At 39.3% G+C, this 58,652-nt stretch overlaps 2 protein-coding genes and 2 long non-coding RNA genes across 5 annotated transcripts; all 4 read left to right on the forward strand.

The window, feature by feature from the left end:
• The first annotated feature begins 12,184 nt into the window (after positions 1 to 12,184).
• rad50 (RAD50 homolog, double strand break repair protein) lies at positions 12,185 to 47,724 on the forward strand. Its single transcript, XM_004550334.3, has 28 exons — positions 12,185 to 12,442; positions 12,971 to 13,108; positions 13,282 to 13,365; positions 13,789 to 13,940; positions 14,070 to 14,255; positions 14,340 to 14,544; positions 15,597 to 15,725; positions 16,421 to 16,586; positions 16,831 to 16,889; positions 17,064 to 17,198; positions 17,668 to 17,874; positions 19,299 to 19,481; positions 19,759 to 19,916; positions 20,024 to 20,199; positions 21,051 to 21,288; positions 24,095 to 24,284; positions 24,506 to 24,632; positions 25,237 to 25,430; positions 25,710 to 25,820; positions 26,131 to 26,223; positions 26,479 to 26,592; positions 26,737 to 26,864; positions 27,040 to 27,141; positions 29,448 to 29,570; positions 45,786 to 45,871; positions 45,979 to 46,121; positions 46,277 to 46,410; positions 47,096 to 47,724. Exons 2-28 carry the CDS (start codon positions 12,980 to 12,982, stop codon positions 47,280 to 47,282), a joined length of 3,939 nt encoding a protein of 1,312 aa, XP_004550391.2. The 5' UTR covers positions 12,185 to 12,442; positions 12,971 to 12,979; the 3' UTR covers positions 47,283 to 47,724.
• Positions 47,725 to 48,232: 508 nt separating this feature from the next.
• On the forward strand, positions 48,233 to 49,615 carry LOC105940890 (uncharacterized). Its single transcript, XR_013100594.1, has 4 exons — positions 48,233 to 48,419; positions 48,568 to 48,615; positions 48,750 to 48,851; positions 48,980 to 49,615. It is a non-coding gene; the product is annotated as an uncharacterized LOC105940890 (long non-coding RNA).
• Positions 49,616 to 51,328: 1,713 nt separating this feature from the next.
• On the forward strand, positions 51,329 to 54,803 carry LOC101477937 (uncharacterized). Its single transcript, XR_191155.4, has 3 exons — positions 51,329 to 53,090; positions 53,242 to 53,355; positions 53,525 to 54,803. It is a non-coding gene; the product is annotated as an uncharacterized LOC101477937 (long non-coding RNA).
• A 119-nt stretch (positions 54,804 to 54,922) lies between these two features.
• On the forward strand, positions 54,923 to 58,206 carry LOC143420861 (uncharacterized). Of its 2 annotated transcripts, none has more exons than XM_076889333.1 (5): positions 54,923 to 54,944; positions 55,871 to 56,021; positions 56,243 to 56,290; positions 56,491 to 56,595; positions 56,818 to 58,206. In XM_076889333.1, the coding sequence occupies exons 1-5, from the start codon at positions 54,934 to 54,936 to the stop codon at positions 56,947 to 56,949; spliced, it is 447 nt and encodes a 148-aa protein (XP_076745448.1). In that variant the 5' UTR covers positions 54,923 to 54,933; the 3' UTR covers positions 56,950 to 58,206. The 2 variants fall into 2 exon arrangements, with proteins under 2 accessions (XP_076745448.1, XP_076745449.1); XM_076889334.1 differs by lacking the exon at positions 54,923 to 54,944 and adding an exon at positions 54,970 to 55,195.
• The last annotated feature ends 446 nt before the right edge of the window (positions 58,207 to 58,652 follow it).

Here is a 58,652-nt window from a genome sequence, read left to right on the forward strand (position 1 = left end):
TATAGCCACCAATCTTTCTCCGTTCTCATAATTACTTGGTTCAAAATCGATGAACTCCTCTTGCCCTAATGATTAGAACGTCACCAGGAGTGGTAACACACCCAAGGGCCTAAAAGCAAGCATGCAGACAAGCAGTTGCTTAGTAAGAAGCGTGTAATTGCTATGCAGACCAAAACAAATGGTCCAGCAAGGCCTATTTATTCTTCAGTTATGGATTTGACTTATTGGGATGCAAAGGACATCTCTGAAATACAGAGATGAAATTAAAGTGTGCAAATATGTTGAGTGGGTAGAAACTGATAGCATGTATTGCATCAGTAAACAGCACAAGCCACTTACAGTTTATCGTAGAAACCTACAGAAGTGCTGTAAAAGAACTTTAAATGAACTCTTCACAAACACCTTTGAATTTTCTCCTTTTCATTTCTTAGTGGACTCGATCCTTTTCTTCTGGTATTACACTCTGTGTCTTCTGAGATGATTTTTTTTTTTTTTGCTTAAATAGTTCACTTTTCATTCCCAGTTTGTTTTTCTTTTTAATAAACATAATTTTGAAAAGTTTTTGCTGTTTCCAGCAATTGGATATTGTGTATTTGTTCCTAAGCTTGGCTTTAAACAAATAAACAAATATTAGACAAGTAGAGAAAAAAATTCAATATAGATTCACATTATTTCAAGTCTGCCTTAAAAAAAATGCTTTGATCCCCATATAGACATTGATTATAACATTATGGTGCTGCAGCTGGGTTACAGGAGTGATGCAGGACCCCTTTTCTTTGACAATGTAGTGTTCAGGTTTGCAAAAACAGAAATCCCTGAAGTAAAATACGATGAGCAATTAATTTGTCTACCATTTATTCTTTTGCATTTGAAAAGCAGAACTGGGCCATGAGAATGACAAAGACATATAGAGTTAAAATGCGACACTATGGTGAAGATTGCTCTTTATATTTTTACTTTCCCCAATTTTGTCAGCTGAAGCACTTTCAGAAGTGCTTCAGCTGACAAAATCCCACAAATAAGTGTAGCTGTCACCCACACCAAGTACAGAGCTATAAAGCTGTGTAGTGCCTGCACAATAACCACAAGCAAGCGACTATCAGCCCTGATAACTATGCTGACTAATTTGTGTGTATCACTACACAGTGTCACTCTCTGTCTATGTGTCTTCACATACAGCATGTTGCTGCCCTTTCTTTGGAGCTTTGGACTCAACAATCAGGTGTTGCTATTTGGAACCGGTATAAAAGTTAAGAAGCTATGAAAAACAGTTCAAAAATCACCTTTGAACTCTGTCTGTCTTTGTTAGAAAAGGTATGTTCAGCTGGGGACAGCCTAGCTGTTTCCTCTTTTTACCTTACATAATATTTAATCCTGTCATCAGTCATGTCCTTTCCTGCCTTTTTGACCCAAACTGAGTGGATAAATGTGTAGCCATGCATGAAGACAAAGGGCAGAGTCTTTACTGAAGAACAACAAAAAAGAAAAAAAAAGAAGGAAAACGTCAGACTATGTCAAGGGAGTATTTGTGTTTGTGTTAGCCAAAATTAGCAAAGTGAAGTTCAAAAAGTGTACTGTGAATGGAGGGATGAAAGACAAAACCCTTTAATGTTATCCTTAAAATGTTATGAGGCCTTACCAATAGAAAAAGTCAAAGAGATCGATTGATTGTTACTTTTTAACGCAAAAACATAAATATTTTTGCTCTTTTTCTATTTTTATTTCTTCCCCTTACCTGAAACCCATCAAGTGATTTTTATAGACAGACTCCTCCAATGAAACTAAAAGTCGTTTTGACAAATCCTGACTGTGTGGGAGGTGCTGTGATGGATATGCACAAATACCGGGATTTTGAAATCATAAATAAGAAAAAAAAAAGCGTTTGCATGCCAGGGCTCATGTTATAAAGCCCTCAGCATGCCATGAGAAGTAAAACAGTCAAAAATGTCTCTCTGACACTGTCACAGTCTGACAAAGAGACTCAAATGTACTGTAGATATCAAGCTGGGAGACGATTAACTGTGTATTTGAAAATGTAACACATGCACCACAGAGGTACGATTTAAATGACGTGATTTTTTTCCCCCCTTGGTTTTGAAAGGGGTTTCTGTCTACACTGTAAGTTAAAAATACATGTAGAAAGAAACAGTAGAAAAAGTGAGGCTGAGGGTGGCAAGAAGAGGACAAGTCACTATTCATTGGATGCTGGTAAGATGATGGGAAAATGTTGCTTTTTCAGAATGTGTTCCTATTTTTGTCTCAGAACACTCTTAAGGCCACTGACCAAAATGGTCCATCCTCAGAGCACTAGTAAGGTCGAAACAAGTGTAAAGATCACAGAGGAAGATTCTTTTTGAAAATGTCTAATGTATAGATTACTTAATGTATAATTTGGTTCCATCACACAGCATTCAGACTGACAAAACACACTTCTTTTTTTTTTTTTTGGACACTTGACGCCTCACCGATTCTAGGAGCTTTTCTGCTTTTTGTCTTTCTCTATTTCAAGAAGCTTTCCAGTGAGTGGGCAGCACCAAGTCCCCAAAGATTTAATGAAATTTCTTTTTTTGTGAGACAATTTTTAAAATGTCAAAAACAGACGGTTCACGGAAAGGCGGGTCTGTCAGTCTGGCTTGTGAAATGGCGACTGATGTTGACCGTCATATCAAAATGTTTTATTTATTGATTTTATTTATTTATTTACTGAGCAGAAAAATATAGCTGCTGCTTTTATTATATCAGTTCATTTACTTTCTTCCTCTCTACAACCTCTTCTCCAGGTTTTTTGTGCTTTTCCATCATATCTCAGTAAGTTAGGGTGCTATAATAGGATTAGGTAAGATAAGGCCTTTCATATATATATACATATATATATATATACACACACATATATATATATATATATATATATATATATATATATATATATATATATATATATAACAATCAGCCGAGACTGCAAGACCAGACTGACCAACCTGTGCACTGCCTGGATTGATTACAAGAAGGTCTATGACTCAATGCCCCACAGCTGGATACTGGAATGGGACCCTAAGAGCCTTCATCGGGAACTCAATGGGGATGTGGCGTACAACACTAGAGGCCAACTCCAAGCCCATAGCACAAGTCACCATCAAGTGCGGGATCTACCAAGGAGATGCTCTGTCCCCACTGCTGTTCTGCATAGGCCTGAACCCCCTCAGTGAGATCATTAACAAGACTGGCTACGGATACCGACTACGGAACGGAGCAGTTGTCAGCCACCTCCTGTACATGGATGACATCAAGCTGTATGCCAAGAGTGAACGAGACATCGATTCACTGATCCACACTACCAGGCTATACAGCAATGACATTGGAATGTCGTTCGGACTGGAGAAGTGTAGCCGGATGGTATCAAAGAGAGGGAAGGTAGTCAGAACTGAGGGGATTGAACTACCAGAAGGCAACATTGCAGACATAGAGGACAGTTACAAGTACCTGGGGATCCCGCAGGCAAATGGGAACCATGAAGAGGCTGCTAGAAAGGCTGCAACCACCAAGTACCTGCAGAGGGTCAGGCAAGTCCTGAGGAGTCAGCTGAATGGTAAGAACAAGATCTGGGCCATCAACACGTACGCCCTGCCCGTGATCAGGTACCCTGCTGGGGTAATAGGCTGGCCAAAGGAGGAGATAGAAGCCACTGACATAAAGACAAGAAAGCTCCTTACCATGCATGGAGGGTTTCACCCCAAGTCCAGCACCCTGAGGCTGTACGCTAAGCGGAAGGAAGGGGGCCGGGGACTGCTGAGTGTCAGCAGCAGTTGGGGAAGATGGCCCCAACTGACCGAGTGCTCAGTGAATACCTCAGGCAGCAGAAACCCAAGAAAGAGGAGGGAAACGAGGAACCATCATGGAAGGACAGGCCCCTGCACGGTATGTACCACCGGCAGATAGAGGAGGTGGCTGATATCCAGAAATCCTACCAGTGGCTGGACAAAGCTGGACTGAAAGACAGCACAGAGGCACTAATCATGGCAGCACAAGAACAAGCTCTGAGTACAAGATCCATAGAGGCTGGGGTCTATCACACCAGGCAAGACCCCAGGTGCAGGCTGTGTAAAGATGCCCCAGAGACAATCCAGCACATAACAGCAGGGTGCAAGATGCTAGCAGGCAAGGCATACATGGAACGCCATAACCAAGTGGCCGGCATAGTGTACAGGAACATCTGTGCGGAGTATAACCTGGAAGTCCCGAGGTCAAAATGGGAGATGCCCCCAAGGGTGGTGGAGAATGACCGAGCTAAGATCCTGTGGGACTTCCAGATACAGACGGACAAAATGGTGGTGGCTAACCAACCGGACATAGTGGTGGTAGACAAACAGAAGAAGACGGCCGTAGTGATCGATGTAGCGGTTCCGAATGACAGCAATATCAGGAAGAAGGAACACGAGAAGCTGGAGAAATACCAAGGGCTCAGAGAAGAGCTCGAGAGGATGTGGAGGGTGAAGGTAACGGTGGTCCCCGTGGTAATCGGAGCACTAGGTGCGGTGACTCCCAAGATAGGCGAGTGGCTCCAGCAGATCCCGGGAACAACATCGGAGATCTCTGTCCAGAAGAGCACAGTCCTGGGAACAGCTAAGATACTGCGCAGGACCCTCAAGCTCCCAGGCCTCTGATAGAGGACCCGAGCTTGAAGGATAAACCGCCCGCAGGGGCGTGCTGGGTGTTTTTTTTTTTTATATAATATATAATATATACAGTGTTGGGAAGGTTACTTTTAAAATGTATTCCGTTACAGAATACAGAATACATGCCCCAAAATGTATTCTGTAACGTATTCCGTTACGTTACTCAATGAGAGTAACGTATTCTGAATACTTTGGATTACTTAATATATTATCGTGCTTTTTACAACAACGTGAATGTACTATTGCTGTGTGATTTATTACTATTACTGAAGGTCCGCGACTCCGAACTGTAGTAAAGGGACCTCTGACTAATACGGCGGGGTCCCTGTCGGCTCATAGCCGAAAAATAGCTTTACTTTGTTGTGTGGGTCAATTTTTCTTGCGAGAGACAGAGAGAGGCGTTGAAAGACTGCTCCAACGGAACTTATTGTTTTCGGAGGAAAACACGAACACGGTGTACAGTCGAGTCTTAATAGCTTACTTACAACTGGGCTCGTCAGGCACTCTTCTTGGCTGCAGTGGTTATTATTATATTTACATGCTTCCAGCTCCCGTTTTTCCTCGACGACAACTCGTACCTTTCCACTCCCCTTTTTCTCCCTTCTCGCGCTCACAGACTCATAACGTGTATGGCAGTCCATTCTCCCTGCAACACGGACTATACTGCCCATGATGCTACATTCTTTAGAGCTATGCTTGTAGCATTCTGCCTGTTAGCTTAGCACAACAACAACAACGAAAAGGCGCTCTCTCACCCAGGAAACACACAGTCGCAGAAAGAGAGAGAGAGCGTCGCCCTGTAACCATGGCAACCGTAACGCTGCCGCCTGGATCAACAGAACGTAGCTGTCAAACAAAACCCAAACAGTCCTGACCCGCGACAAAATGAAACAGGAAAGTACCGCAGTGTAATCCATTTATTTCAACAAAGTAACTGTATTCTGAATACCACCTTTTTAAACGGTAACGGAATACAGTTACTCATATTTTGTATTCTAAATACGTAACAGCGGTACATGTATTCCGTTACTCCCCAACACTGAATATATATATATATATATATATATATATATAAAAACACCCAGCACGCCCCTGCGGGCGGTTTATCCTTCAAGCTCGGGTCCTCTACCAGAGGCCTGGGAGCTTGAGGGTCCTGCGCAGTATCTTAGCTGTTCCCAGGACTGCGCTCTTCTGGACAGAGATCTCCGATGTTGTTCCCGGGATCTGCTGGAGCCACTCGCCTATCTTGGGAGTCACCGCACCTAGTGCTCCGATTACCACGGGGACCACCGTTACCTTCACCCTCCACATCCTCTCGAGCTCTTCTCTGAGCCCTTGGTATTTCTCCAGCTTCTCGTGTTCCTTCTTCCTGATATTGCTGTCATTCGGAACCGCTACATCGATCACTACGGCCGTCTTCTTCTGTTTGTCTACCACCACTATGTCCGGTTGGTTAGCCACCACCATTTTGTCCGTCTGTATCTGGAAGTCCCACAGGATCTTAGCTCGGTCATTCTCCACCACCCTTGGGGGCATCTCCCATTTTGACCTCGGGACTTCCAGGTTATACTCCGCACAGATGTTCCTGTACACTATGCCGGCCACTTGGTTATGGCGTTCCATGTATGCCTTGCCTGCTAGCATCTTGCACCCTGCTGTTATGTGCTGGATTGTCTCTGGGGCATCTTTACACAGCCTGCACCTGGGGTCTTGCCTGGTGTGATAGACCCCAGCCTCTATGGATCTTGTGCTCAGAGCTTGTTCTTGTGCTGCCATGATTAGTGCCTCTGTGCTGTCTTTCAGTCCAGCTTTGTCCAGCCACTGGTAGGATTTCTGGATATCAGCCACCTCCTCTATCTGCCGGTGGTACATACCGTGCAGGGCTCTGTCCTTCCATGATGGTTCCTCGTCTCCCTCCTCTTTCTTGGGTTTCTGCTGCCTGAGGTATTCACTGAGCACTCGGTCAGTTGGGGCCATCTTCCCAATGTATTCTTGGATGTTCGTTGTCTCATCCTGGACTGTGGTGCTGACACTCACCAGTCCCCGGCCCCCTTCCTTCCGCTTAGCGTACAGCCTCAGGGTGCTGGACTTGGGGTGAAACCCTCCATGCATGGTAAGGAGCTTTCTTGTCTTTATGTCAGTGGCTTCTATCTCCTCCTTTGGCCAGCCTATTACCCCAGCAGGGTACCTGATCACGGGCAGGGCGTACGTGTTGATGGCCCGGATCTTGTTCTTACCATTCAGCTGACTCCTCAGGACTTGCCTGACCCTCTGCAGGTACTTGGTGGTTGCAGCTTTTCTAGCGGCCTCTTCATGGTTCCCATTCGCCTGCGGGATCCCCAAGTACTTGTAACTGTCCTCTATGTCTGCAATGTTGCCTTCTGGTAGTTCAATCCCCTCAGTTCTGACTACCTTCCCTCTCTTTGTTACCATCCGACTACACTTCTCCAGTCCGAACGACATTCCAATGTCATTGCTGTATAGCCTGGTAGTGTGGATCAGTGAATCGATGTCTCGTTCACTCTTGGCATACAGCTTGATGTCATCCATGTACAGGAGGTGGCTGACAACTGCTCCGTTCCGTAGTCGGTATCCGTAGCCAGTCTTGTTAATGATCTCACTGAGGGGGTTCAGGCCTATGCAGAACAGCAGTGGGGACAGAGCATCTCCTTGGTAGATCCCGCACTTGATGGTGACTTGTGCTATGGGCTTGGAGTTGGCCTCTAGTGTTGTACGCCACATCCCCATTGAGTTCCTGATGAAGGCTCTTAGGGTCCCATTGATCTTGTACAATTCTAGGCATTCCAGTATCCAGCTGTGGGGCATTGAGTCATAGGCCTTCTTGTAATCAATCCAGGCAGTGCACAGGTTGGTCAGTCTGGTCTTGCAGTCTCGGCTGATTGTTCTGTCTACCAGTAGCTGGTGTTTTGCGCCTCTGGTATTCTTGCCAATTCCTTTCTGTGTCCCGCTCATGTATTGACCCATGTGCCTGTTCATCTTAGCCGATATGATGCCTGACAGGAGCTTCCATGTAGTACTGAGGCAGGTTATTGGTCGGTAGTTGGAGGGGACCGGTCCCTTCTTGGGGTCCTTGGGGATCAGGACCGTCCGGCCTTCAGTTAGCCATTCCGGGTGTCTCTCGTTAACTAGCAGCTGGTTCATTTGTGCTGCCAGACGCTCGTGGAGTGCAGTTAGCTTCTTCAGCCAGTAGGCGTGAACCATGTCGGGCCCTGGTGCTGTCCAACTCTTCATACTGGAGACCCTTTCTTGGATATCTGCCACTGTGATGGTTACTGGACCCTGTTCAGGGAGGTCGCTGTGGTCTGCCCTCAGATCCTCTAGCCACTGAGCATTGCCGTTATGGGTTGCATCCTTCTCCCATATGCTCTTCCAGTATTGCTCCGTCTCCAGCCTTGGTGGTGCTGTTCTCTTATTGTTCCCTTGCCACTGAGAGTACACCTTTGCTGGTTCTGTGGAGAACAGCTGGTTTATTCTCCTGCCTTCTATCTCTCTGGTGTACCTCCTCAAGCGGCTGGCCAAGACTGTGAGTCTTTGCTTGGCAGTTTCCAAGGCCTCAGGTATGGACAGCTTGCTGTATTTCTTATGCACCTTCTTTGTCGCACCTTTCTGCAACTCCGTTAGTTGGCTAACCTCTCTCCGTGCTACTTTGATCTTGCCCTCTAGCCTCCTTCTCCGTGGAGGGTACTGCCCCTTGTGGCTGTTCAACTTGTAGCCAAGCATCTCACTGATCACTGCTGCCGTATTGTAGATCAGCTTGTTAGTGTCGGTAATCGTGGTTGTAGGTATTGCCCGTAGTGCTGCATTAACATCATCTAGCAGACCTTCTGAGGGTACTTCACGTAATCTTGGTAACCGGCTACGGGGGATCCAGGTTTCAAGCTTGGCCATGATCCTATTTTTCAGGTCAGTTCCTCTCGCACTCAACGATCCTTCTCCTATCACACTTGGGGCTATGTACCCAATCTCGGGTGGGGGTGATGATATCTCCCCCCTGACCTGGCGTCCTGACTCCTCCTTGCCGTAGCATTTGTGTTGTACCTCGTCAATCTCTAGCTGTGAGAGCAGTCCCTTCTTTCGAATGTTGGAACACTGAGCTACTAGTTGTTTCGCCGTCATTGTGGATGTTGGGTATCGAAGAATCCATAGGTCCCTCATCCTATTCATGTAGCCCCTTCCGCCGGGGTTACTTGCGTAGTAGCATTCCAACAACGCCCTGTTTTCGTCCCTTGCCCACCGATGCCTTCTTGTTCCAGTAGCCCACTTTTCGTCAGGGTGCCCTGGTTCCTCAACACCTGACGCGGTCCTTGTTGATCCGGGCGACGTCCGAGCCGGCATGCCTTCATATTTATCTGTCTCGCTCATGTCTGCGGTAGGCTTGCTTAGCATAGGGGGTCTAGCCTTAGGACCCTTACTGGATACAGACGCCCCAGGTAGGAATCGAACTTGCGATCCTCTGTTCCAAAGGCGTGTAGTCTAACCACTACGATATAGATAGATAGATAGATAGATAGATAGATCTCCAGTGGTTCAGTGGAAGGCACAAGGTCATGGCATTTTATGTCAGGACAGGATGAAAATAGAAAGAAGGCCAGGAGCTGGACAGATTGAGGCACAATGAGTCAGTCTGATAACACAGACGGACTGAATCAGTGGGCTGAAAGCAGAAGGCAGTTCGCGGAAGTAAGTGTGTGTGTGTGTGTGTGTGTGTGTGTGTGTGTGTGTGTGTGTGTGTGTGTGTGTGTGTGTGTGTGTGTGTCTGCTGCAGTTTTTCAGAGGGGAGGGAAATGAGAGGACATCAGAGAGATGATGTTCTTGGGTTTTAGGGGTTAGCTGCAGGTGGGGAACACCAGTCCTGCAGGTCCCTGCGGATGTCTTCAAACTGTTCTTCAACCCCAAACACATGCTGAAAATAACTCCTCTCCCTTTATTCCAATTAGATTCCTTCTCTCCCTCTTTTTCTGAAGCCATCTGTTTTCTGTCCAGTTTTACTTCCAGACTACAATATGGAAAAATGTGTCTTTTAGCTTTTACATTACATTACAGCTGATTTTAATTTGTGATGTTAAATGTAGAAATGTTAGCATGTTAGAAATAAACACCATCGGCATCCTAACTGATCAAACTGGCTGGGATACTAGTGACCAACCTCCTCACTGCAAATTTATCTTACGTTTGTCTTATGTTTTATCTTGTCACAGGAATACTGAAAGAAATGGTTGCCAAGCTGTGACGAGGGGAGAAGGAGAAGAGAGAACCTTGGGCAGCACTTAAATTTCCGCAACTTAACACTGCCCTCCTGTGGTATATCTAGTGAAGAAGAACAGATCGAGCTTAGTCACAGGGAATAGTAAGTATTTCGGTCCAGGATTTTTCAATAATATAATATAATATAATTATATTTTTTCTAAAAATGTATATATTGTTATTGATTACATGCAAAAACTTGTTTTAATTAAAATTTTTAACACTATGTACTACAAAGCGACAACCAACAAATTAAGTAGCTACTTACATCATATTTTAAGGCATGTTTACTTAAACATGTTGCTGAATATACAAGCACAGGATAATCAGTTATAACCACAAAATGATAAATATCACATCTAAGCTTTTTTTAAATTGTTTGCTTGATTTTTTTTAAAATTATTTTTAAGAGTGAACATTGTTCCATCCTTTGATAACATCACCACAATGGGGCCAGGAGAAACGCTGCTCTCAACATATTGTGACAAAACGTATACATTCACATGACTGGAGCTACTCATTCTGAATCTGAGGGCGACGTGTGGGAATGGGGTTATAGCTGCAGAAAAGTTTCCATGCAGGTGTAAAATGTTTTCAACATTCAAACAGATACTAGATGGTAGATAACACAAACACTGAAAGTGGCACAGAAAAGGCTGGCATTTTGTCATTTTGTCATTTTGTTTAAATAATTGGGGTCAACCATCCAAAAGCAACAGACTGTGCACAAGAGAGGTGAAGAAGAGAGTGCAGGGTGGAGTGTGTGGAGATTAGTGTCAGGGGTGATTTCTGACAGAAGGACAACAGCAAGAGTGAAAGGAATGTTTTACAAGATAGCAGTGAGGCCTGCTGTGATATATGGTTTGAAGATGGTAACACCTACAAAAAAAAAAAGAAGGCAGAGCTGCTAATATGCTAAAATTTTTAATGGGAGTGACCAAAATGGACATGAGTAGATCAGAGGGAAAGCTCAGGTTGAGCTGTTTGGAGACAAAGTTAGAGAGGCAAGGCTGAGATGGTCTGGACATGTGCACTGGAGTGAAAGCAGATGTAATGGAAAACATGTAGCAGCCAGGTTTATGGATGTAAATGTGAAGGAGGGTTAGTTTGAAAGTGGAGGATGCTAAAGAAAAGGTGAGATGGAGGCAGATGGTCTGCTGTGGCGATCCCTAAAGCGAGCAGCTGAAAGAAGAAGAGAAAGTTATGTCCTGTGTGGAGAAAGGATGAACTCATTCAGTGTATAGCAATGTTTTTATATTCCGAGTAATCAAATAAAACTAGTTAACTGAAAACAAACACGGTTTGGAAAAGTAACTAAAACTACACTGCACAGATATAAAACAAATGTTTAAAAAAGTGTTTTCAGCCTTGTTCTAGGTCGTGGATATCAAACTCATTTTACATGATGGGCCACATGCAGCCCATTTTAATCTTAAGATGACCAGAAAAGTGAAACTTTCCTTTCTGTCACTGTATAGAAATTTCATTGCATATTTAATCTTAGAGATATCTTAGTTAAAGAAAAGCAAGTGCAACTGCTACAGCAGCTTGTTTTTCTACACAATGAAGAAATGCTGACGTACAAAATGAAAGAAATCTGTCAGCAAAAAGCTTAAATTAAGAAATAAATATGTACAATTACATTTTTATTTTTACTGTGGACACATTGAAAAAAAAAGTCTATATTTATATAGTGAAAACAATTTATTTTCTGTAATGTAATTTTTGATCTATTACTTAATTACTTTAGTGTAGTATGGCTGTGGGAGAGGCCTATCAGCATGAAAAGGTGTAAGACCTACAGTTAAAAGTCACATTTTCCAAAGCACTCCAGCGGGCAGGATTGGAGTCTTTGTTTTGGCCGATTCTGGCCCTTGGGCCTTATGTTTGACACCTCTGTTCCAGATATTACATCCGTTCCAGATATTAGAATCGAACAAATACCCCCATGTTGTGATAAAACGAGTAAAAAAAAGTTATTACTTAAATGATAATTAAAAACTACAAAAAATACAATGAAATTAAACATTTGCACAATAAAAAAAATAACTGCAAAAGGGAAACTACTTTAAAAAGGGTGAAACGTTTGCAAAAGAAACAAACATATTCTAACTAATGAAACTAATAACTATAAGAACTTTCGACCATACTGTAACTTGCAGAATAAAACACAAACACGGGCTACAGATGGACAGATCTATGGCGTAAGCTTGCCGCTCTATGTTCATATTCTATATTGACGTTCCTCCTCCCGGAAGTCAGCCTCTGCCTCTCTCACGCTGCCTCCTTCACAAGCAGCGCGAAAACTGTAGTTACATGTCCGAGTTGCACGGGGGTAAAAATTGTCTGTTGTGAGTTGAATTCACGTCGTATCTGTGGCTGTACACTACTGTTGTGAGCGAAATTAAACCCTGTGTCACGCTGCTGTGGGTCAGTGTGGCGCTAACTGCTAAAAACACTGCGACGTAGCATGAAAGCTAGCCTCCTGAGTTAACCAACACTTAGTAAGTACTTTGTTCTGCCAGCTTTCCAGATATACCCAATATACTGAACGTCGGGTACATGTTACTAAGATAGCTACTTTATTTAAATGTATCTTAAAAGAATATTTATTTCAGTTTATTGAACGCCGAAGCACCTTTGAAATAATTAATCACCGCTAACTCTGTAGTTAAGCTTTATTATAGTCTGTTGTTGAAGAAATTAATTAGCATAACAGGTAAAGATTCCAGTTTTCAGCTCAGGTCTTTTTAAGTCATCAAATATTATAGCGGAAGGTTTGTTTTGCTGAAAGACTTGTCAGTGTAGATTAGTGGTTACGCAGCACAAACTGATAACAGTTGAAAACCACAAACGCTGCAGCGAGCACATCATCTGATGTTAGTTATTCTTTTGATAAGACCTGTTTGTTAATGTGGCTACTGCCAATAAGAAACCAATAATCTGTCACTCCTACTATATTTCGTTGACTCACAGGGAAGAGAATCCCTGTGTGTCTTATTTTCATCACCTCTCCTTCTTTTCTCTTTCAGAAAGCAAAAATGTCAAAGATCGACAAGATGAGCATCCTGGGGGTGAGGAGCTTTGGGATTGAGGATAAAGACAAACAAGTCATCTCTTTCTTCACTCCTCTGACTGTTCTGGTCGGACCCAATGGAGCAGGGAAAACAGTACGAAAGCATTTCTGACAAAAGCAATACTTGACTTATCGAAACATGACAGCGAACACAAGGGTCGACATAGCACTTTTTGTATTTTCCAAAGGCTTACAGGAAGTTGAAGAATAATATTCCAGAATGATAAATGCTGCTGTCATGTATTCATTTCTTTTTGATGCTTTCAGACTATTATTGAATGCCTAAAGTATGCAACATCTGGAGAACTTCCCCCTGGATCTAAAGGAGGTGCATTTGTTCATGATCCAAAGGTTTGTTTGTGTTGAACTAAAAGTACATTTCTCTATTTCTGACTGCAGTGGTACACTTAAGACTCATAATGTGTGGCATGCATCTGAAATTACTTTTTGCAACAGATTTGTTTGTGTATTTGTAATATTTTATATGTTTTAAATGCAAATTTAATACTAGAAAACATAAGACAGGGATGAAGTGTGTGAAAAAGCCTGATTTAAGTCACTTGTGAAAATGACAATAAAACTCCTAACTGCTTGGTGCTAAATATCTTTATCAGGTTTAGTTTGTCTTCATACCTTAAGAATTGTTATGATTTCTCAAATTTAGCATTTTCTGAACATGTTAAAATTCAGTCTTAGCCTTTACATCTTCTTCAGGTCCTTGTTGGATGATTTTTTCACCTTTATTCACGTATAGCGATGTTCATATGATTCCAGGATGCCCATGAGACGGATGTGCGTGCTCAAATTCGCCTCTTATTCTCAGATGTCAATGGAGAGAAAGTGACCATCCAACGCTCTATGTCATGCACTCAGAAGGCAAAAAGCTACACCTTCAAAAGCTTAGAGCAGGTCATTACCAGATGGAAGTAAGCCAAAATCTTATGTTTCTTATGTAAAGTTTTGTTTAAAGTAAAAAAAAAGAGAAATATTTGTGGATTGTATACTAAGGTTTCCTGACCTTTTTCTTATGCGACTGTCTATTATAATTCATCCAGAGATGGTGAGAAAGTCAGCTTGTCTTCTAAGTGTGGTGAGCTGGACCGGGAGATGATTTCTGCATTGGGTGTGTCGAAGCCTGTCCTAAATCATGTCATCTTCTGCCACCAAGAAGAGTCTAACTGGCCCCTTAGTGAGGGAAAAGCACTCAAAGACAAATTTGACTCCATTTTTGCTGCAACCAAGTAAATGGATGACACAAGTGTTGCATTACCCAGTTTTAGCCTAAAAGGAATTTCTGTTAATGTCAATTTCTCTCTCCTGATCAGGTATATCAAAGCTCTAGAGACAATGCGTCAGCTGCGACTCAAACAGAGTCAGACAGTCAAAGAGTGTCAGGTGGAGCTGCGCTACCTGAAGCAGAACAAGGAGAAGGCCCAGCAAATTCGAGAAACTGTGGACACCAAGGAAGCCCAACTGATGGCCTCAAAAGCCAGCGTCCAGCAGATAGAGAACCAGATTGAGCCGCTTGAGGTGGGCTGGTGTATGTGTGTTTTGTGTATTTATTTATTTGTTGGCTGCATATCCATGAGGCCAAGCTTCCATCCCATCACATTCCAAAGGTGCTCTGTTGGGTTGAGATTTGATGACGGTGGAGGCCATTTGACTGCACTGAACTCATTGCCATGTTCAGTAAGCCAGTTTGAGAAGATCTGAGCTTTGTGACAGTGTGTGTTATCCTGCCGGAAGCAGCCATCAGAAGATGGGCACGCTGTGGTCATAAAAGGATGGATATGATCAGCACTCAGAGAGGCGGTGGTGTTTAAACGATGCTCAATTGTTACAATGGAGTCCAAAATGTGCCAAGAAAATCTTGGCGAGTGGTTATTTAAGTTATTGTTGTCTGGAAGCAATCCAGTCATTCTCCTCTGTCCGCTTACATCAAAAGGCATTTTAAGCCAGAGAACTGCCGATCTCTGGAGATTTTCTCTTTTTCAGACCATCATCATCACCTTTCTTCCCCATTCTGAAGCTCAGTTTAAATTTCACCAGGCTGTTTTGACTGTGTCTGCAATGAATGTGTCTAAGTCTAAATGCATTGCTGCCATGCGATTTGCTGGTTACATACTTGTGCCACTGAGCAGTGCAAGAGGTTTACCTAATGAAGTGTATGTATACATGCATACATATTGTGGTGCAAGCAGATTTCAATCCTTGCAAGTATTTCTTCTTGAGTGGAAGAAGTTGAGGAACACGGATAAATTATTTGGGTGTGCTATGATTAAAAGTTTTTTTTTTTTTTTTTTTTTAATCCTGTGTCAAAGCATATGGGTGCAATGAGCACCTTGGAAGGGGATAAAATATATAAAATAACTTAAATATCTTATTCTTATTAAATCAACTGACCAAATATATTTTTTATATTTCACTGCAAATACATCCCTGTAGGAGTCTGTTACAAGTTTATTGTATTTCACTGCAAATGAACAACCAGTAATGCTTTAAGTAACTTCATTCACTGAATCAGCTGAATAAAGCTTATAGCACAATAATATTTAAGGTATAATGGTAATCGTCTTTTTCAGAATCGACTGATGGATATTGACCTTAAACTCGGGAAAGTGATGAAGCTAGATAATGAGATCAAGGCTTTAGACAGCAGGAAGAAACAGATGGAGGAGGACAATAAGGAGCTGGAGGAAACAATGGAGCAGGTAATTTGATAATATACGTAGTATATATATATATATATATATATATTTTTTTTTTTTTTTTATTTTGTGATGAAAAACCTAAAGCAGAAGAACAATTAGGAATGACAACTTTTCGTAAAGGAGGAATGCCGGGATGAAAAAGACTGAAAAATTAAGTATGAGATAAATAATAAAATGCATGATCAAAGTTAATGAGGTTGTATTATTAATGTTTTTCTCCCTTATAATAGGCTTAATTATATTTATGTATTCATGTAAATATGCCAGACTTTGCCACACAGGCTAATTTTCTTCTGCAGGAAAAGCTTAGCAGTTGCCTCATTGTACTCTAGAGTCCACTTTGTATGATGTGTCATTATCTTCAGTGAGGAACTAATAAAAATTAAAAAAAAAAGCTACAGAGGGTGAATGAGATTGTTTAACTTAACAATGAGCCAGTTAACCTTTGGCTAGCATGACTACTCTATCTTTTCACTTCTGTTTGTTGGGTGATGGGATCTATTCCTATAGTTAACAGTATCAGGACTTTGAACTATATGGAACCAGAGCAATTGGGGCAGATTTATGACTGAAAGACCAAATTTATTACCACTATATACTGTTTTTATTTTAAAGCATTTATAAAAGCAGGTCCAAATGTCTATATTAATTACACTCGGTGAGCCACTCTGAAACCAGTTTACTGTGTGTGGCAGGTGTTTCAGGGTTCAGATGAGGAGCTGCAGGACATTTACCAGAACCACCAGGGGACAGTGAGGGAGAAGGAGCGAAGGCTGACCGAGTGCCAGAAGGAGCTGGAGAGAGCTGGCAGAGAGTGTCAGAGACTCAACAGAATCAAAGCTGAACTTCTGGGTGAACAAGGTACCCACAGCTGTACACCTGGTGCTACCAGGGTAGCTAAACATCTGTATCTGAATGTGAAAGCACACGCACGATTGAATATATTCCAGCATTCTGGCAGAATATCACACTCAATGCTAAATAAATGATTAAGCTGAAAATATTCGTATTATTAAGGCTATTTTTTTCAGCATAAACTTTATTTTTCTTTAGTACAAGACTAGCTTCTTACACCTATTTTGCTTTTGTTTTTCCTTCTTCCCAGGTCGTCTACAGTCGGAAGCTGACCACCATACACAAAACATCAGGAAACGTGACACTCAGGTAATGGGGGCACAGTTGCAGTTGTTGTAATGGAGGCTTTAAATGAATATAATCGAGTGACAGAGACTAGGAAAATTTCATCACAGCAGTGTCAAGCGAATGTTAGGTTGTTCCTTGAACAAATCACACATGTTGGTATATTTTTCCTCCCTTTTCCTCCCCTTTCCCACACAGGTTCGCTCTCTGTCAACCTACCTGGAGATGGAGGGCTATGACCGACCACCCTTCACTGCTCTTCAGCTTGAGAGCTTTCATCGTCACGTAACGCAGAGACTGGAGCAGGAAAAAGGGACACTTGGCCAAGTTATGGTAAGAAATTCTCAGTTGAAATAAAAAACCAAGAGTTTTCCTGAATTCATGTTATTTACAAACAGAGTTGAAAAACAAAATGGACAAGAATTCTTTTAAATATTTTCATTTTTTCATTTCTGGTTAATGCTGTTAAGCAGTGCTATTGTTTTCTCTCTGTCTGATCATCTGCAGAGACTCTTAATACATAAATATATCTTTATTATTCACTAGTGTCTTAGAAGGTTTTTCCATAAAACATTCAGTAATATAGACAGAAACTGTTAAGACAATGTTGACATTTCATGTGCAGTTTTCTCTTTTGTGAAAGATTTTAACTACTGAACACAAGAAGCCACTGAAAATTCCACTCTTACTATATTCACAGAAGTTTTTACATCACTCGTGAATTTTGGACTGTGCAATTAAAAATAAATATGCAGGTCATGTTCATGGTGCCTTATTCCTGCGTTTGCTTTTGTGTCATAAGGTCGATCTGCAGGAAAAGGAGCAGCAGAAGCAGCAGTCTATTGATGAAATGAGGGATAAGAAAACTGGCCTGGAGAGAACAGTGGAGCTGAAGAGAGACATGCAGGGAAAGAAGCAGCAAGAACTGAGGAGTGTCAGAGCAGAGCTGCAGAGGCTGGAGGGTTCGTCTACTCGACTGCAGGATCTGGAAAATGAATTGGCTAAAGTGGTGAGAGTATTTTGTTTTGCTGTGAATTTTAAAAGGTGGTTGTTTTTTGGTTAATTTGCAGAATTCCATATTAAGGATTACACTTTGTTTGGGGCACACAGAGCATGTGAACCTACACACAGTTATTCTGGAAAAAGATGTTGGTGCCCTCCCTACACATTCCCTCAAAAAATGTTTTTAATTTGTAGCATGTTTGACTCTTTATTCACACCAGACAAAGAAGTAACAATGCTCAGGTTGTAACTTGATGTTTTGTCAGTAATGGTGATAACACTCGAATAGGGCAGTGCCTTTGTTTTCATACGCACATGGCGGAAAAAGCATTTCGGCGACGGAGAATGAGAAGGCCGAAAGCAGATCATTGAATGAAACGGATGAACCAGAATTGGTTTGTAAAAATGCTGCAACTTCAGTGGTGTGGAACTGGTTTGGCTTTCGTCCGTCAGATACACCACAAAGCGCTATTTTTGGTAGAGCATGCTAGCAGGCCGTCGTTATTACCGTGTTTTTTGGAAAATACGGCACACTTAAAATCAATCCTTTGATTTTTCTGAAAATTGACAGTGCCCCTTATTATCCCGTGTGCCTTATGTATGACTTCTGGTTGTGTTTACTGACCTCGAAACGATTTTATGTCATACACGGTGCTCGAAAATCTGTCAAATGTTTTAGTACAACTTTGCTAAGCTACGAACCCGCACCGCTTGATGGGTTGTCGGAACATTATGGCTATCGTAGGCAGGAGCCTCGCGGAGTGATACGTACTGTGCTTCAACATAATATTACCGTATTGTGTGTGTGTGTGTGTGTGTGTGTATAACCTCTTTTTAAGTTTTGTGGATATTCTACATGGTTATGCTGAGGATATGTCGGCCAATTTCCACTGGAAATGCCTTTTGGTTAAACTGTCAGTAAGGAATTTGCATTTGTACTGTTAAATATTTATATAACTTTAATGCACATAAAAAAACAGCTGCTTGTTTAAGTAAAAATATATTGATGTTTTGGTTTTTTTTTTGCACTAATAAAATTGTGGAGTCGTAAAGTATTTTGTCTAGTGTCAATTATATCGTCAGTTATATCGTTATCGCAAATTTTCAAATGTATATAGTGATAAATATTTTTGGTCATATCGCCCTGCTCTACACTCGAATAACAGATAACAGAGAGGACACACAGAAAGGGAGTAAGACAGAGAGATATACATTTCCTGAGCTTTCTCGAAGAGATTGTTTGCATAATGTTCAGAAATGTTTTTGTCAAACAGTTGTGCATTATTCCTGCGATTTGTTATTATCATTTTTGTGAATGAAGTTTTAAAATTTCTGCCATAGAAAGTTTAACTGGAACTATACTGCTGACACACTGTGGTCTTTTGTTGTATAATTGATGCCATTTTTTTCAATGTTTGTTTTCCTGTTCAGGAGCGTGAGCTGCAGAGTGCAATCCAGAACTCCAACGTGGAAGAGCTGAAGGCTGAGGTTTCGGAGCTCCAGAGAGAAAAAGCTGAACTTGACCGCAAACAGAGACGGCTAGATCAAGAGATGGAGACGCTCAACACACACATGACTGCACGCACGGAGATGGACATGCTGAAAAAGAATAAGGTAATGTGTCATCTACAGTTAAAGAAAAAGAGTCAACGTTGATTACTGCAGCCTTTCTTAGAGTTGACCCCCTCGAAGGTGATGTTAAAAAAATGTTGCAGAAACTCATCCAACTGTACTGTAGTGGTAGTAAAACCAAGTAACCCTGCATGGTAATCTAACCTTCTTTCTAACCTCTAACCTCCCTTCTTCGTCGTTCCCTTTTATGCCAGCTGCCACATCATGTTTCCTTTCTCTGTAGACTCTCATTTCTCCGTTTGCTCTTTTAATCTTTTAGGGCGAAAAGGAGGAGCAGGTACGCAAGTTCAAGTCCCGTCACAGTGAGGATCTGGTGTCCTTACTGGGCCACTTTCCCAACAAGAGAGAGCTGGAGGACTGGATCTATTCCAAGTCCAAGGAAATTAACAGCACCAGGAACAGACTTGCAAAACTCAAGTTAGCAAAATGCATTTACGTTGAAGCACACACACGATGAAAAGATAAAAAGACGTTTTTCAGAGGGACTGATTGGTGTTATATTGCTGTTTTTTCCTACATTTCAGTAAGGACTTGGCTTCAAGTGAGCAGAACAAAAGTCACATTTCTGCTGAGCTGCGTAAGAAGGAGCAGCAGTTAACCAGTGACGAAGAGAAGTTCTTCAATGTGTGTGGTAGTCAAGATCTAGACCAGGACCTGGGCAAACTGCAAGAAGATCTGGAGAAGATATCCAAACAAAGAGGTTAATGGCCTAAAAAATTAACTAGAATTGGCACCTTGGAGTTGACAAGATCCTTAATTGCAGTGTGGACCTTAACTGTAAACTATAAAAATGCCTCTTTTTCACTAGTGCTCTGGCTGCAAAAAGTCCAGTTGTATAGAACTTACTTTGTCATAATTACTTTCCCAATAAGTTGCTAGTTGTTATTCCCGTTTTATATAGTGGTGTTCATTGTAATAACCCAATGTAGTGTAAAAATGAGGATAAAGCAGAGTAGCTACTTATTGATTAGTCCTTGATCATCATGTCTTGTCTAAAACAAACAAACAAAAAAAAAAACCCAAGATGGCCACAGCCAAAGTGCCAGACTTATTCTTTAAAACTTGGCAGATCAACAGGTGATGAACATGTCCATCATTAATATACATTTTATCTTTTATGTAGATAAGATGTTACAGAGGTTGATGAGGTTCATTCTAAAGAAATACAGAATCCTTTGTGTTGCTGGGTGGATTTAACAGGTTCAGTGTGTCGCTCTTTAAATGCATCTTCTGTGCGTTTGACTACATTATAAATTAATGTAACAACATCTTTCCATCTGCGCTATAATCTCGAGTGAATCAACTTTGTTAAAATTGGTTGACATATTCAAAAGCATCACACAATCAAGAAAAGTATTTCCTATTGAATATAACTATATATGTATTCTCTGGGTATGCAGTAAGTTAACCAAGGAAGTGATTACTTGACTTTAGTGTGTATACCCATTTTAACTAAAAGCCTAATGTACAGTGTGGTTGGTTGGCGTCTTTTCTAGTAATAATTGGCAAATGATTAATAAATTTTCTCTTTCTGCACCTGTCCTGGTATAGCCATGCTAGCTGGAGCCACAGCAGTGTACACCCAATTCATCAGTCAGCTGACAGAGGACAGGGAGCCCTGCTGCCCAGTGTGCCAGCGGACGTTCCCCTCTGAGTCTGATCTGCAGGAGGTTATCAACGACATGCAGTCGAAGTTACGCCTGGTGCCGGACAAACTGAAAAATACAGAGCAGGACCTGAAGAGGAAGGAGAGGAAGAAAGATGAGATGATGGCTCTCAAACCTGTGAGGTACTGAACCAGAGGGGTCTCTGATCTGAGTTTGAGTGGTTTTTTTTTTTCTGCTTCTAAACTCAAGTAAAAACAAATGTCAGGTGATACCCTCAACAATATTAGAACTAGAAAAAAATTGAAAAAATAAAGAGTAATAAAAAATAGAAGACCAGAACTGTTGTTGTTTAGCATCATAGTAATTTAAAACTCTACCATAAAACAGTGCAAAGAACAAATCCCTGATGTCTTTTCTGTAGTCACCCAGTTGTAATAAGCAAAAGGCATTTAAGCAGCACTGCATATAGACTGATAAACACCAGTCTATAGGACTGTGTAGCATAAGGTTCCTATACTGAGTTTGATTTTTTAAATAAATAAATGACCATAAAAGTAAATATCTTTAATTGATTTTTCCAAAATTTACAGAGTTACCATTTTTCTTCCTAACAAGGAAATAAATTAGCCTGTGGACAGTCTCTTGTTCTCTTTCCTTTCCAGTAGATGGAGCTAGAGTGTCATAGTTCTAAATTCTGGACACACACACACACACACACACACACACACACACACACATACAGTGTGTGTTAAATCTCTGAGATGAACATAGTTTAGTAAGCCAACAGACACTTTTTTGTTGTTGTCAGGACAACCTTTCATGTTAACTTTTATAGTGAGTGTGATGATAGTCAGAGAAACATGTATACAAAAAACGAAAACATTTCAGTGTCATATTTACAAATAATCTTATGTAAATAGTCACGTACTTAAATTTTTCGAGGGTTTTCAGCCCCACCTTGTGGCTGCCTGTACATTATGTTTGCTTCGTTTTATTAATGGAGATGGAAAAACTTTTCTCAGCTGCCATCTTTCAAAGGGTGTGAATATTCTGCTACAGGGCCGTGTGACAATGTATCCAATGAGTTCATGTGAGCTGATTTTATGTGTGCATACTTAATTAATTCACCTTATATAGCTGTGATCTCTACAACCAGAGTCTGAGTCGAGCCTCTGAGTCATCTGATATGCCATTACTTTTTCGTTTGATTGTATTATCATATGAGGCACAGCCTGTCTTCAGTGACCCTGCAATGCACCAAATGTCTTGGCTGCCTGTGGTTCAAATTCAGGACACTGAAGTAGGCCAAGTGTCTCTCAAAAGGGATGTTTGTTTTTATTAGGTCTCTTTAACTTGGAAGCAATAAGATGATTAAATGCTCAGCTAAATGTAGCTAAACTCATTAGTAGGTGCAGCTTTACAGTGGAAACACTAGATAAAGTTAAATTAGTTAACTCTGATGAGTGTTTCCACTTAAGTTAAGTAGAAACACTAGTTTAAGAGGTGTCCCCTTTCAGCACATATAGTATGGCCACTGTGTGTCGTGGGACAGGATATCTTATGTTATATGTGTGTTATCTCTCTCCTCTCCTCTCCTCTCCTTCAGAAAACAGACATTATAGACACAACAGTTTGCTTTCAAGAGTTTCACAAAGTTATCAGCGGTTTGTTTTCCTAATGTTTTCAGGTGGGCTATTCCACAGTTTGGGACATAAAAGTCAAAAACTGTAGTAGCAAACTTCTGAAAATCTATTTATGAAGATAAAATGCAGTAATCTTTTTGTTAATGTCTTTTTGTTAATGGGGGTGGCTGTAGCTCAGGTGGCAGAGCAGGTCAGCCACTAATCAGAAGGTCGGTGGTTCGATCCCAGGCTGCCTCCTGCCTGCATGCCAAATATCCTTGGGCAAGATACTAACCCCGTGTTTGCCTACTGGTGGTGGTCAGAGGGCCCGGTGGCGCCAGTGTCCGGCAGCCTCACCTCTGTCAGTGCGCCCCAGGGCAGCTGTGGCTACAATGTAGCTTGCCATCGCCAGTGTGTGAATGTGTGTGTGAATGGGTGAATGACTGAATGTAGTGTGAAGCGCTTTGGGGTCCTTAGGGACTAGAAAAGCGCTATACAAATGCAGGCCATTTACCATTTACCATTTAAATGTATGGCCAGATAGTTCAGTACATCATTGTCTGATAAGGGTGGTAAATAGCAACATGTACAGTAATGTGAGAAATGTAACTACTGTCAACTTCAATGACAACTGCCGTGTAGAACATCACAGAGTGATACTCAATCTCCGCCAAAGATGAAGAATTTCCTGTCAGTGATACGTGATTTGAGCCATTCAGGAACGTTATCTGAAAAATCTACCCAGCGATTACACAGTCTCTCAAAGGCTGCCTTTATTCAAGTGAAATGAGGTTAGCAACCTTATCAGAATTGTTAGTCTGAGAACACTTACCTTTTTGTGGGATGTAGTACACCTTTTTAAAGCGTTTTTCTTTTTACATGAATTCAACTTTGTCAGATAACAAAAGGTTGACTATTGGTTTATAAATTAGTATATTAACAGCCATTTCTATGACAGAGACTGATGAAAAGGTGGTTTTTCACAAGATGAATCGTGAGAACTGTGGGGGTTTAAGAGTTTTCTTTTTTCCCCGCACCCCCACCATCCGCTCAAATGCCCTTAAGGTTTATTTTGGTTTGGTTTGGTTTTTTGGGGTGGAGATTGACGTCTTTTAACTATTAATAATGTTGAATAATAATTCTGTTGTGTTCTGCAGTTGTATATTATAATAACTCAAGTGTACGTACGACATGACTCCAAAACTCTTCTTTCATAGTTTTGTGACAGATATTTGAAAATGTGCCTCCAAATATGCTTGTAGACTTTAATAACAAGGTGTCAAAAGGAGACATTGTTGTACATACAGGTTTTTAATAACTGTCACACTTTCAAAGTATATTTACTTTTCATTGTCATGTCTCTCAGACAGTCCATTGTACAGCTTCAGGAAAAGGAGCTACCGGAGTTGAAAAACCGTCTACAGACTGTGAATAGAGAAATTGAGAGGTTGAAGGGTGACGTGGAGGAGCAGGAGACTCTGCTTGGCACGCTGATGTCTGAGGAAGAAACTGCCAAGGCCTGCTTGCAGGACATTTCTCTCATGGACAGATATCTGGTATTAACCTCCTGCCTGTCGTTCTGGACTTGCACTTATATCTTTCCTGATCTCTCTTTACCCAGCTTAAACCTTTGTGGGCCTTTGTTTTCTCACCTTTCTTCATTCTCTTCTTTATTTTCCTGATATTTAATTGGCTATAAATTATTCTTGTTGATTGATGTTGTTATTAGAGTTCCATTTAAGCAATGTCCTTTTTTGGATTTTCTTTTGCTTTTCAGATGGACCTTAAGGACGTGGAGAGGAAAATCGCTCAGCATGCAGCAAAACTCCAAGGAGTAGACCTGACCAGAACCACACAACAAGTCAGTCAGGAGAAACAAGAAACTCAGCACAAGTTAGACACCAGTAAGATGACACAAAGCAAGCACATCCATTCACGGGGAAATTGTGTCTCTTACATTCTTAATTTTCTAACTTTGGCACTCAAAATCTTTTATTTCTTTCTTTTTTTTAATTTAAGAATTTGGCTCAATTATCATGCTCTGAGGACCTACATAAGGAGTGTGACTGGGAGGGGGGTATGAAGATATAGAAGCAGTTATTCGAGAAGGGCTGTTTTATTGATTTCGCTCAAACACTAGATTACTTTTCTCACTGAAACAGCTTAAACAGTTTTACTGCTTTGATTCTTTGCTCATACCGAGGCTGCTAGCCATTTGTTAGCTTCTTTAAGATGTCCTCGTTCAGCCTGTTGACGATCATCTAAGTTACTGATTGGATTTATTGTTAAAAACATTTTTGTTCCACCTGCGATTTACTCTCATATAACTGATCGCTTGCACCGCTGTATGCATGTTGTTCATGAATAAAATGGTATGCATTGACCCTGCCGGTCATCAGTGACCAAAGATGCTGGAAATCGTGTGATATGAGTCCCTGGCTGGTTTGTTGATGTGTCTCTAGTTGCTAGTTGTTTTTTCTTTCTCTTTACCTCTTTGTATATTTTCAGCTTCCAGCAAGATGGAGTTGAAACGTAAGCTGATCCAGGACCAGCAGGAACAGATACAGATGCTTAGAAGTGCAGTGAATGAGACACGAGCAGAAAAGCTCCAGCTGAGCAGTGACATGCAGAAACAGCAGCAGCTGGAGGAGCAGTGTGCCGAGTTCACCACTGAGATCCAATCCTTGACCAGAGACATCAGGGTATTTTTTTTTTATTTTTTTTTTGTGCTTACATATTTTATATTCACATGAAGATTAAAATGTTTCACACTTTATTCTCATACTCTTAATACAAAATAACAGAAATGTACCATAATCATACAATCAAGTCTTATATATTCATTATATATGGCTACCAGATGTTTGGTGAACATTGTTTATTTTTAGTTGCATGGTTTAAAAAAAAATTCTATAAATTTTCTATGTTGTCCCTTTTTTGTGTGTGGGTTTTTTTTCCTGTTCCACTTTGTGGTTTACCAGGAGGCAAAGGAACAGCTGTCCCCTCTGTCTGCCACTCTGGAGAAGCTACAGCAGGAGAAACAAGAGTTGCTGGAGCGCAAGAGGCAGAAGCAGGAAGAAGGGCAGGAGAAGGTGGGCACAGTCTCACTTTTGTCTCTTTTGGAACGTGCTTTCTCTATAATGAAAAAACAGCACAGAACTTTACATTTACGGAGCAATTACTTGTTATCAGTTTTCATTTAAAGTTTTTTTTCCATTTAATTTGCTGTGCATGTCATGTCATAGTTTTTTGTATTGTATATACACACACACACACACACACACACACACATATTAATAGATAATGACAGAGCATTATGTTTTTGTAAGACCTTTGTTCTGCCACAAATAAACTGTGAATATCTGTTCATCTAAGTCTGAATTCTGACTGTGTTTCTGACAGATCAGCTCCATTAAAGAGAAATTAAAGGCGATCACCACTTTGGAAAAAGACATCACTAAATATGTCGATGAGGGCAAAGATGAATATAAAGAGGTAACATGTTTGGCATTGTTGTACAAGATGCATCACAACCCCCACCCCCAGTGATTTATTCTGTGACATATATTGAATTGTAGCCTCGGAGTAAAAGGTACGCATATATTTTATATAACTTTGAAACACCAACTTTTTCATTTTAACACTTTAGCATTGTTTCTTGTGAGATTAGCTGTAGAAGCTTGACTGTAAATGTGTTGATTTTATTATTTCTGAATGTGTTTAACCCTTTCACGGACCCTATCATTGCAGCAAAAAGAGTCTGAGCTCCATGAAACTAACACTCAGCTCCATGAAGCTGAGAAGCACAAGGAGAAAATTAATAAGGAAATGGGAAACATCCGTCAGGACATAGACACTCAAAAGGTACAGGACAACAGAGCAAACACTGTTTCATGTTTCGTAACTTTAAAACGAAGTTAAGAAACTTTATTTTAGATTCGCCTAACTCTAGCTACATGAGTACGGCAAGCACTTTTTAAAAGTTTAAACCTTCTTAATGAATCCTAGGTCCAGGAGCGCTGGTTACAGGACAACCTGACATTGAGAAAACGTGTTGAGGAGTTGAAAGAAGTTCTGGGTAAACGTGAGGCTCTTATGAAGGACATGGGCAACATGCAAGTCATGCAGCTACGCAAGTAAGAGCACCACACCCATTATCAATTTTCCACATGATTGGTGAAGCAACCAAGCAATTAAAATAGTTTCAGGCTCCGTCACATCAGAAATGCCACACTTAACACTTGTAAATGTTACAGAGCTTTTTGTAGTATTTTAAATTCCTTCCCTTCATCTCTTTCTGTGGTTTTCCAGAGAACGGCGTGAAGCAGAGCGCAAGCTGGAGGATTTGAAAAGAAACCGCAGTATTGCATTGGGCCGACAGAATGGCTTTGAGGAGGAGATACTGCATTATAGGTGAAACATGCAGATATGCGGCACTTACACATACAGAGCTTACTCTATACACATATGGTCATGCAGAAAATGAGGAAATAATACAGATAAGAAAACTGATTGGAAAATTGTGGAAAAACATGATATCCCAAAAGCAGCTGTCCATTCAGGTTCTGTGTAAAACAAATGAGGATGACAAGAAGTGAATCTCCAATAGATCTTCCATCCCGAGAGACGTTGAGCTAATTCAGTAGAAATAAATGTTATCATATAATAAAAACACAGCATGATTAACCATTATTGTTGATGTTTTTCGCAGCAATAACACCTCTGCTATATCTGTATATATTCTGGATTAGACTGCTGTGAATTAGAACTTTATTTGTTTTCATTTATAAATACTGTGTATTGTTCAGATCCCTGTCAGAATATTAATACCAATACTTATGTGTACCATAGAGTGTACAGCCAAGTGTGTGAAGTCATCCTATTATGATACACCTCTGTCTGTTTGTCCAAGAGTTTCTCCTCTATGATCAGGTGTTCAGTAACCAATTCACACAGGTACATCTTAGGACCCCAGAGGTTCTTAGCCACCAACCCATTTTTACCATTTCTGAGCCTGCAACATGTCATTTTCCACAATTGTAACGTCGGATTATAAGGTGCACTGTCAAGTTTTGAGAAAATTAAAGGCTTTTAAGAGTGCCTTATAGTCCGAAAAATACGGTAATAACGACGGCCTGCTTGCATGTTCTACAAAAAAATGTGCTTTGGAGCTATCTGATGGACAAAAACCAAACCAGTTCCACGTCACTGAAGTTGCACCATTTTTACAAACCAATTCTGGTTCATCTGTTTCATTCAACAATCTGTTTTAGCCTTTCTCATTCTCCGTATGTGTGTATGAATACAAAGGCACTCCGCATGCGCGTTTTATCCACATTCTATCGTGAATTTTCATTTTCTTGTCATTGCCTAACATTACAGCGGTATTACCTTTAACGGTATAATATGGCCCAGCTCTACTGGGAAGGATCTGGCATTTGACTCTAATGACATGAATGTGGTGGAGCATAACTGGACTAATATTTTGCTGTATTTAAGGGCTGTATCAAACATGAAATAATTGTAAAAATGTACTCAAAGGCAATGGGATGTTAAGCTATGTGAATTAGTCCAGCTTACAAAATCCACTTTTCAAGCATGTAATTTGACATGTGTAGGTAAACCATAAGGCACATAAATATGCAAACATAAAATAAGAGGTAAGTTAAGATCATCTTTTATCGTCTCAGTGTATATTTGATTGAACAAAATCTTGCATACCAATTTTTCATTTTACACTTGATGTTGGCAAACATTGTCTGAGTGTGTGAAATACACCAACAACATTTAGAGTAACCTTAACGCTCTCTGGTCGCTATGGTAACAGTTAAATATTTCTTTCAAAATAAGACACACAACTACAAAACAAATATAAAGTACTTGAAAATATCTAATTCGCCATAATGCTAAATCAACGAGAGCCCTGTTTCTCTGCAACGAGACGATCCCACCTGGGCGTAATGGGGGACAGTGACACCTGAAGTGTGTTGCTTATGCTTAGTCTGCTCCGCGATTTTGTTTTGGTAGCTGTAACTGCAGAAAACTCCGCTTCACACAGATATGATGTTGGAAATGGAAACATAGTTTTTAGTGCTGTTGTGGCAATCTTGGGGTATTCTGCCACAACTTTTATCCAGAATACCGGCAAAGTTGATGTCTCGAACATACTTTTAAGGCCTGTTGTGATCTCCAACAGTTGATCTTCTTCTTGCACAGACATGCTGGATTCACCCGGTTTATTGACAAATGGGTCGCAGATCCATTCCGTGTCAGTTCGTGGGTCTTTTGTGATTAGGAAGTAGCACTCGAACTCTTTTAAAGGCAAAGACAGGTGATCGTGCATGAGGAAGTTATTTATTTTTTCTGTGTGGCCGGTACCAAAAAAAGAAAATTTATTCATAACACACGGGAAAAGACCCAGGGAAACAGAGTTAACGATAAAAACCCTGAAAACCACAAATTTCGCATCTGCGCCTCAACTCTCGCGGCCCGGTACTAAATGACCAGGGGTTGGGGACCGCTGCGTTAGACGACTGACATCTAATGCACTAATACTGTAGTACTGATGTGTCCTAGTGTACTAAAAATGGTTTAAGTTAAAGTTAAGTTATCAAAGCCCTGGGTAGTGTTGAGAAACAGTAACAGAAAACCATGTCATTCTCTATTATTCAACGATTTATCATTAAACTAAAAGTGCAATTTGAAAATATTGCTTACAGGAAAGAGCTGCGAGAGGATCAGTATGACAAAGCTGATGAGCGCTACAGAAACAAGATGATTACAATGAGGACCACAGAACTGGTCATCAAGGACCTGGATCTCTACTACAAGGCTCTTGATCAGTAAGTTTTGTCCTAACATATGCATATATACAGCTTGTGGTTATTAACAAAAAATAGTTCTCCATACATAACATCTGATTTATGGTCTTCTTTTAAAATTCTGTAAATAGTTTTCATTTGACAGCTTTGTTGAATAAAGAAAGATTTCTACCATATTTTGTGATACTTTGCAATGTCAACAGGAAATGACGGTGTCAACTGATGCAAATTATCGCAGTTCTATCTTGTGCAGATTTTTGTGCTTTTCCCTCACGTATAAGAGAGTGTCACTTGCAGAAACATGGCTAAGCAGTTTAGTCAGCTATTTACTCAGCTTGGGAAAATGGAAGTGTATGGTGACACATACTGAAACAGATGAGATTGATTAGTTTCAGGGTAAAACCACAGATAAATAACATGAAATGCATAGTGAAATGTGTGTCAGAGTTTTTGACACGTTCCCTTGTATTAGAACAGTAACTTGTTAATGTGAGACTTGTGAGTCTTCATCAGAGATCAAGAAGTGCTATACATGCTACACAAAATATACATAATACATATCTATGAGTGAGTCTACAATAAATATAAACAGATATACGCAATAAAAACCATAAACCTCAATTATAAATATACAAACCTCAGTTTAAAAAAACAAAAATCATTAAATAAAAAAAAATTATAGAAGTAAATGTGTCTGTGTTTGCACAATAAAAAGCCAGGATAAAGCAAGTAAAAATAAATAGGTTTTTTCAGCGTTTTCAAAATGACTGAGAGATTGCGCAGCTTTAATGTGAGAAAGCAGATTGTTTCACAGATAAACAGGCCCTATCACCTCTGCTTATTAGCCTCTCTCTAGAAATGTCCAAGAGCTGTTGGCTTGTAGACATCAGGGCTCTGGTAGGACTACAGGGCTGTAAAAGTTGAGTTAAGCAGGGTGTTGTAAACTTCAGACATTACATGGAACCTTTCTTTCTGAGTTGATGTACTGTTTGCATTGTTGCAGTTTGAACAGTACTAGTAGGTCTTGTGTCAGAACATCATTAACTAGTTAGGCCTTAATTGGACGTCTATGCATATCTGAGGGAAAAAATTCACTTGCTTCAATTTCAAACTTCGCTTAGAGGGAGGTTCATTTCCACATCAAAGTATAGTTTTATTAATATCTGCTGAGATGTGTTCTTCTTCAGTCACACTTAACATCTACACTAAAAATTTCATTTTATAAAATGTTGGATTCATGGCTGCTGGTTAGAAAGTGCAAACCAACTTTCCAAGTCTATTAATTTTTTTTATGTCACAAGATGGTTTAAATGAAAGAAGGGGGGAAACCTCAATGTGACCTAGTAACATACACGACCAGTCAAAAGTTTGGACACACTTTCTCATTTAATGGATTTTCTGTAAGTTAATTACTTTCTACATTGTAGATACATACTGAAGACACTAAATATATGAAGCAAGATATGGAGTCGTGTAGCAAAAGAAAAAGAAGCTCTAAATAGGTTTTATTTTTTAGATTCCTCAAAGTAGCCACTCCTTGGTTTGTTGACAGCCTTAGCCTTCTGTCAGTGAGCTTCATGATGTAGTCACCTGAAATGGTTTCACTTCACAGGTGAGCCTTGTCAGGGTTCATTATTGGAATTTCTTGCCTTCTTAATGGGGTTGGGAGCATCAGTTGTGTTGTGCAGAAGTCAGGTTGGTACACAATAGCCCTATTTGACAATTGTTAGAATTCATCCCAAAAGGTTGATTATTTTCATCTGGATGTAGCATTTACAGTGGGAGAAATGTTTTGTCATTGTGGTTGTTGATCAGTGGTCTTGACAATTTGCAAACTAATGATCAAGGAACTGACCTCACAGCCATTTGTCCATTCAGTTTCAGTCATTGTATAAATGTACTGTTTATAAGGTTGGGGAAACCTGCAGTCAGCTGAGACTAAATAAGTCACTTGGATGAGTGATGGATTGTTTCTCCGAATGAAAACGTTCCATCCAGACAAACAGAAGCAACCTTTTGACATTTACTTATCTGGATGATTGAGCATGTGTCAAGGCATGTTAGATTTCGTATTATGGCAAGAACCAATCAGCTAAGTAAAAAGACTGCCCATCATTACTTTTAAAAACTGAAGGTCAGTCAGTCCAGGGAATTGCTAAAACTTTGAATGTGTCCCCAAGTGTAGTCACAAAAACCATCAAATGCTACGACAAAACTAGTTCACACGAGGACCAGCCCAGGAAAGGAAGACCAAGAGTTACCTCTGCTGCTGAGGATAAATAGAGTCCTAGTAGCAGTCTCCTCTAAACATCAAATGTGCAGAGGAGACTGCGCAAATCTGGCCTTTATAGTCAAATAGCTGCTAATAAACCACTTCTAAGGAAAAGCAACAAGCAAAAGAGATTTGCTTGGACCAAGAAAAACAAGGAATGGACATTAGACCAGTGGAAATCTGTGCTTTGGTCTGATGAGTCCACATTTGAGATCTTTTTGTTCCACCCCCGATTGTCAAGGCTCGGCTGTGTGGCAGGCAGGAGGAGGACCCAAAATGCAAAACTCACACAAACGGGGATGAACTCAAAAGGCAGCTTTATTGCTGAAGAGGCAGAACATAGGAAATACAAAACTAAACTGGGAAAAGTAAACTAACACTCGGAGAGAGAGACACAGGGAAATCCACGCAGCATGAGGGACGACGTCACGCTGAACAGAGGGAGACGCAGACAGAAATACACAGAGGGTTAACGAGGAAAGTGGGAACACACGGGGAACACAGGTGACACTGATAATCATAACGAGACAGGGCGGGGTGAACTGAACATGACATGTACGGGCGTGAGAGTCACAAAGTAAACAGGAAGTGCACAGAGGTTCAGACAGGAGGAGAGAGAGCACGGGGAAAACACAGACATAACGGGCTGGGGAAACATGAAACAACCACAAAGGGAGACGAGGGCTCATAAATACATAGAGGGCACACAGGGGGAAGAGAGAGCACGGGGAGAACTTAGACATAATGGGCAGGGGAAACATGGAATAAAACATAAGGAGAGACGAGGGCTCACAGATACACAGAGGGGCACACAGGGGGTAAAAGCCATGAAGGGAAAACACTTAGGGAACAACACAACAGGGCAACTCAGAAAACATGGCCTAAGCAAGGAACAAAATACAAACATACAAGAAAACTAAGAACACTGGGCCAACATGGCCCAGGACCATGACACCGATGTCTTTGTGCGACTCAGAAAAGGTGAACGGATGGTCACTACGTGCATGGTTCCTACCGTGAAGCATGGAGGTGTGATGGTTGGGGGTGCTTTGCTGGTGATACTGTTGGGAATTTGTTCAAAATTGAAGGCACACTGAATCAGCATGGCTACAAAAGCATCCTGCAACATTCCACAGTCACCTGTGGCAAATTCAGATGGTTTGGGATGAGATGGACTGCAGAGTGAAGGCAAAAGGGTCAACAAGTGCTCAGCATGTCTAGGAACTCCTTAAAGACTGTTGGAAAACCATTTCAGGTGACTACCTCATGAAAGTCATGGAGAGAATCCCAAGAGTGTGCAGAGCAGCAATCAAAGGGTGGCTGTTTTGAAGAATCTAAAATATTGAGCATGTTTTCACACTTTTTGTTTACTTCATAATTCTATGTGTTCATTCGTAGTTTTGATGCCTTCAGTGAGAATCTACAATGTAAATAGTCATGAAAATAAGAAAAAAAACGATAAAATGACATGTGTCCAAACTTTTGACTGGTTGTATAAGTTGGTATCTGACATAGCAAATGTAGAGCAGGTCATCCAGATTAAATTAAAACATGTCACGATTTCATCTAAGGGCGTGCAAAGTCAATCTTACCAATCCTAGTTGATGTAATCACAAATTTATACATACTATTCTGATTTATATTTTTACACAGCTCAAAAAATGTATACATGTGTAAATATTACCACTTTCCTGCCTACATGAAGAAATATTGGTAAGTTTTATGCACGTCTTCTGTCCTAAAAAGCTTTTGTAGTTTTACTGTAATGACACATCTTGTGCTTGTCTTCCTGATGAGGCTCTTTGAATTTAGGTCACCAGAACTACCGCAGAGTTTTTAGCTTCATAGCTGGAACGTCAGCAGCATTGACAGGGTGGGAAGTGATGTCAGTGTCTTCCAGTACTTTGAGTTGGTGGCCGAGTGCAGGCTGAAATCTGATACAGTTTAACTGGTATTGCATAGTGACGTTTTTATTAACTTTATCTTTTTTTTACTGTTTTGGAAAAATCTTTATCTAAGTATTCCTTATTAACCTAAATTCATCAAAATTTTTGGAAGAAAAATGTTTTAAAAGAATTCTAACTAAATTAAATCAACAGGGCATTGCTTACACTTTTACATTGTGTTGCATTCCTGTTAATTAATCTTTGCAGTCAAATAAGGTGTTTATTGTGTGGATGCTTTAAGCATCCACACTATTGAGTTCCTGTTTCTCTTTATTCTTTATACTTTATTATTATTTTTATTATTCCAGTTGCTTCCGTACACTTTTTGGCACTTAACTACTTCCACAATTTTCAGCCGATTTTCACCGTTCAAATTTTAAACTATTCTGCTATTTTTGCTCTTTCTTGCTATGATTTTTGCTATTTTTAACTATTATACTTTTTAAAATATTCCACTTTTTTCCTTTAATTTGTCCCATTGAAATGAATGGGAAACTTCTGCAATTCTGCTAAAATTTGCTTGTTTTTGAAACTTAACTACTTCCTCATATTTTCACCTAGAACAACCATTCAAACTTTAAAATGTTCATAAATTATTGGGCTATTCAGGTATGATTCAGCTTTTTGAAATCTTTTACTGTTTTACTTTTATGCCTCTTAAAGTTTTCAGTTGCAAAATTGTGATTTTTCACAAAATACATGCGTTGTTATGGTTGCTATGCTCTTGGCTTCCAGTGTGCCACTGAAGGTTTTGCAATTTTCACTTCATGTCCGAACAACTTCTTGCTACTTGCTCAATTTTCACTCAACTTCCACAAATTATACATCAAAACGTAGGTATTTTTGCTGGCTTTCAGAAAATGTCACTATCATTGTTGTGGGATTTATAGAATTTTCGCAAATCTCCTCAGACCAACACAATGTCGGAAAACTCTCCATATAAAGTCAATGGAGAGTTTGTTCAAAATCACCGTTGGATTTCTGTAATGAGAGGCATATTCGAATCGTCATATCTCCTTAACGAAGCAAAGTTAAGACATGAGGCTTGTCCCCGAATATCTTCAGACACCCCTGACGCTCACAATTCAAGAATTTCTTTCTCACCTATTACCGTTCTGAAATGAGTTGGACTTGTTTGAGGGTAGGAAATTCGTCCTTCGCTCAGATTTCTTCAGATTTCAAACCCTGGAAATGAACCACTTTTTTCTCTCGTCATAACTTTTTGTTGGATTTCCACAGAGACCTGAAAATTTCCATGATTGTTCACCAAAGCCTGCTGTCTCTTACGGTGAAAGAATGATATCGATACTCCAAATAGATTTCAAGTCACAAAGCGTTGTTTGAGGGCAAGTCAAGGCAGTTTTTGCTTCGCTCTACTCAGTTATGGTGCATTACAAGTCAAATATCTTTAATAATTCATATTTTAATGATAAATTGTTAACACTGGAAGATTCCCCCATCTCTTCTGAACAAAACGGTGTAAGAATGACCGCTCTAGCCCCTACGGTTAGGAAATTATGGTCATTTGTTTGAGGGGAGTCGTCACTATGAGAAATAGGCTGCAATAATCCTGTGCCTCTCTAAGCTGCGTGTGTAAAAAGATGCACCTGTTTTGGCGGGAAAACGTAAACAGCCACTCTGATTGGTGGATTTAAATTCGGCAGCTCTCTCCCTCTGTGTCTGTCTGTGTGTGTGTGTGTGTGTGTGTGTGTGTGTTTAGTGGGAGAGAGAGGACCCTGCCCTTATTTGGCAGCATGTCATTGTAGGATTTAAATTGAATATAGTTAGACTGGTTGACTGGATTAGAGCCTGTGTTTGTGTGTCCCTCTGTGCATTTGTTTCAATATGCCTCCATATTTGTAATTTTGTAAGTTATTACTATTCTGCTAAATCATAGTATTTCTGCTATTTTATAAGATTTGTGCAAAATATAGTATTTCTGATTAATTATAGTTTTTCTACTAAATCACAGTACAGTATTTCTGCTTTTTATAGGATTTGTGCTAAAACATAGTATTTCTACTAAATGTAGTATTTATGCTTAATCATAGTATTTCTATATATTTCTGCCAGGTCCCCAGGCAGCCAATCCTCTGTGAGGACTTAGACATTCAAATTTTCAAATCAGGTCCTGCACGGTTTCCCAGCCAATCATATATGTGTCCTGAGGCATTCAAATTTGCATATTGGGGACTTCATGGCTTCTAAGCCAGCCAATCATATCTGAGGGCTGAGGAATTCAAATCCACAAATCAGGGCCTGCACGGCTTCCCAGGCAGCCAATCATATATGTGGCCTCAGGCATTCAAATTTGCATATTGGGGGAATTCGTGGCTTCTAAGTCAACAAGTCATCCATGTCGTATATCTCTAAAAATTCACATTTTAATGATAAATTGTTAACACTGGAAGATTCCCCCATCTCTTCTGAACAAAACGGTGTAAGAATGACCGCTCTAGCCCCTACGGTTAGGAAATTATGGTCATTTGTTTGAGGGGAGTCCTCACTATGAGAAATAGGCTGCAATAATCCTGTGCCTCTCTCTGCTGCGTGTGTAAAAAGATGCACCTGTTTTGGCGGGAAAAAGTACACAGGCTCTCTGATTGGTGGATTCAAATTCAGCAGCTCCCAGGCTGACCTAGAAACTTACTTCTCTCTCCCTGTGCATTTTTATGCTGATTTTTTCATTTAACAAGTATATTTGAGGGACCCTCAGCATGTTCAGCATTTTTTCAGCTGTCCATTTTGCTTTTCCAATTTTTCTGTTTAACTTATTACTATTGTGCTAAATCATACTGTTTCTGCTATTTCATAAGATTTGTGCTTAATATAGTATTTCTGCTTTTAATAGGATTTGTGCTTAATATAGTATTTCTGCTTTTTATAGAATTTGTGCTTCATATAGTATTTCTGCTTTTTATATGATTTGTGCTTAATATGGTATTTCTGCTAAATTATAGTATTTCTGCTTTTTATAGGATTTGTGCTAAAACATAGTATTTCTACTAAATGTAGTATTTATGCTTAATCATAGTATTTCTATATATTTCTGCCTGGTCCCCAGGCAGCCAATCCTCTGTGAGGACTTAGACATTCAAATTTTCAAATCAGGTCCTGCACGGTTTCGCAGCCAATCATATATGTGTCCTGAGGCATTCAAATTTGCATATTGGGGACTTCATGGCTTCTAAGCCAGCCAATCATATCTGAGGGCTGAGGAATTCAAATCCACAAATCAGGGCCTGCACAGCTTCCCAGCCAGCCAATCATGTATGTGGGCTCCAGGTATTCAAATTTGCATATTGGGGAATTCGTGGCTTCTAAGTCAACAAGTCATCCGTGTCATATATCTCTAAAAATTCATATTTTAATGATAAATTGTCAACACTTGAAGATTCCCCCATCTCTTCTGAACAAAACGGTGTAAGAATGACCGTTCTAGCTCCTACGGTTAGGAAATTATGGTCATTTGTTTGAGGGGAGTCGTCATTATGAGAAATAGACTGCAATGATCCTGTGTCTCTCTGTGCTGCGTGTGTAAAAAGGATGCACCTGTTTTGGAGGGAAAGAGTGCACAGGCTCTCTGATTGGTGGATTCAAATTCAGCAGCTCCCAGGCTGACCTAGAAACTCACTTTTCTCTCCCTGTGTGTGTGTGTGTGTGTGTGTGTGTGTGTGTGTGTGTGTGTGACAGAGAGAGAGAGAGAGAAAGGCTTTTAATGGGATGATCTCATTCTAAGATTCAAATTCAATATATTTAGACTGGTTGACTGAATTGGATCTTGTGTGTGTGTCTCTCTGTGCATGTGTGTTTTCTTATGTGTACATATTTGTGATTGTGTGGCTGTTATAGATTTTTTTGCTGATTTTTTTCATTTAACAAGTATAGTTGAGGGACCTTCAGCATGTTCATCATTTTTTCAGCTGTCCATTTTTGCTTTTCCAATTTTTCTGTTTAAGTTATTACTATTGTGCTAAATCATACTATTTCTGCTATTTTATAAGATTTGTGCCAAATACCGTATTTCTGCCAAATATAGTATTTCTGATTAATTATAGTTTTTTCTACCAAATCATAGTACAGTATTTCTGCTTTTTATAGGGTTTGTGCTTAATATAGTATTTCTGCTAAATTATAGTATTTCTGCTTTTTATAGTATTTGTGCTAAATTATAGTATTTCTGCCAAATTATAATATTTGTGCTAAAACATAGTCTTAATTTAAAATTACAATATTCATAGTTCATCACAGTGTCTCTGGTAAATCACAATATTTCTGCTCTGTTGTACTATTTTTCTAAATCATAGTGTTTCTGTAATGTTTAAGTATTTTTGGCTAAATATATTCTTTCTGTTATCTTATACTACTTCTCCTAAATTCTTGTATTTTTGAGAAGTTATCATGTTTCTGGTAAGTTACAATATTTCTGCTAAATTCTGCTATGCTATTGTATTTCTGCCAAGTATTATGTTTCTTCTAAGATATTGCAGTTCTGCTAAGTTATTCCATTTTAGCAAACTTCTTTTGCTTCTGCAAAGTTTTTACAATTTCTGCAACTTTTCAGCTTTTTCAGCTACTTTTTGCATACAGCTTCAGCTTTAAGCATCCACACTGCATTTTCGCAGGAAATGCAAATTTTTCTAGTTTTGTTTGCCTTTCCTAGAAGCAAGCTTTAAAGTTTGCTTTATGATGGATGTGAATAAAACTTGTAGTAAAGCTACAACTGAGAGATCCTTCTCTTTTTCATCTGCCTTGTTTTGCATACATGACAGCTATTGGGACTTTGGAAAAATAATCACATTATTTTTTGTCCATGGGGTTGATCATTTCTGTGAGGTCTGAAAGTACTTCTTTTGCTTAGTGGACAGCATGCCAAATGGAATGCACTTGTGTTGGTGATTTCAGTGCGTCTTTGTGGGCTCAATAGATGTGCAGATATGCAGGTCTGTTATCCGTAGTATATCACTTCAGTCAAGTGCATTCAGGAAGCATCATGTCTCGCAGGCCAGCAAACAGCTGTGATTGGCACGCCATCAAGCGGTGATTTGAAGAGCGCTTGAGTGCTTTTGCTTTGCGCTTTGTTGGCATAGCACACATTTGAAATATTATTTGATCATGTTCATTTAACTCATTCACTGCCAGCCATTGGCAGTGAATGAGTTAAACCCATTGACTCATTCACTGCAATTGACGGCTATAGACGTCAATGGCAGTGAATGAGTTAATTGTGGGAAGCAAAATGTCTAATTGTACAGCCTATTAATAACAAGCAGGGCTCGCTTTACCCCAGAGGATGGTGCTTCCAAGAATTTCAACTAGATCACAGGGCAGTTTTCCACTTGATGTGTTACATCACATCAGCTTGTCCAGATAACCTCTGTTTTTTGACGTTGACTGAACGTATTGCCTCCTGTGGTGGTCTTGTTGACGCCTCAGTGAAGGGAAAAAAAAAAAGATTACTTCACTGTCTTGCACGAAGTAGGTGGCCTTTAGTCATTCTATAAATAAAATAATTTGAAAATGAGTCATGTCTTTCATGTGAAGTACCAGGCTCTTGAGTAACTAAACAGATTCTATGGATTCCAAAAAGCAGATTAGTTTTAAATTAATATATTAAAAAAGCTAGTTTTGCTGCTCAACTTCTTCGTCTATTTTTATAGTTGCCTTTATAATGCTGTTAATTTATCTTGGGAAAACTTTTTTCAAGACTCTATGTGACTGCATTCATAAACTACAGCTATGAATCATTTGCACATTTTATTTTAAACTTTAATAATGTTTCATCAGTTTCAATGAAAGGTCATTGGTTTTTAGTTCTGACACTTTGCTACTGCATGCTTTTTATCTTTAGAAAAATATATATATTGACCTGCCTAATAATGCTAAATTACACCTATAATTACAATTTGCAGACTAATTAGCAGCCCGATTTACATAATGCAACACTTGCAAAAGTTAAGTTTTCGGAATTATCTGGCTCTTGACCTATATGTTCTGCTTGCCACATACTCATCCCCCACTACATTTCATGGCGAAAAAACTTTTTCTAACTTAGAGTTAGGTATGAAACAGTACACTTTGTTGTGTGCAAAGAGTTCAACTATTCGGTGCAGTCAGCAGTTTGAAAGCATGTTTGCGTGTGCAGAGTGCAGATGCGAGCACTTGTTTTGAGTTCAGGTCGCTAAAGCCTTTTATAAATAGAAGCCAATACAGGCTTTTGACTTTTAATTGTAGGCCCATAGATTATTACAGATATAGGTAGTTTACGTTAGGGTGCTAAGATGATATATTATCTTTCTGTGTTATCTTCAGTTATGTGTTATTCTATGTTATCTTCATTTACATGGCTAACCTTAAGTAAGCTCCCATAACAAATTGTATCTGATACCCCAGACCTGGCATATTGTGAACTTTCACAATACACTTACTTTCTCACCATTCCAGTTCACTGTATCCTAATGGATTGTAAGATTGATGAAAAAAATAAACAGAATTTAAATCCACAGTTAATCGTTTGAATAACTTTTCAGGAACAAATGCTAAATAATTGCAGAGCCTGTTTTTTCCGAGTGTTTTGAAAAGCATCTCGACTTAATGCCGAGTTATGCTTCCATGTTTTCTCATACGTCATTGTGTAAAGACTTTCCAGCAAAGATGACTATAAAACTCAAAAACAACCCCCCACAGAAACTGTTACAGTATAAAAACGATTAGATCAACCCCCCACAGCAAGAGTTAAAGCTGTACCGGAATAAATGTGGCAGGTCACAACAGAGTTGTTAACTGTGTAGCTTTGTACCTGATGTGCGTCTACCACTACCAGGGCAGGGTTTTTTTCTGGATTAATAGAACTGATTTTGATTTACTTCCAAAGAGCACTCACCACTATTTATGCTTTTTGAAATGACCGCCTAAAATCCTAAAACATAATGTTAGGTTTACTATCTCAAGCCGGGTAATGCAGCAGGACAGTGAATGTAAACATCAAAGGAAAGACAGCAGAATCCATCTTTCAGAGTGGCCCAGCCAGAGTCTAGTAGGAATACTGTTGAGATACAAGAGTTGACTTATTTTTCTCAGAGTGCACAAAATATTTAACATGTGTATTATTTTTGTGTTAAGCACAGTTAAATACCTGTGACTTGAGTAATGGCGAAGTAAGATCTTATCAAGAATTAATGCAAAAAACAAAGATTGTACATGTCTGTTTTAGTGCTGCATACTAAGCAGTTAATGGATAGTAGATGAATCACTAGTATTATCTGCTAATCCATTTACTCTGAAGGTTCAAAAGAAGTCTTATCTAATGATGACGTTTTTTTCCAACAGGTTTTAAATGACCTAAAAAAAGACTTAGACTTACTTACTTAAACTTACTTATTAGATTAACCTAAATTTGCTATTGTGGTGAAAAATATCCTGCTCGACATGCAAGCCTTCCAAGCACAGAAAAAAAACATCTCATAGAGCAGAGAGTTCACTTCCTATTTTGTATCACCGCATAACTATCAATGCCATCATTTTTATGTGGCTTCAGCATTTGCAGTGCTGATTTTCATGATTGAAATGTGCAAATAATTGAAAATTTATCAGCAAGGTAGCAAAGCATGACATTGTACACAGTGAGTTGTACAGATATGTCTGGGTTTTCTATTTAAATGCAACTGTGTTATAGCAAATCAAAAGCACCTGAAGGTTACGTTTATTTGTCAATGTATCAGGCTTTTTTTTTTAAATTATCCTTTCTTTCTATTAAAAATATATTCATGTTTGCAAACTGTTTATTCTTGGAGATCAGGATACTCTGAGAGACACTTAATAAGGATAAAAGGCCTTGGTAAGGATGTGTGAGCTCACCATCACTGATACCATCTGAGTACGGTATCTGAAGAGAGCAGAAGCATCATTTACCCATAAGTGTGGGTTAGAAAAGGCATGACAGCCTGCAGTGTTATCAAGATTGCAAGCAAGGCATAGAGCCTTCCATCAGACATTACATCCAGGTCACAGTTTCTATTTGAATACAGAGAAAATGGTTTCTATGGTAAGATGTTTTGATTTGGACGCAAAAAAATGAATCAGTGTGCAAAAATTGTCTGTGCAGAACTGAGCAAAAGCTAGAAGTCACTGATAATGTGACTTTCAATAAAATGAAGGTAGTTGAAAGTCAAAGTTAAAGAGTTTGTGTTTGCTAATTATTGAAGAGTCAGCATAGCTTTCATTGTATTCTGGTCAAAATAACAGTCTATATGTGTTGGCTCAGCGGTTCTTAAACATTTTCTTTCATGCCCTTCTTCAGAAGTCCATGAAAGTTCAAGCCTCACACTCTAACTTTTAGCAATCATTAAAAGCGAAAAGTTATCCAAGTATAATTTAAATTTGTAAATGTCGGTACAGGAGCGTGAGTCATTGTATAAGAAGGAAATCTGATTCCTTCAGACCCATCTCGCTTCATACTTTTCAACTTAGATCGTCAGTTTTGAATACATTGCAAGCAGTATTTAAACACATCTGGGAAAGCGAGGGCATCTCTAAGAGATACCAGGTTTACTGGGTCACAGATGTAGAGCGGGCTCTGTAGATTTGTGAATGTAAACGTTCGTCAACAAAGGAAATGACTTGCAGCTACCGTAAAATGAGAGTCAGCAACTTCCAGTGAAAGGGGGTGAAGTAACCACTAATGATCTTTAACCCTTTTTGAAGTGATTACCAATGAGAGTGCAGAATGTCATTTTACATTACCAAAGCAAAGTCTCAGGAGATCTGAGTGACAACAATTACCTCTTCTGCTGCGTCTGTATGATACACAACAGTAATTTAGTGCGTGTGCAGAACTCATGTTACTCAGCCTGATTGAGACGGACATTAAACAGACGAGTCTATGCACGTCAGATTTTGGGAAGTACCCCTCACGTATCTCAAATTAAAATGAGGTCGTTCTTCAGCTTCAGAGTTCTAATTCATGGTCCTACTTCAAAATTGCAAAACTAATTGAATGTGTTGAGGATATTGTGGGCTCACAGTCACTATCACTGCATTATCATAGTGTGCAGGGAGTTGATTGGTCCACTTCTGGACTTGGAGAAAATGTCTCTCCTCTTTTTCTCCTGCAATCCAAGACAGATATTTTGGCACTTTTTATACATAGAAATTCATAGAATAATGGCTACAGTCTTCTATGAACTTACTGTGTGTATATTGTTGTAAATATGCATAGCAAGGGTTTTTAGCAGTATGACTTGAGTTGAATGCCCCCCTGGTCAAAGTTGGTTGTCTGTCCAGTTTATGCTCTGCTGCCAACCCTGAAAACATGCCTGTGTTGAAGCAATGTAATGGTAAATGGCCTGTATTTGTATAGCGCTTTACTTACTCCCTAAGGACCCCAAAGCGCTTTACACGTTCAGTCATCCGCCCATTCACACACACATTCAGAGACTGGTGATGGCAAGCGACATTCTAGCCACAGCCGCCCTGGGGCGCACTGACAGTGGCGTAATGTAAAGCCTTTTCTTCATGTTTCTCCTATATGTGCAATAGGTTCTACAAAGAATACTTAATAACATTTTGTTGTAAAAGTCTTGATGCATGCTCAATCATCCAGGTAAGTAAATCCCAAAAGGTTGATTCTGTTCGTCTTAGACGTAGCGTTTTCAGTGGGAGAACTGATACTGATGATGTCACTTGGATGAATGACGAAACATTTCTCCCACTGAAATGTTTCGTCTCTCAAGCGCCGGTGTCCTGCAGGTTTTAGATGTGTTCTCGAACCAACACAGCTGATTCAAATGGCTAAATTACCTCCTCGACATGTCTTATTGCCAGGCCTCTTATGTTCTCCAGAGGCCTGGCAATCTAGGTGAACAGAATCAACCTTTTGGGATTTTTTTCTGAACTGGAAGATCATCACAATACAACAGTTTTAGTATTTCTATAGCAAAGTTCATCAAGAAAATGCAGAATTCTGCACTAAACATCCTGAACTTTTGAAACCTAGTGTGATTAAGTCAGCCTACTAAAGTCAATGGATGATAGACAGTGCCCTGCCTTACTTCTGTTATATTCTAGGATATTAGTAGACATCTTGAGACTAAATGTTACCTAATGCTAATGCAGTATTTTCATATAAAGAAATGCTGTATTATTATATTACAAGATAATAAAACTCAAAATGGGATTACTTTTTAAAGGGACAAATATTACACCACCTTCACATAATGGAAGTCATTAGTCACACCTTCCTTTTGTTGCATGAGAAGTTCTGTAAAGAAGATGTAATAGGTTGGACAGGCGGATACTTGCCCTACTATCTCTATTTTTACTTTATGGTTTATTCACTATATATGGTCTACAGAAGACATACCGTTAGTTGTACTGTTATCGCTAGGTTTTTTTTTTTTGCAAACCACATTTCATGTTTCTAATCAGTTTGTTAGATTATAGACCAAAAGTTTCTTGGTATTCCGGAAAGTGAAAAAAAATCCAGCTGAGCGTGTATCTTATGTATGATTTCATATCCTGTCAATATTATAGATACATTTATTGAAAGATTAAAAAAACGTTGCTGTTGTTTTTCATTTTTTGTAATCAGTTGATCAGATGCTTATTTTTTGAATGTTTCAATTTTGTGCAAACGTTGGGTTTTTTTTTCGCATTTATCCACTGTCGAATAAATGATAAATATCTGGAGATGTGCAGACACGGGGATTGCTTAATAACTACCTCACACATAATGGTAGGATGTGACCTGTTATAACCTTTTTACCTGATTGCGAATAGGGAAATAGCACTTCAATAAACTTAGATGTCCCATGCAGCAATGTCTAGTAGAAGTGGCTTTTTGGTAGATAAATACATCTATCTTTAATTAGGTTTATCCTTTATATATTGCTCAAAAATTAAAAGAACACTTTTTAATCAGAGTATAGCATCAAGCCAAATAAACTTTGGGATATTGACCCAACTCCTCCAGGATGGCACATCAGTAGTTGCCATTGCAAGAAGATTTCCTGTGTCTTCCAGGACAATATCTAAAGCATGAAGGTAATTCCAGGAGACAGGTAATTACTCCAGGACAGCTGGACAGGGCTGTTAGAGGTTCTTAACACATCAGTAGGATCATAATCTGCTACTTTTGTGCAAAGAGGAACCAGATGAGCACTGCCAGAATCCTACAAAATGAACTCTGGCAGGCCACTCGTGTGAGTGCCTCTGAACAAACAATCAGGGTGGCTTGAGGGCCCGGCATCCTTTAGTGGGCCTACTCTAGTGTGCTCACTGCCGGGCACTGTTAGGCGTGAATGGCATTTGGCACAGAATATCAGAACTGATAGATCGACCACTGACACCCTGTGCTTTTCAAAATGAGAGCTGGTTCACCCTAAACACATTTGATAATGTGAAAAGGTCTGGAGAAGCCATGGAGAACATTATGGTCCCTGTCACACTGTTCAGTTTAGTGGTGGGTCAGTGATGATCTGTGGAGCCATATCCATGGAGGGATGCACTGACCTCTACAGGCTAGGCAACGACCGCCTGACTGTCATGAGGCACCGGGATGAAATCCTTGGACCCATTGTCAGACGCTACGCTGGTGCAATGGGTCCTCGTTTGCTCCTTGTACACAACAATGCCTGCCCTCATGTAGCCAGAGTATGTAGGGAGTTCCTGGAGAGTGAAACAATTGATACCACTGACTGGCCTCCACACTCGTCTGACCTAAATCAGAAAAACACATCTGGGACATTGTGTTTCCAACCCCACCAGGTTGCACCTCATACTGTCCAGGAGCTCAGCGATGCCCTGGTCCAGATCTGGTCATCATCTGTCCCCCAGGACATCATCTGTCATCTCATTAGGAGCCCTGACATTGTCAGGCAGGCATGTGGTGCCAATACTAACTACTCCCATAACGTCCATATCAGTAGATATATCCAGTATAATATTTCTTTCCCCATTGTGATCCTTTCCTTTAATTTTTTGAGCAGTATATTAATTTTTAATTTTATTTGTTTTCCACAGAACCATCATGAAATTCCACAGTATGAAGATGGATGAAATCAATAAGATCATACGAGACCTATGGCGCAGCACCTACAGGGGTCAAGGTGTGTCTCACATTAACAAGAGAGCGCTATTATTAATTTGTGGTATTTTCAGAAATACTGTTTTTCCCCCTCCTTACTGTCATTTATCTATTCTCTTCTCTCTCCAGATATTGAGTATGTGGAGATCAGATCTGATGTGGATGAGAATTCATCTGCTGGAGTGAGGCGGAGGGTTTACAACTACAGAGTAGTTATGGTGAAAGGAGACACAGCTCTGGATATGAGAGGACGCTGCAGCGCTGGCCAAAAGGTAAAAAAATGATTATTTTTTTTTTCGGTTTTGTGGTTACATCGCATGAAACCTGCATGTGACATGCAGTAAAAAGGTCAAACTTCTCAGTGAATCAAACATGATGTGACCATTTTGTTGTCTTCCTCTTTAAAAATATGATTGTGTGTGTCTAGGTACTGGCATCGCTGATAATCCGTCTAGCTCTGGCAGAGACGTTCTGTCTGAACTGTGGGATCCTAGCTCTGGATGAGCCCACAACCAACCTGGACCGAGAGAACATCGAGTCACTGGCACATGCCCTTGTAGAGTGCGTATATACGGATTCAGTATTCTTACTGCTATACTTGTGAAAACCCTCATTAATAGGATGCAACAGCTCCTAACATTAACTGACAGCTGTCTCTTTAGCCCCAAAACCAAATCCTTTAAATAGTTTAAGTAGCAAAGTGTCAAAGTACACACTTAGGGAATGTCTAATGTGCTCGGTCCCATTTATAAGCCGCCTCATCACATCTGGAACCTCACTTGGGCTTAAAAGCTGTCATTAAATCCAAGTTAACTTTGTACCAAAAAGGCCCCTTTGATGTAGATATGTTGCTATAGATACTGAGGAGTAGATGGGCTTCAAACCAGGAAATAAAAAGAAGTGCACAGCTGGTGATACTGAATTAAAAAGAACTGTTTAATTATTGCAGTAGTAAAAAACAGACTCCTCTGTTTTAATGTAGATTGGTGCTATCCTTCAAGCCTCATACTGTGTCCCTACACAGTGCCCACTGAAGTGTTACAGGATGTATAGGTTGTCATGCCCATTCCTCTGTAAAAGTTGAACTATTTTGGCTTTACTGGAGCAGACCGTGTAATGTATCGGACAGAGAAACCAGCATCCGACCTGTCAAAACATTAAACACAGACTTCTAGTTGTATACCTTGGCAGCCACTGTCTTCCTTGCAGTGGGATGTAACTCTTTATCTCCTGCTGTTTTCTTCAGAATCATTAAGAGTCGCTCTCGCCAGCGCAACTTCCAGCTGCTGATCATCACTCACGACGAGGACTTTGTGGAGCTGCTCGGGCGATCCAGCTACATTGAACATTTCTATCGTATCCGTAAGAACCAGGATCAGAACTCTGAAATCACAAAGTGCAGCATCCATTCCCTCTCATCCTATCTTCACTGAGCACTGAAGTGATTCGAAAAGCTGCTTTGGAAATGTAAACTAATGCTTTATCTCTTTGCTTTGATTTTATTTGGGCAAAGACCACGTTCAGGTTTGCTTTTCAGGAGGCATGAAGAAAACTCATTCGCACATCATTTGTTTAATAACTGACTATAATTTAACTGATATGCAAAGGCATGTTTGGTTGATAGTGTTTGTTTTTGAAGTCAGTCGTCAATAACCTTATATAAACATATTATAACCGTAATTATCCTTAAGAAACTGTTAGAAGAAGTGCCAAAACAAAAGCAATAGGCTTCTGTTAACATCAGAAATATTTAAGGACAAAAAGCTTGATTCTAATCCATGAAGAATTTGCTTGTTGTGCTGGAATCCAGCGTGAGGAAAAGAGCTGTTTGGATTTGTTTTGGGGGAAAAATAAAACTGCTAAAAACTGTCGAAACTTTTCTACATATTTATTGAAATACTGCTCTGACTAGTGACCAGCAGCCATCAGATGGCATTTTCAGCAACAGCACATGCTTTGCTTAAAAAAATAGGGGGAAATTACACATTGAAATTCATATATAGCTAAAAAAAAAAAAAAAAAACCCTAAAGAACACATAAGTCACATATCAAATTGTGATGAATGGAATATTCAACTTGAAAATCTTAGCTGGTGTACATTTGTCATTAGCTGAGAATAAAATTACAGAACATTCAGTGGAAACCAAAGTTATTAACCTATTATCACACCACAAATCAAAGGTAAGATTATTTAATTGCTGTAGATTTATTTCAGAGAAACACAGCGCCTTTATCTCAAAGTTGCTCATTGACCACAACTTAATCAAGAATTTTGTCACACAATTCGTACATTTTTTTTTCTTGCAATTGGCAAATGTGATAAGGCGTGGGCAAAGCAAGTATAAGTAATCTGTTATCTGCCAAGACTTCAGAACAAACTTCAAGGGCTTTTTTTGAGGACGCATCTTCTAAAGGTTTTCACTCTAAGTACAAGTATGGAAATGATGATGATGATGCTTGTGCTAGTGTCTGCTGCGCTGATGAGTCCATGTGCTGCAAATCCCGTCCGGAGTCTCAACCTAGACCATATCATTGACTTGGCTGACCAATACAATAAAACTATGTATGAGGTAAGGGCTCATCTCATAAGAACGAGTGTTTTTTTGACTCTTAGCTTGAACATTTTATAACGTTTTTGGTGCCTTGACTTGTTAAAAAACTTGAAAGTGTGTTAAAATTTTAAATGTTGACAAATATTTTTTCTATTTAATGTGGAAGAAGTTCTATGTTGAGGATGTGACACACTTGGTTAAATCTGGATGTGGGGTGAGAGGATCCTTTTCCATCTCTTTGAAACTGTGTTCCCTGTAGAGCATTCAGTTTTATTGGATTACATTTTTAAATGTCATTCATTTTAAACACGTCTGAAGTGAATATGTTCTCGCTCCTGTTGCATACAGAATAAGTTTTTCTGCAGAGTGCATGACATCCTGAAAAAGCATGACAGAACGGAGGATAAGAAGATTGTGAGAAACCTGGACGTGTTTTTTAAAGAAGGAAATGTAAGATATCTTTTTGCCAAATGAAAATGTCCCATCTATGTTACAAATATGTAAGGATTATGTACTAATGGCATTTGCAATACAGTGAGCGAGATCATACTGAACCCAGGTGTTTTCTTATCTTTTAGGTGAACTGCACAGAAGAACTAATTAACGTGCCTCATGCAACAACCGAAAAGCCAATACCGTTTCTGCTGGAAAACCTTGCAAACTGCATTCGCCGGAGAAACTTCATGGGAATCTAAAAACAAAAATGCCTGATTAGCTTCGTGATCCGTGAACTGTCTGACATCTGGTAACGTCTTCAAATGTTTTTCATAGTCACAGTTTGATACAGTTAAAGTACTGGATATTTATTTTCTGGTATAGTTTTCTCTTTTATGCAGTTTATTTGTTATTTAATAGCAACTACATTCAGTGCTTTCACAGGGACGTTTTTGGTTGAGTTATTTTTAAGCTGCATAAGTAAAAATGCATCCGTCGCTGGCATTAAACTTTACAACAGTTAAGGCAGCAACTGCACATTATTGTAAACTGCATATTTATATTTTATTTAAAACAAGTTCAGTTCACATTTTGATATGTTTGGATGTTTGTTGTAGTTCTTTCACTCCACATTGAAACAAGTGTTTACAGAACAAGAAGTCGTTTTTCTCACAAGCTGCATTTGTATGGAAATGCTTTGTACTTTATGTTAAGACAGTCAGCTTTAACAGACATTTTGATCCTGTTTTATTTTTATATTAAATTTTGATGACGCCTTACTTCTGACAAGCTGTCTCGTATTATTCAGTCCTTCAGTCCCTATTGTCTGAAAAGAGGACATACTTGTCAATATTTTCAGTTCAGTATCTTGACTTCTGTTATAATTACTTTGCATGATTGGTTCAATGCTACACTCCCTGTAAGCCAGCTGTCTTCTGATTGGTAGCTCCTCCTACATAGAAGGTTTAGGAGTAGCTGGTTGTACTCACAGCCACAACTGTGTACCTTAGATTCATGTACCGTATTTTTCGGACTATAAGGCACACTTAAAATCCTTCAAGTTTTCTCAAAAATCATATGTAGTGTGCTTACTGACCTCAAACCAATTTTATGTGGTACAAGGCGCTTAAAAATCTGTCAAAAAATGTTTCAGTACAACTTTGGCAAGCTACGAAGCCGCACCACTTGATGGATTGTTGGAGCATTACGGCTACTGTAGTCAGGAGCCTCATGGAATAATCTGGGTCCAAAACTCCGTCCGCTTTAGGTCCCAAAGTCAGACAAATACTGCAGCATCACTGAGAGTTAAAAACTGTCTAAATGTTTTCATCTTTAATAAAATGATGAGTGTTGCTGCTTCACCAGGTGTAACAATTAAGTTTAACATCCAGGCATCCATGAAAACAGAATTTATTACATTTAATGGAGTAGGAAATTAGCAGGACGTTAGTTCACTAGTTTCTACCTAAACATGATATAGCATGTTCTGACTGAGAGATTGGCGGTCTGAAAAAATACGGTAAGCATATTCCTAAGAGAAACCACTCTTGTGTATATACAACTACCAGCCATTTTGTTAGGTACACCTGTTCAGCTACAGCATCATGTTGACCTTTGAATCAAACAGACTAGCAGCAGATTCTGCTTTTGACATCTAAGAACAGGAAACTCAGGCTACAGTCCACAGAGGCTCACCAAAATGAAACAAGGAGACTGGAAATCGATTTTTTTTTTTGTTCTGATAACATTGAGACTGTGTTGTGTGGCAGGTGTTTTGTTGCCAGACTTTTTAACGCTTGTGGGGTGGCTCTAGCGCAAGAGACACCACAGATCATCTACTCATCTGCTGATCAGAGGATTGGTGGTTTGAGTCCTGGCTGCTTTGATCTGCATGGCAAATATGCTTATGCAAAATACTAACCTGCATCCATTGGAGCATTAATGTGTGCGATTGGTAGATGGAAAGCATTTAAGCATAGAAGAAAGTGCAGGTGTGAATGGGTGAATGAGGCATGTTGGATTAAGCACTTTGAATGTTCTGGGAGTAGAAAAGCAGAATTGGTCCATTTACCACTTCAAATCAAATCACTTGTATTGTCACATCACATGTGCAGGTACACTGGTACAGCACATGTAAGTGAAATTCTTGTGTGCAAGCTTCACAAGCAACAGAGGTGTGCAAAATACAATGACATAAGAACAAAGCAAAATATAAGAATGAGAATTCTAAGAACAAATATAAGAATGTCTGCGGTGTCTCTTGAGCTAGAGCCACCCCGCAAGCGTTCCCAAGTCTGGCAACAAAACACCTGCCACACAACACTGTCTGAATGTTATCAGACCAAAAAATCGATTTCCAGTCCCCTTGTTTCATTTTGGTGAGCCTCTGTGGACTGTAGACTGAGTTTCCTGTTCTTAGATGTCAAAAGCAGAATCTGCTGCTAGTCTGTTTGATTCAAAGGTCAACATGATGCTATAGCTGAACAGGTGTACCTAACAAAATGGCTGTTAGTTGCATATACACAAGGGTGGATTCTCGTAGGAATATGCTTACTGTATTTTTCAGACCATAAGGCGCATTAAGTGAAACAGAACAGCCAGATAAGTCAAACTTTGCTCAACTCATTCTCCTTACTTTCTCCATTTCCGTACCATTGATTCATTAATGTTGAATATGCATACCAAATATGTATATATACAAGTGTGTGTGTGTGTGTGTGTGTGTGTACATATGTATAAAATAAAATATACAATATACAAAGGTTAGCAGTGGATGCACTGCATTCAGCATGATATGGTGCATTTCCATCAGGATAATGCACCATATTACCTATAAATCTCTCCTTGGGCTGGTTCCCTCTTATTTATGTGTTTATATGTGTAAAAACCACAACCAGTACAGCCTTAATTTTCACAATATCGGTCCCAAAAATCAGAACAGAATTGGGGGAAAGGGCATTTAAATACGCTGCCCCTGCTTCCTGGAATAATCTGCAGAAGGAACTAAAATTATTAGAATTGGTTACCTTGGGGGAGTTTAAGTCCATCTTAAAGGAACGAGGGAATAACTCTTTTACTCAGTGTGATTGTTTTTAATATCGCTCTTAATTTGATCTGTTATTGTATATTTTTCACATGTTCGTACGGGGATATTGTATTTGTTTTAAATGTTATATACTTATGAGGTACATGCATTTTTGACTTTTGTTGCCATGATGCCAGGTCTCTCTTTTTTTAATCTCAATGAGATTTTTACGTGGATAGATAAAGGACTAATAAAAAAAAAATAGTGATCATAAATCACGAAGCTCAAATCATCTCAGACTTGTTTCTTGGTAAGAAAATTAGGGCAAAACTGCAGATTACAGTTACTGTTTGACCAAACGATTGAGGAAACGGCTAAAACATCAGATGTTCATGAATTAAATAATCAAGTCGAAAAATGTTTACTGCCAAACTCTGTGTAATCTGTACAGTAGAAACGGATGAAATAGTAATCAGTCTAAACAAAAACCAGCACCTGTATGAGGACGGGATTGAAAACCACATCAGAAATCAAACTTCAGACTAGTCAAGTCTTCTCAACTTTATGAGAATATTTTCAAGTAACCATTGTAAATAGATGTCTGTTGTTGTTTTCTTCTTCTCCTTTTTTGTAATGCAGCCCACCGTATAGACTCATTTCAGAGAAACTGTTCTCCTTTCTCAAGCTGCGTATTGACCACAACTTAATCATGAGTCTTATCTCTCCATCGCTGCAGACTGCATTTGGGGTTTTTTTTGTAATTGACAATTGTGGTGAAGGCGTGGGCAAAGCAAGTATAAATAATCTGTTCATCAGCCAAGACCTCACAGCAACCTGCAAGCTGACAATTGAGCAGAAATACTTTAAAGGCTTTTCAGCTTTTCAGCCAACTAATAACAAGTATGGAGATGATGACATTTGTGCTGGTGTCTACTGTGGCCCTGCTTATCAGTCCATGTGCTGCAAATCCCATGTACAATATGAACTTAAACAATATCATTGACCTTGTTCAAGAATACAGTAAAACTTTGAATGAGGTAAGACCGTATCTTATACATTTAACTGCCTCTTAGCATTCATAGAGCTTTTTGTTGTTCTTGTTGTTAGTTTACTTTTATTTTTTCTGCTTTGTTCAAGTTTTTAAAACTTGATTGTGACAATTTGTCTCTCCAACGTTGCAGAGTATCTATGTGGAGGATGTGACACACTTGGTTGAATCTGGATGTGGGGTGAGAAGACTACTTTTCATGTCTTTGAAACAGTTTGCAAGCTTTCCATTCAGGTTTCTTTTTTGAGAGACTGCAATAAGAACAGTGATCTCTTTTTAACATTTTAATTGTGTTTATTTGTAACGCTAATACTTGTTTATGTTTCATACAGAATAATTTCATCTGCAAAGTGCACGAGATCCTGGAAAACCATGCCACAAAGCAGCAGAAATATAAAGAGAAGGAGATTGTGAGAAACTTGGAAGTGTTTATTAACGGCACAAATGTAAGATATCTTCTCTGACATATTTCCTATATAAGGTATACATCAAATCTGTGTTACGCACCTTTAGAGACAATGTACTAAATCTACCTGTTGTGTCTTTGGTGAGACAAAGAATCTGCAAAACAATAAAACATATTGTACTGAGCTCAGCTGATTTCTTGTCATTCAGGTGAACTGCACTGAAGTACTGAAGACTGTGCCGAAGGCAAGAACTGAAAAGCCAATACCGGCTTTGCTGGAAAACCTCAAGATATGCATTCAGAAGAGAAACTTCAGTGGAAAATAAAAACACGCCTGGATACCTTCCAAATCTGTGGACTGTCTGCCATAATGCTTCCAAGTCATTTTCTTTGTTCTTTTTTTTTTTCTTTTTGTAATTTATCACAATTCAAGCATTGGATATTTATTTCATTCTATAGTTTAAGACAGTATTTTTCTTCCTTTTTATGCAGTTGATGTTATTTAATAGTAGCTATATTCGGTACATTAGCAAAGACATATCTGACTGAGCTGTGTTTAATTGCATTTGTAAAAATTTATGTGTAGCTGTCGTCAAACAGCACAACAGATCAACTTGACATGTTATTGTACAACTGCGTATTTATTTTTTATTTAAGTTAAGGATTTTTAATATATTTGTATTACATATTTATTGCAATTGTCTCACATTGCATTGAACCAAGTGTTTACAGAACAATAATAAATCACTTTTATCCACAAGTCCCAGTTTGTATGGAAATGCTTTGGGCTTTATAGCAAGACAATTAACTTTTACACACATTTGGCTGTTAAGATCACATTTTGATGATGGCGTCATTTGTGGCTCACTATATTAGTTCTTGGCTTCTGTTAGCATAACTTTGCATGATTCATTTATACTGACCGAGCTGCAGACTCTCAGTCCATCCACTGTCTGAAATTAGCCTTTTGCTTGAAAACTACACTCCCTAAGCTACTTTTCTCATTGGTTGCTCATCCCTAACGGAAGGTTTAACCTGCAGGTGGGTGGAGCTGCTGTACTGACTGACAGAGCTGTGTACCTGAGATAACAATATTAAGGATACCACCACCTCTCAGTCTAACATTGTGTGTATGCATATACACTTACTGGCCACTTTTGTATGTATATCTCTTCTACTGCTCATTAACAAAAATATCTAAGCAGTTAATCACATGGCGGAAAGCAAATATTTATACATGCAGCCATGGTAATGATGCCCTGCTAAAGTTTAAACACAGCATCAGAATCAGGACCACAAGTGATTTAAGTCACTTTGAGCGTGACGAGTTTCTTGGTTCCAGATGAGTATTTCATTAACTGCTGATCTACTGGGATTTACCCACACAACAATCTAAGGTTTACAGAGAATGAACTGAAAAAGTAAAACCGAATTATCTGTGCAAAAATACTTTCATGATAGCAGAGATCAGGGGAGAATGGCCAGACTGCTTTAAGCCAGGGGTGGGCAACTCCATGCCTCGAGGGCCGGTGTCCTGCAGGTTTTAGATCTCACCCTGGGTCAACACACCTGAATCAAATGATTAGTTCATTACCAGGCCTGTGGAGAACTAAAGGACATGTTGAGGAGGTAATTTAGCCATTTGAATCAGCTATATTGGATCAAGAACACTTCTAAAATCTGCAGGACACCAGCCCTCGAGGCATGTGGTTGCCCACCCCTGCTTTAAGCTAATAGGAAGAACACTCTAAGTCAAATAGCCAATTGTTAGATTGATCGTATGCAGAAGAGCATCTCCGAATGCACAACACATCTAGTACTGTAGCCCAATTGCACTGAACTTCGACGCAGAAAGGGTACATCCTCAGAAGACACATAAGGTGCCACTCCTGTTTGCTAAGAATAACATAGTGAGGCTACAGTTTACAATTCTACAATAGAAACCATTTAAATCATCGCCAAGTATGTTGAGTCTCGATTTCTGCTGCAATATTTAGATGGTAGAACCAGAATTTAGTATAACAACATTAAAGTAAGAATCCATCCAAGGGATTAAGGAAACATTTAATTAACGTATCAGATTGTGAATGAAATACTCAAGTCAAAAATCTTCACTACCATTCACTGTAATTTGTACAGTAGGAAATGATGTAACAATTTTCAGTGGAAACCAAAATCATCGGCCCTTTGGCCAGATTTAAAATCGCACCGCAAATCGAAGTTAAGATTGGTTGAGTCTTCCCCCATTTTTTTCAGCAGTATACTTCCAAGAAATCACTTTGCGTGGATCACAGTCTGTAATGAAGTTTCTTTTGAAAGTACCTTTTTTTTTTCATCTTTTCTGTAATGCAACCAAGTCTGGTTATTCTGAGAAAATAGTTTCTTTTCTGCTCATTGACCACAAACTAATCATGGATCTTATCGCCAAGGCGCTGCAGACTGCTTTTTGGTTTTTTTGTAATTGGCAAACGTAATGAAGGCGTAGACAGAGCAGGTATAAATAATCTGCTCTCAGCCAGCACTTCACAACAACTTCAAGGACTTCTGCTTTTCAGCCAACGAACAACAAGTATGGAGATGATGATGTTTGTGCTGGTGTCTGCTGTGGCCATGCTGATCAATCCATATGCTGCAAATCCCGTCAGTAACGACAACCTAAACCGTATCATTGACCTGACTGAGAAATACAACAGAGATCTGAATGAGGTAAGGGTTCATCGTATAAGCAAAATTGTTTGAGTGACACTTAGCTTGAAATTTTTTTTGGTGCCCTAACTTGTTAAAACCTTTAAAAGGTGTTTGCAATGTTCAGTTACAAATATTTTTTCTATTAAATTCGATTACATTTTTTGGTGCCTTATCTAGACAAATGATTCAATATGTTATAAGTGTTAGCTGACAAAGTAATTTTTTCTTGGATCTTACAGAGGTTCTTTGTGGAGGATGTGTCTTACCTGGCTGACAATGGATGTGGAGTGAGGAGACGTTTTTTCATGTCTTTGAAACAATGTTCCTTTTAATTCATTCAGTTTTCTTGAATTGTTCTTCTGATTGGCAGTTTGAGTTGGTTATTTATTTATTTTGACAAACTGCAGAAAAAACACTAGCCAACTTGTATAATTGTAAATGCATGTGTTTTTAAAAGCTTATAAATCCGTCCTTGTGTTCCATACAGAATAACTTCTTCTGCAAAGTGCATGACATCCTACAAAAGCATGCCAAAAATAACAGCGAGAAAGATATTGTGAGAAACCTGGAAATATTCATTAAGGAATCAGATGTAAGTTATCTATTTTGACACATCTCCAACTTAAGAACAACAAATCTGTGTAGTCTGTGAAGGTTCTCAGTCATCCAGGTCATCATAGTCTAAGGAGTTTGGAAAGAAAAGCGTCAGTCTGTGTTGTAAATATTTAGAGACAATGTGCTAACCTCACTTTAGGTAGACAAATGCATCTGCAAAACTGAGCATATATACTGAACACAGATTCCTGTCTTTCAGATAAACTGCAAAGAAGTACTAAAGAAAGTAGGGCCGTCAGACAAAGAACAGCTACTACCTGATTTGCTGGGAAACCTCACCAAATGTATTCAGAGAAGAAATTTCATGGGAAACGTAACACAAGCTGCCTGAATACCTTCAAGATCGTTGAACTGGCTAACGTGATAACTCTTTTAAGTGTATTTCAAAAGTCATGGGTTTTCATAATTCAAGCATTTTTTTCATATTATATATTTTTTTTATATAGTTTGGTAAGTTATCACTGATTTTTCTCTGTCTTTTTTATGCAGTTTTTATTATTTATTGATACTAAATTCAGTACAAGACAAAGATTTATTTTGGTTGAACTATGTTTTAACTGCAAAAGCAGAAATATATCTGTAGCTGTCTTTGATCATTACAAAGTTTAAGAAAGCAACTTAATGTGTTTTTGTACAACTGCAAATTTGCTTCTTTTTTTAAGTAAAAGTAATTCTGGTTGTTGTAATATATTTGTGTGATATTTTTATTGTAACTCTCTCACACCGCATTGTAACAAGTGTTTACAGAACAATAAATCACATTTGCCCAGAAGTGGAATTTGTGTGGAAATGCTTTGTGTCAATCTACTGTAACAAACATTTTATTTTCTTTATTTTAAACCTGAATTTTTATAAAACTGAACCTTTCGCAGATCGTTTCATATCATTCTGCCCTTTCAACATCTTAATAGGGAGATATTATATTCATTTGCAGCAGTTCTTGGTCTCTGTCAGAGTTCCCCATGCCATCCATGCTCTGGAGTGAACCTTTGGCTTTGATACTGCATGCATTTCAAGTCAGCTTCCTTGTGATTGGCAGTCTAATCAAAACAACCACAAGCTCCACCCAAAGCAGGTGGGTGGAGCTGCTAACTCACAGCCACAGCTGTGACATCCCACAGCTCTGTAAATAGAAAAGAACTCGCAAACTGAGCATTCATAGTGGTTTGAAGCTTTCAGTATCACGTATATATAAACTTTCCTCATAATTTGAAAATATGGCTAGGTTTAATATGTAACAGTATTAATATTAATCAGTATCCATGATACACAACGTTCGATAATGTGTCATGCGCAAAAGCATCAGCTCTAAAAGCCGTGCTTAGAGAGTGCTTTGTAGTGAATCAGAAGAGTCGATTCTCATTGAGCAAGAGCCACCTCCTCACTTAATTTCCTTTCACTGCTCAGCTCTCACACAGTGGCTCAGCTATGCTCCAATTCCTCCATATTGTGGCCAATCACATGCGAGGATATAGGATAATATCATTATGTGAAAAACAGAGAGGGTGAGATACGCGACAGTCAAGTGGAGCGTGCGTCTGTCCTCTCAGTAAGTGAGTGAGACAGTAGACAGGGGTGAGAAGGGCTGTGCAGGTGCATCGCAAAAACACATAAATATGCCTGACACCCATAAACGAAGCAGCATCTGGCTGTAGTATAAAGACTTTTTTTTGTCTCGGTTTCTGTCTCGTCTCGACTTTATCTTTGTCTTGACTTGGTCTGTCTTGGTCTTGTCTTGGTCTCGATGCCCTCTGGTCTTGGCATTGCCCTGGTCTTGGTTTAGGCGGTCTTGACTATAAGTCTAACAAACACACACAAAGAACAAAACAAAAACTCAGTCACAATTAAAAGCTAGTGATTAAAAATGTGTTTTCAGACGGATCAGATCCTAATTTGAAGAGACACTATTACAAAGTTTGGGAGCAGAAATTGCAAAGGCCTGGTCTCCACTGTTTTTTAGCCTGCTTCAAGGGACAACTAGAAGCAACTTATCAGCTGACCTATTTGGATTAGTTTTAGTTAAAAGAGCAGAGA

The sequence above is a fragment of the Maylandia zebra genome, linkage group LG10 (genome assembly GCF_041146795.1).
Source record: "Maylandia zebra isolate NMK-2024a linkage group LG10, Mzebra_GT3a, whole genome shotgun sequence".
NCBI lineage: Eukaryota > Metazoa > Chordata > Actinopteri > Cichliformes > Cichlidae > Maylandia > Maylandia zebra.

Coding starts and splice junctions, on each gene's coding strand:
- LOC143420861 (XM_076889333.1), top strand. Junction 56,022..56,242: donor ACAACAGAGATCTGAATGAG/GTAAGGGTTCAT, acceptor TGGATCTTACAG/AGGTTCTTTGTGGAGGATGT. Junction 56,291..56,490: donor TGGCTGACAATGGATGTGGA/GTGAGGAGACGT, acceptor TGTTCCATACAG/AATAACTTCTTCTGCAAAGT.
- rad50 (XM_004550334.3), top strand. CDS start 12,980: ATGTCAAAGATCGACAAGATGAGCATCCTGGGGGTGAGGAGCTTTGGG. Junction 25,431..25,709: donor CCTTGACCAGAGACATCAGG/GTATTTTTTTTT, acceptor GTGGTTTACCAG/GAGGCAAAGGAACAGCTGTC. Junction 25,821..26,130: donor AGGAAGAAGGGCAGGAGAAG/GTGGGCACAGTC, acceptor TGTTTCTGACAG/ATCAGCTCCATTAAAGAGAA.